Source organism: Lygodium microphyllum, chromosome 8 (assembly GCF_053477565.2).
Source record: "Lygodium microphyllum isolate KBCC chromosome 8, Lygodium_microphyllum_v1.1.10, whole genome shotgun sequence".
Lineage (NCBI taxonomy): Eukaryota > Viridiplantae > Streptophyta > Polypodiopsida > Schizaeales > Lygodiaceae > Lygodium > Lygodium microphyllum.
In genome coordinates, this window is record NC_141142.1 from 141994144 (window position 1) to 142066232 (window position 72089).

Sequence of the window (72089 nt, forward strand, 5' to 3'; positions counted from 1 at the left end):
TGAGCAGTGCACCACAGCTTAGACACTCACAGAGGGTTAGATACCCTGTTGACAGGTTGAAATATAGTGGCTACACTGCAAAGCATTATGCTTACATGAAAAAAGTGATGGAGATCAAAGAACCAGGTACATATGTTAAAGCAGTGGAGAATGAGAACTAGTGTGCAGCTATGGATGAAGAAATTAATGCCTTGGCTGAAAATAAGACAAGGGATCTTGTGCCACTGCTTGAAGGAAAAAAGACCATTGGCTGCAAATGGATCTACAAAATCAAATGCAAGTCAGATGGCAGTGTGGAAAGGTACAAAGCCAAGCTGGTTGCTAAGGGGTATGCCCAACAGTATGGACTTGATTATGAGGAAACATTCAGCCCCGTTGCCAAAATGGCAACCATATGCACTGTGATTGCTTTGGTTGCTGCTAGAGGATGGAAATTACAGCAAATGGACGTTAAGAATGCATTTCTTAATGGTGACTTAGCAGAGGATGTCTATATGGTTCAGCCAGAAGGGTATGTTCACCCTGATTTTCAGCATTATGTATGCAAGTTGAAAAAGGCACTGTATGGGCTGAAGCAGGCTCCAAGAGCTTGGCATGCTAGGATCAGTAACTACTTGCAGAGGTTGGGTTTTACTGTTGGTAGGGCTGTTCACAGCCTATTTACAAAGAAGACCGACAGTGGCTTGGTAGTGCTAGTCATATATGTTGATGATTTGATAATCACTGGTGATGATGACTTGGGCATACAGCATGTAATGAAGATGCCGAAATTTGAATTTGACATGAAAGATCTAGGTGAATTGAAATACTTTTTGGGTATTGAGGTAATCAAGGCTGAAAATGGTTTATGGCTGATGCAAAAACATTATGCCACAGAAATGCTGAAGAAGTATGGCATGGTTGAATGCAAACCATTGGATACACCCCTTGATCAGAATGTCAAGCTGGACATTAGCACTAGAGCTGATATTCAGGATGTGACTATGTACAGACAGATGGTTGGAAGTCTAATCTACTTGACCATCACTAGGCTGGATTTGAGTGATGAAGTTGGGCTCATAAGTCAGTTTATGCAGAAGCCCAGGAAGCCACATTTGGATGTTGTTAGGTGGATTATGAGATATGTTAAGTCCATCGTAGATTATGGGCTGTTCTATATGAGAGATAAGCCCTTGAAACTAGTTGGATACACAGATGCGGATTGGGCAGGATGCTCATATGATCGTAGATCTACGAGTGGTTATGCTTTTGGCCTTGGAAGTGGCATGATCAGCTGGAGCAACAAGAAGCAACCAACGGTTGCATTGTCTAGCACTGAGGTAGAGTACATGGGTGCTGCATTGGCAGCATGTGAGATTTCATGGCTGTTCAAGCTTATGACTGATTTGGATATTCAGGTGGATGCTCCAGTGACCTTACTATGTGACAATATTAGTAGTATACTCCTGGCAACGAATCCAGTATACCATGCCAGGACAAAACACATAGAGGTACACTACCATTTTATCAGAGAGATGGTTCTTGCAGGGAGAGTAGATCTTATGCATGTGAAGACTGATGAATAGGTTGCAGATATCTTTAACAAGTATTTGGGTAAAGATAAGTTTAGTAGTTTTAGACAGCTACTTGGAGTTCATCAGATGATTTGAGCTTGAGGGGGAGTGTTAGAATATCAAGCTCATACTATTCTCCTGCTAGTATGTATGATCGACATCAGTCTTGTCCAGCTGTATCAGCAAGTGTGGGACATTAAATAAGTCGGTGGTCTTAGACCCAGTGTGAATGGTCCTACGGACCTTAGTACTATTGTATACACTTACCTTTTGTGTGTGGTTATGAGAGAATGAATGAATGAAGAAGATGAGAGCATGCTTGCTCCTCACTCCGTCTCTGCCTCTCTCTATCTTAACAATTTCTGTCAAACTAGTCATGGAGGCCCTAGATTAGTATGCTTGAGCTAGCTTCTACTTGAGATCCACAAGCTTTGCACATCATTACTCTAGTTAGGCACCACATAGAATAACTCATTGATTTTTTCCACAAAGTGACCACACACATTACACCTACATAGAGAGAGGTGAGCGTCCAAATAATTAAGGAGATCACAATTGCATTTTGATTGAGGGTGCAAGAATAATAGACATAGGGGATAGTAGACATTGGCATGAGATGTCGAAGATTTGTGGGTGTGGCACATGCAACACTTGGCAAATCTAAGAGACCAGTCCAAATGTTAGTGGTACACCATCTTATTAGGGATGCATGACTTATTACACCCATTGATCTTGACTGGATGGAGTTAGACATGATGGTAATCATTATATCATTGACACACATAGCAAACCATATTTAGTCACATAGTTAGATAGTGCTCCATTTGCTTGCTATCCCTTTTTGTATCCCTACATGGACATTGTATTGTACATCACTTTACACATCTCTTTGCATTATATATCACTGATTACCACTTAGCACATTACACTTTGGGGAGGAAAGTGAGGGGGGAGTGAAGTGGTAGCATGAGAGTGATTAGGGAATAATGTATCAATAGTAGGAGTGGGGGAATGAGGTGGTGATGTGAGGAGGACCCATAGGGAGGGGGGGAGGCGTGAGGGATACATGGTGGTGGTGGTGGTTGGGGGGATGATTGGCATGGTGAGGGTTGAGGGGGTACATGGAAAAGGGGGGGGGGGGGGGGTATGGGAAATCATGAAGGCATAGAAGTACATGACATGGACATAGAGGGGCTTGATTGTGTGGGCCATGGGAGGGCCACTAGCATGGGGGTATGGGAAGTCATGAAGGCATAGAAGTACATGACATGGAGAGAGAGGGGCTTGATGTGTGGGCCATGGGAGGGCCACTAGCATGGGGGTTTGGGAGGTCATAAAGGCACAAAACTACATGACATGGAGAGAGAGGGGTTTGATGGTATGGGCTAGAGGAGGGCCACTAGGGGGGGTCCCATCAGTGAGGGAAATGGGATAAGCAAGGTGTGGGGAAACAACATGTGGGGGAGGGCGGATGGTCAAATGGTCATCTCCCTCTCCATTGTTCAGGAGGGAGAGTGACATAGGAAGGGGCTGAGTGTTATTGAGGGGGCATGATGGGGGCAAGTCTCAAAGGGATGAGCCCAAAGTGCTACCTTCATACCAACCTCCATTTTCTTTTACTTCTTGGTACACATCACATTACTTGATAAAAATTGACATACATTTTGTTTGAGGACAAACACAAGGATGCATGTTCTCACATTTCTCTTTTGAAAAAGTTAAGAAAATGCCATCCTTGGGTCATTGTGTGGCCTAGAACTACACCGGTGTGACCAATCGCTTAGGTTAATGTTTCCTCCATTTAGTAATGCTACTACAAAACCAAAAATAGACTATTCCATATATACATTACATTATTGTGATTTTACTTCTATAAAAGTATTGAGATTATGTATATTACTTTTTAGCTCACATAAACTCCCCCAAAGATGCATAGTCATGTCATTGCCTCTCCTTAATGACCCAAATATGTGATGTATTGAAGGTTAAGAGAATGTTTCTTGCTAATAATATATCATGAATTATTTCTCTTAGACATTTGGTTTTACTAAACTCAAGGAGTTCACCTAATTAATAGTAAGTGAAAGTTGTTTCAATGCTAGTGAACTAATCCATGACTTTTAAAATCCGTGAGCCACCGAACGAAACTCATGCACTTTTAGTAGTGAGAGATGTATTTACATAACTTTTTTGGTTTGTGTCTGGATTCTCACTCATCTTATTACAAGCTTTTACTTGTGCTTAATAGTAAAAGTGGTTTTATAATGAGAGTGACACAAAAAAAGTATAATAGTGACCTACTTACATGCCTTCCAAAATCTAAGAGCTATCAAATGGAACCTATATAACTTTTTCTAATGACCTATGTCTTAATTGACTTGAAATTTTCCATTTGGGTAAGGTTGCTCAGTCATCACCTTGTTTTAAAGTTTATTAATGCTAATTAACTACAATAGATATTTGAGGTTACCAATAGGATACTATTTTTAAGTACCTTCATCACTCATAAAAAGACTTTACTTTTCATATTAGATTCTTAAGGAACAATAACATCCTTCAACAATGGTATTCTTATAACCAAGATTCATTCAATGTTTCCCCATTAAAACATGCACTCTACTATTATGTGTAAATATTATTAAAAGTAAGCACAATTCAAAACACCACACATAACGTTCTTCAAGACCCATTAAAACATTATTTTGTTAACTACCAATGATTTGACAAGAAATCTATGATCATATGTGTGAAAAACTAATCTACTCTAATACTCAATACTTTTATCTTAGAATTGCCTCATAATTACTCACATCTTGTTTCACTAAGAATTAACATTAGTTCTTACGCATAATACCATTTTATGTTCTTGAAACAAACATGCCCAATCAAACCTCTAACATAATCTTCTTTCTTCCAAAGGATCCCATGTCCTTATATTATTTGTTAACATTTATTTTTATCAATCTCATGCTACTCCATGTACATCCTTTATGATAATGTTTACTAAAAAACCCAAACAAGTAGAATACTGTTTCACAATTTTGTGTGATATGTAGTAGTCAATTTTTGTGAAAGATAATGGAGTGACCTCTTCAAATCATCGATAAAGTAGATAAATGTCCATTTGAGCATTCTCCCATGGTTGCATCCTCATCATTCCTCCTTTATGCCCTTGAGTTTTCTTTGTGATATTTACTCATAACTCAACACCTTGGCCCATTATTAGCCCAATGTTCAAAAGACTTGTTCTTTGTAAGTTTATATAAAAAGGCATTAAGGTTTGTATCAACTTTTGGGTGATGTAATCTAGGTACCAATAGACTTTTAAACATTGGTACTATTTTCAACCACAACTAAACTTGATTACTTTGACATGGACATGCTGTTGAACTCATTGCATAGGTCGAGTGTATTTTTTGTAGCATATATTACTAGCTTCCAAGGGTATCCAAAGGCATGAACTTGAGATCCTCAAAATATAATACCATTTATGTGTGGAAGAATTATTGTTAGACACTAGCTCTAAGCCACGATCGTAAAGGATAGCTACAAAAATAGAGTTAAAGAATTAATGTGTCTATTTGTCAAGTTCATGAAATGCAAGGTAAATTATTTTATTGTAAAAGGGTGAACTTGCATGGGGAGTGTAAAAGAAAAAGTATTGTCAATGGAAAAATGTGAACACCATTCATCATTTGGTATTAATGTAGCAATCATTCTACACGTTGTTAGAATAAAAAGCAAATATATTTAATAGCTTTGGGAAGGCTGCATTGTACAATATTCATTGAAAGATAATATGTTACATCTAGGTCAAATGTAAAGGTCTAACCAAATATTTTTGTCTTTATAAAAGTGGACATATCAAGGGGACAATGTTGGTTGTCGAAAGATAAGAGTGACTTCAATCATGAGGCCAAGCCATGTAAAGGATAGATCTAAAAAGCTTTCAATAAAGCAATATTATAATTGGCCCAACAAGTTGACATCATAGTACTAGAGAAAGGGTAGCCACATAATTAAGCAACAAATAGATTGCAAAGCTACCAATTATAGACATTGCCACCTTTTTGTTAGATCTAAAGCTACCCAAATACAAAAAAAAGCTATTCAACATTTAAAAAAGAGAGCTGAAACGTCTAGAAAGCATGGTACTTCACACACTTGCTAACTTTTGTAAGCAAGAATGAATACATGTTCCTTGTTTCTAAGATTCCTAAGAAGACCCAAATATTCTTTATAGACCATGCTTTTTATTCACCCAAAACTTGGCAAAACATGCATCGATGAATCAACTGATTTCTAGATTTCTAAATTACTTTGGGAATTAACCTCTGATCATGTTTTGTAGCTTGTTAGATTCTTCATCAAGCCATGCTCTATTACTTAGAATTGCAGTTTGGAAGGAGACATTGTCATTTAATTGACCATAATGACCTACTTTCTCACTTGATGCTACTTGAGTAACATTTTCTTCACGTTAAAATATTTTTTAAAATAGCTTCTTTGCTTTAGGCTTAAATTTTTTTTGCACATTATTTACTTTCCACTAAGTGTGTTAGTAGTTTTAAAAGAAAGGAGTTTCCATTAGGGAATTGAATTCCATTTTAAATAAATTGTAAGTGGGTTAATAGTTAAAAATATAATGCAAATAAAAGTCATGGCAATGTCAAGTTATCATTGGCAATGTACAAATTATCATTAGAAGTTGAAAGTTTCTAATGAGTTGAATATTAACTCACAGGCAAAGAGTGTGCAAGTGGAGTAGAGCACACTTGGAATTAGTATCGATGTGCTAGAGTGATGTGTGAGGATAAATAGAGGTATATTGATTTGGATGCTTGAAGCAAACTTGGCCAAAAGAAGAGTAAGACAATTTGTTATTATGTGGAGTACGGAGAGCAAGTATAGATAAGAGTGAAGGAATAAAGGAGAGATTCATGAATGTTTGGAAGAAGCCAACCAAAGAAGTCTAAGCAAAAGAGTTATTGTACCACTTTTTGAGTGTGTGAATAAGGTTTGCTAAATCAATAAGAGCAACAATGGGATGGAAAAAATGCCTAGTTATTTTTATAGATTTGTAGTTCCTTAAATATGAACTAGTGTTCCTTGCGGATGCTAGGTTGCTTCATGATAGCTTTGCGCTATCGTGAGAAGCTATCATGAAGCAACCTCGTAAGGAAAGTAAAGTTGTTGTGCTACCGTGTGGCAACTTTGCTTTTCTCAATTCTTCCCCATATATTGTATTTCACTTTCCCTATCTTTCTCTTATATTTCTTTCAACTTTATTCTTTCTTGCCCTCTCTCTCCACATTTTTTAATTCCCACTATTTTTTTCTCTCCTTCTATCTCTCTCCCCCTAGATTTTTTCTCCTCTCTCTCTATCTCTCTCCCCCCTAAATTTGTTCCTCCCTCTACCTCTCCCTAGATTCTCTCTCTCTCTCTCTCTCTCTCTCTCTCTCTCTCTCTCTCTCTCTCTCTCTCCAATCCAACTTTTCTTCTTGTTCTTGTTCTTGTTCTTGTATCTCCCTCCCTCCCTCCCTCCCTCCCTCCCTCTCTCTCTCTCTCTCTCTCTCTCTCTCTCTCTCTCTCTCTCTTCCATGTTATGCTTGCGAAGCTCTTGAAGGGAGGTTCAATCCTTCATTGGGGATACCCAATAATTGACCACCTACTCAAATGTTGTACAAGATGAGATAATTAATAGATACATAAAGCCTTTTAATAGAATTCCTTTCTTTTATAATATTAAAATTTCCCATAGTTAAAACATTAAGTGGCATATGCCCATGCATATTTTCACTTGCATGTGATTTCCTAATTCATTTGACTAATTATAGCATAGAAAATATGTTTTCTAGGTTGTTAATATGACCACTCCTTGTAGAGTACCAATAATGTTAACCTAGTTGTTCACATGATCCCTCCTTGTCAATTTGATGATATATGATTGTTCACTTGTACCCTTTAATTGAAAGTAATAGGAACCTTCAATTAGGATAACAGAGGGTGAGAAGTAAGGAGCCAAAATTATGATCGTTTAAGGAAGGTGGATGATACTCTATAGACATTTTGTTTCCAAGCAATATTTGAAAGAGTTCATGACCTACTACAATGTAGTTGGTAAGCCCTAAGCATTGATAAGCATATTTATTCATTTTCTAGAGAGAAGGGAGTAAGAAAATGAAATGGACAAGTTATCTATGTGGCCAATAAGGGATATGTGAGAGCCACTAGTAGATATACATTACATGATTGTAAGTGAAATAATGAGATTTATTAGATGAAAATGGCAACTCCATAGAGCCTATATACTTTAGTGATTCATTGAATGAATTGCTACCTAGCTACAAAATCTTAACGGATATCATTAGCTACTCTTTGGAATCCATTATTCTCTCTTTTATGTAAATTATTTTCCCTTTCTTTTAGAATGAAGGTTTACTTTTAAAGAGATACTACCATTTTGTATTTCATTTTAATGGCTACTAGGAAAATAAAGTTAATAGGAAAATCTTAGGAAAATGAGTTAACTAGAAAACACAAAAACAAGGAGTTATTAGATGTGTAATTCACACATTTCTGTTGAGATGGCAAGCTCAATATGCGCAGACATTGATGATGGATCGCTTGGCTAGATGGGTCCGCACATCTACACTTAGCATATTGATGGTCATTATGATACTCACATGGCCACTAACTTATCATTTATTATATTTAGTTTGTTACACCTACCTACAACTGGCAAAGACATAGCACCAGTCGATTAGTGTAGTCGGCTATGCACTGTTTGCCTTAGTAGGCCACTTTCCTTTATGTTGTGTATTATTTCCACACAATAAAAGTTAGTTGGTTAGTTCAAAAGTTAGTTAGTTAATTAATAAGTTAGTAAGATTACTAACTAAAGACTAACTAAGGTAAAAACTAACTAACATTAATTATTAATAATTTTTATTTAATTTAAAATATTTTATTTAGAAAAATCAAGAGTCGTAAATTCGATATTTTTTTCGAATTGGCAAGGACCGTGGCCATCCTTCACGTAAATTACAACGTGAACGAAACTTATGAGTTATATTAATCACTAGGATAATGTGTATAGTTTGGATGGTCTAAAAATATTAGACTTTTGGACAAGACTAGAATATTTTAGATATTTTAGAGATGATCTTAATTTATAAAAAAAAAAGAGATATGGAGATTTCTAGAACTAGATGTCATTTAAAAGAAAAAAACAAGTGATGTGTTAGTTAGTTTGAAGATTTTATAAAAAGAAAAATAAAGAAAAGTGACTGGCGAAATCGCACGCGCCGCGATCGCAGTTTACAGGCAGTAGACAACACTTTGAACAGAGAAAAGAAGAAGGAGTGAACTGAGAGCTTTCTAAGCAAGTGTCTTGGAGTTTTACCCCCCTTTCGGAGCCAATGGAACCATCAGATTTATGATCTGAGCATCAGATCACTGATCTTTCCAAGATCCCCCTCCACAAAGAGCTCCACTTCTCAACCACAAGCCCTCTTCCCCAATTCACTATAAATATGAGGCATGGGAGAGGCATAAGGGACATAAGGAGACCCCGAGAGGCTGCGAGAGAGAAGAAGAGAGAAGGAAGAATACTCCTTCAAGGAGGCAGAAGCTAGAGAGAGAGAGAGAGAGAGAGAGAGAGAGAGAGAGAGAGAGAGAGAGGGGAGAAAGAGGAAGAGAGTTAGCTCAAATCCCTTGTCTCGATCTTTAACTAAGCCATATTCTCTACCCTCTCTCATCTAAAATCTATCCCACCTTCCCTATCTCTCAAACTCCTCGTGGACGATGGCTCCAAGGCGACGAAGTGGAAAAACCATGGAAATCAACGCAACTGGTCAAGCAACGGGTATTGCCAATGATACGGGAGTGTCCGAGGTTGCCGGAATTGCCACCACAATTGGAACATCGGGTGGGGCTAATGCGAGCGCGAGTAAAGATGAAGTTCCTAATGTCGTCATGCCGCCAAACCAGGTTATTCATTACTAGATTATCAATTTTACAATATAAGATAAATTACATAGGATATTAGCTTTCATATTCTCCGCTTACACATTAAACTGATAACTCATCTAGAAAGACATATTAGTTCAAGCATAAAACGATTAGTCACTATGATTTCTAGCTAGAATAGTTGGGATACTAAGGCATAGAATCATGATAGAATTGATTGCCAAAGGTTATTGTACATATGTCTTTATGCGCATTCAATATAGTTATGATCAAATGCGACAAGGTTAAGAATTGATTATGAAGGTTATAGAAACTGGTTATCTATTTAGGAATCCTAAAGATCATCTCGTTGAGTTTATTGACACAATATATTTCCTTAAGGGATTTTGCTTATGTTAGATAAGTGAATCCAAATGGAAAACTCATGCCCTGCTTAACATGTTTTAAGAGGTGTACTCAACACTTCTTTATGGAGAGAAGAATCCTCATTACAATGAAAGGTTACCTTAGGATAAGGTCTACCTTGGCTATGTGAAACTGTGATTTACATGTTGGGATGATTGTCATTGCACTATTTGATATATATTTGAAAGAACTGTTTGTGTTTGCTAGAATCTAGATTTTGATTGAAATTATTGCCAAGAGAATAAAAGGAAGGATCGCGCTAGGCTACCCCCAAGCTAGCGGCGAGACCCTACTCCAAGGGGGTCATGATTATCGCTACAAGAGGCTTGGACCGGCTCCATAGGCAAAAGGTCTGTCAGTAGGGATAGTCTCGGGTAGTAGGAATTGTAGGTGCCAGAGGGGGCTCTGGCTGTAAATCCTGCATTGTTCCAAGAATCTGACGAGCCCCTTCGTGACCCAGGATGGGATCCTGGAACCCTAAATACTAGTTATGAGGGTGGAATCTTGGTGGACAGAATGTCCTTATGGAATTTTGTGTATCTTCCACTAGGACGGAATGATGGAAATTGTAATAGACTTCCAATATAATAAAGAAGTTTGCTTTACTGTTCGAATTGTATGAGTGTTAGTGAGATAAATTATGTGAAGGAAGGTGTGACTAAATGGACTAATTAAGGAAGCTGGTTGTATATGTTTCAATAAATGTGTTGTAGGTAATTAAAAAACTAAAGATGACCCATCATCAAAGGAAAGCGGGTGGGCGTAACCCCCGACGGGTCCGTCCAATGGTAGGGTGGTCCCGGTTAGCTGGGAGCTTTTCTACATCGGATATAGAAATAGGAAGATGATAAATTGACCAAGTAGGTATTAGGTAGAACCGACTTGCATTGTTTTAGGGGACCGGAATGGGATTTTGCCTTATGGGCAGGAGGGTTGACGTACCACACTCCCCTCCGTCTCCCATTCTCTTTGAACCAAGTGCAATGGAAAGTCCGCTTCAGATTGAGTAATCCTCTAAAAAGTGGAACTCGAAATTACTGACGCTAGTTGGCTGCTAGGAGACCCATCCGATTTTAGGAATCCAAGTCTTCAGGTCGATCCCAGTGGGTTGGGCCAGAACTCTCCCGTTGCGAAGTAGACTCGGTAGGGCCTAAGTGACAATCCCGTGATGTTCCAAGGGAGCACCGGGCGGCATCATTTATGGAAAAACCTACTGATGGACTACTAAAAGGTGTGCCGTGGATTGGGACTAGCGGACACCTCACAGTTGGTATCAGAGCACACATTAGTATAGATTACGACGTAAGCTCAAGAAAAATATTATTTTTTTCTAAGCATAGCCTAGGACATGTTTTCTTCTCTTTATTAACGTATGTTTTTTGAATTATGGCAGAGTAATGAATCTTGGAAGCGATTCTTGATCTTTCAAGTAATGTTTATGTCAGCTATGTATTCATCCAGTTTTTCCTGGAGAATTCAGATGATGCGAGTACTAGATCAGTTGTACAACCCGTCGCCTCTATATCGTGAAAGACGGTGGATGATTAGTGGAGGATATTGCTATATTGATGCAAGCCGTCTAGCTTATCTTCAAAATAATCTGAAAAGGGTAAAATGGATGGAAGATCTTAAAGTTGTTAAGATCTATCTATTTCATGAGGCCACTGTAAACTCAACCCTGTATACTAGAGGCAAGAAGATCAAACTAAACCAATATATCTATGGGGAAGTTACGAAGATCCTTCCGGCTCACAGAATAAAAGTCATAGGTCGCTCTAGCCGCCGCAGCTACAAAAAAGACGGATTTCATGAACTCCCTCAAAAATATAGATTCCTAGATATTTACTCTCCGAATCCAAGTTACTTCATAAAGGATGTATCAGAGTGTCATACTTAGATTGTGGTAGGGAATCCTTTCCTGAGAGAAAATAAGATGAGCCTGCGAGCCATCTGAACAATGTATTTCCTTCCATCTGATTACCTTGTACATCCATTGTAATAAAATATTGATTGATACTTTATCAATCAAAGAAAGAATGCAATCCTATTTTATTATTTTTGTCTTGAAACCTCTGAAATTGCAATTTAATTTTATGGGAAGAAAGTTGATTTGAGAGTTATTTCAGTAAACTAAGCGAGAGATATTTTGAATACTGAACTCTATTATTGACGCTACATAGAGTTGTAAAATTTAACTTACGAATTGCTAAAAATTTCCCAGAATCTCGCACCCACAACAATTCCCAACGAAGCTCAAGAGAAAATGAATCTTTTGAAGCAAGTCAAACCTCCAGAGTTTAATGGGAAAGGCGAAAATGTGGAAGCTGATGCAGAAATTTGGATCGAATCGATGGAAGATTATTTTACTGCTGCTGGAACTATCCCAGCCAACCAAGCCATGATAGCTAAGCTAAAATTAAGTGGCGAAGCTCGACTTTGGTGGAAGCAGTGGTGCCGAGATCAAGGTGTCCCTAAAAATACCATTACTTGGGACTTGCTGAAAGAAGCTGTAAGAGGAAGGTATTTACCTCCAGATTATCGCACCCAAAAGATGAACGAGTTCTTCAATTTGAAGCAAATGGGACTGACCTTGGAAGCATACTACTCCAAGTTTGTTTCTCTTCTTAAATATGCACCCCCCATGGATACTGTTCAACAAGTGTCCAAGTTTTGCAATGGGCTAAATTATCCTCTGAACACTCGTTTAGAATCAATGCGCCCCATAGACCTCTAGGATGCTTTGATTCGAGCTGCTCCTATTGTGCGGGAAGTATAATCAAAGCCTAATAACAATAAGTTCTGGAGCTACAATTACCAGAACAAAGGAGGATTCAAAGGTCAAGCAAAAAGAACCCAAGGACAATTTTTCCAAGGACAAAAGAAGAAGGAAAAATCCAATGCAGTTGGAAATTTTATTCCTACCCAAGGAAACAGGGATGGTCTTAGGTGCTTCCACTGTAATGAGACAGGACATTTCAGGAGAGATTGTCCAAAGCTTGGTAGAAAACATCACCAAGGGAAATTTCAAGGTCAAGGCAGAGCTGCCCAAGGTCGTGGTCATGTAGCTATGGCAAGAGGAAGAACGTCAAATATTACCCTAAAAGAGACTAATAAGAAGGAAGACCCTACTATGGAAGAAGATATTGAAAGAGCAACTGTTCATGCTGCATTCCACAGGAAATGACCAAATTATCAATATTCGGTAATACAGACACCGGCTAGTCACCAAGGTAAATCATTTAAAGTTTTGATTGATTGTGGAAGTACACACTCATTTATTTCACCCAAGTGTGCTAAGAAGATAGGTATAGATACTGTAAATGCATCAAAGCTGCTTGTGGAATTAGCAAATGGAAAGGAAGTACTTTCTACACAGCAAACTGCCAAGGTAGAGTTTAACCTAGGGGAAAACCTTTCAAGTATGAGGTTCAGGGTAATGAACCTAGTGTCAAGAATCGTGTGGTGGAGGGGGTTGCTCAAGATGCTGCGCCGAACACACACAGAATGCACAAGGAGAAGCTCACTCAAGAGACAAGAAGAGAGATGGAGGCCAAAACGTTTTCTTGCTGGTTTCTTCTTCTTCTACCACACACTTTACAATGTACACAAAATATAGATAAGATACAACATAAAAGGAAAGTGGCCTACTAAGTTAAACAATTCATAACCGACTACACTAGTCGACTGGCGCTATAACTATGCTAGCTGTAAATAGGTGTAACGACCTGAATATAATAAGTAATGAGTCAGTGGCCATGTGAGATACATAATGACCACCGATGTGCTAAGTGTAGACGTGTGGACCCATCTAACCAGGCGGTCCATCATCCATGTCCACATGTGTTGAGCTTGCCATCTCAACACTCCCCCTCAAGCTCAACTGCATCTCTGCAACTCCAAGTAAGCTTCGAAACTTTTGAAGCTTCTCTGTACCCAATGCCTTCATGAAGATGTCAGCTATCTGATCCTGTGTGCTGACATACACCAAGTCAATCTCACCTGCTAGTACCTTCTCTCTCACAAAGTGGTAGTGTACCTCAATATGTTTTGTCCTGGCATGGAACACAGGGTTCCTAGCCAACTGTATACTGCTCATGTTGTCACAATAAATGACAACTGGATCTTCCACCTGGACATCCAAATCAGCCAATAACTTTTGCAGCCATACTACCTCACATGTTGCAACAGCAACACCTCTATACTCAGCCTCTGTACTCGACAAAGCAACTGTAGATTGCTTTTTGCTGCTCCATGCAACTGTTGCACTACCAAGAGAGAACATGTTCATTTGTGTATCCAAATACCTGTACATCTGTACCTGCCTCATAGAAAAGTCCATAATGTAATGTAGACTTCACATATCTCAATATGTGTCTGATTGCATCCAAATGTGGCTTTCTAGGTACATGCATAAACTGACTCACAAGACCAACAACGTAGCTCAAGTCTGGCCTTGTAATGGTCATGTAGATCAAACTCCCCACTATCCTCCTGAACATAGTAGGGTCTTCTATCTCATCCCCAACATCAGCACTCAGCTTTACATTATGCTCCAACGGGACTGAAAGTGGTTTGCATGTTGTCATACCATACTTAGACAACATATCCAAGCCATACTGTCTTTGGGACAGCCATATACCATCATCACATTTGATCACCTCAATGCCAAGGAAGTACCTTAGCTCACCTAAATCCTTCATCTCAAACTTCATCTTCAAACAGCCCTTGACTTCAGCAATCCCACTATCACTATCACCTGTAATAATCAAGTCATCCACATAGATGACTATGATGACCAAACCTGCATCTCCCTTTCTCACATAAAGTGAGTGATCAGCATCAGAAACATAAAAGCCAATATTGACAAGATACTCTCTAATCTTGTCAGACCATGCTCTAGGTGCTTGCTTGAGCCCATAGAGTGCCTTCTTCAACTTGCACGCATACGTGGGATGCTCTAAATCTTCATAACTTGCTGGCTGATCCATATACACTTCTTCCTGCAAATCACCATGCAAGAAGGCATTCTTTACATCCATTTGCTGCAACCTCGAGCCTTTGGCTGCTACCAAAGCAATCACATATCTGACAGTTGCCATCCTAGCAACTGGATTGAAGGTTTCATCATAATCTATGCCATATGTCTGGGCATAGCCTTTTGCAACCAGCCTAGCTTTGTACCTACTAATAGAACCATCTGCATTGTGCTTAATCTTATAAACCCACTTACATCCAATAGCTTTCTTTCCCTTCGGCAATGATACTATATCCCAAGTCTTATTGGCCTCTAATGCAGCCATCTCCTCATCCATTGCTGCATCCCAATGAGCATGACCAACAGCCTCCTCAAAACATGTGGGCTCAACATCCTCAACTAGTTTCACCATATAAGCATAATGGTGAGCTGCATAACCTTCAAAACCAAATCTTTTAACAGGGTATCTCACCCTGCTAGACCTGCGTACCACTGGATCACTCAATGGAGTCTTTGCATTAACGCGTGCTCTCTGCACACCTGGAGTCCTCACTGAAGGAATGCCAAGCTCATCATCCAAGCTCTCTGAGCCACTGGAGTCTCCATCAAGAACTGCATCAATGCCTTCTGACACTTTATTCTTTCCTTTGTCTTTACCTGTAGTGCTACTAGATGCACCTGAAGATGTAGAGCTACTCCTTAGTCTCCCAGACCAAGGACTACCAGATGATGTCTCTGGTCCGCTAAGAGTTCGTGATTCTTGCTTTTCAGCCTGCACATGAGTGTCATGATCATCATCATCATCCAATGCATCACCACTAGATGCATACCAACTGCTCATTTCATCAAAGATGATATCCCTGCTCACTCTGAACTTACATGTGATAGGGTTGTAACAACGATACCCTTTCTGCTCTAAAGAGTATCCAATAAAGACACACTTTTCAGCCTTTGGATCCAGTTTCTTCCGCAACTCATCTGGCACATGAACATACGCAATGCAGCCAAACACTTTCAAGTGTGAAACATCAGGCTTCTTACCTGTAAAACATTCTTTGGGGGTCATACCATGAACTGCAGCTGTGGGAGTTCTGTTCATAATATAAACAACAGTATGTACAGCCTCAGACCAAAAATGCTTAGGCATATTCTTTTCAGCCATCAAGGCACGTGCAACTTCTGCAATATGCCTATTTTTCATTTCTGCAACCCCATTTTGCTGTGGGGTATACCTGCATGTGAACTGTCTCTTTATTCCATGAGACCTCAGAAAATCACTGAACTCATTGGAGAGGTACTCTCCCCCTCCATCTGACCTCAAGCACTTTACTTTCAAGCCTGTTTCTCTTTCAACTGCAGCCTTGAAAGTTCTAAAGTGCTCAAAAGCTTCACTCTTTTCCTTCATAAAATATACCCACAGCTTTCTAGAACAATCATCAATGAATGTGACAAAGTATGAACTACCTCCAAGAGATACATTTTGTGTAGGCCCCCAAATGTCTGTATGAACAACATCAAGGATATTTCTGCTTACATCTCTGTCATGTGAAAAGGGTTGTCTTGCCTTCTTACCAAACTGACATGCTTCACATACCTTCTGAAATTCTGCAACTTTAAATGTAGGCAAACCTGTAACCAACCCTTTGGACTGGATTAATTTCAGCCTCTGTACATTTGCATGTCCAATGCGTTTGTGCCAAATTTCAATGTCTGCAACAACACCTTTTCCTTTGGCATACATAGCAGCATTCATAGTAGGAATTCCAGCATCTAGAGTGAACATACGTCCAACTCTACTTCCCTTTGCTACCAACCTGCACTTGTCATTGAAGTCCTCTACAAAGCAGCCCTTTGCATTAAATCTGACTTGCAGCCCTTGCTCTACCATTTGATCGACTGACACCAAGTTCTTTGTAATAGATGGCATATGCAATACATCTGAAAGACTCTTTGCTTACCATCATGCAAGGACAAGGGAAATTTTCCAATGTGTGAAATTGGGTAGCATGAGTCATCACCCGTCTGCACATAACCTACATTCTGCAAATCCTGCATCTCTCCAAACCATTCTGCATGGCTGGTCATATGATTGGATGCACCTGAATCAACATACCAAACATCTTCATGTGTTCCCTTTCCTGGAACAGCATTCAGCATATGCTGCATAACGAACAAACGTTCATTTTTGTCTTCATTCTGTCGTGAAGACAATGCATAGTTTCCTTGCTGCAACTTACCACTGCGGATATCATCTTTCTTAGCATAACATTGGGTTGCAATATGACTTGTTTTGCCATAGTAGTGGCACACAATACCAGAGTTGTTAGAACCTCTGTTCTGCCATCCACCTCTTCCTCTAAAGCTCCCCCTGCCTCTAAAGTTACCACGACCTCCTGAAACCTGCATATCGCCAAATTGCTGATTTAATCTATTTTGCTGGTTATCACTACCACGTCCTGTACCACGGCCTCTTGAAGAGAACCTACCACGTCCCCTTCCAGAACTGGAGTAGAAAGCTTGGACCTGTTCACCACTTCTTTTAGATGTCTCACTCTGCATGTTGATATTTTCAGTGATCATAAGGGAGACCAATTCATCGAAATCTGGAAATGGCTTTCTGACATATACGAAAGTTACAAAAGACTTCCAAGCCTTTTCATTGTTAAGTCCACCCAAGGTAGACGACACCAAATCATCATCATCGGGCATTGCATCAATTGCTGCCAATGCATCTACAATGCTTCTTACTTTCAGTGCATACTCATTGATAGACATCTTTCCTTTCTTCAATGTATTCAACTCTTGCTTGAGTTGAATCTTTCGTGCCTTTGTATTTACAGAAAACATACTTTCAAGTATGGTCCAACCTGCATATGCATTCTCTGCATTTCTAATGTGTCCCAGCATATTATTGTCAATTACTGCAGACAACCAATACATGACCTTCTTGTCTTTTGCATTCCATTCCTTTCGTGCCTTTGTCTCTTCTGCAGTTGGAGGATCACTCACCTCCGGCTCCTTTTCTTCACCTGAAACGAACTCGTAGAGGCCTTTTCCAATAAGGAAGTTCGTGACACGAAACTTCCATGATGGGTAGTTGTTCTTGTCGAGCTTCTTAATGATGGGGCTTCCACTGTTCTCTGCCATTATCACAAAACTAATACCAAACATCAAGCAAATCTTCTGCAATCCTTGACCTGTAGTGCATAGCAATACACCAGACAGCCTTTTTCTTGTTTGCTTAACAATACATGCAATCTGCAACCAGTTTGCAGATAAACCTTGTGTTTACTACTGGTAAACACCTTTGAACTTACAGATCTGAAATCTGTAACCTGCGCACCCACGTTCGGTCAATACAGTCGAAGTCACAGTGTACCCTGAAACTACTGTCCACAACCTTGCGGCTCTAAAACGGGCCCTGAAACGGCCTCAGATGCCCAAAATAACTGCGGGAAAGCCCTAAAGGGCGCTTATCTGCAGAATATACAACGTTCTTCATGCACACCAAATCTCACTGCAATCTGAGATTTTTGCTCTGCCCTGCTTTCGGTGCCTCCACAGGCACTATCCAAGAGAAGGAGTGGAAGAATGGGAGAGATTCTTACCCGTAGCTTGCTTGCTCAAACCTTGCTTCTTCTCCTTCACTTCAACCTTCGAAATCAGCCTCTCTCAATGGTGTGGCTCTGATACCATGTCAAGAATCACATGGTGGAGGGGGTTGCTCAAGATGCTGCGCCGAACACACACAGAATGCACAAGGAGAAGCTCACTCAAGAGACAAGAAGAGAGATGGAGGCCAAAACGTTTTCTTGCTGGTTTCTTCTTCTTCTACCACACACTTTACAATGTACACAAAATATAGATAAGATACAACATAAAAGGAAAGTGGCCTACTAAGTCAAACAATTCATAACCGACTACACTAGTCGATTGGCGCTATAACTATGCCAACTGTAAATAGGTGTAACGTCTTGAATATAATAAGTAATGAGTCAGTGGCCATGTGAGATGCATAATGACCACCGACGTGCTAAGTGTAGACGTGTGGACCCATCTAACCAGGCGGTCCATCATCCATGTCCACATGTGTTGAGCTTGCCATCTCAACACCTAGGAGCCTATGAATGTTTACTAGGAATGGATTGGTTGATTTCCAATGATGCTCATATCCATTGTGGAAAAGGTCAAGTCACATTTCAAGATTTGAATGGTGAAATAGCAACTACACAAGGTGAAACAGGGAAACCTAAAGTTCAATTGGCAAAAGCTTCTCGAATTGTGAAAGGCTTGAAGAAAGGATTACCCGTTTACTTGATCAAGCTTAACAAGGTAAATCAAGATGATCATGCAGAAGAAGAACCATCCTGGTTAAAAGAGTATGCTGACATATTTCCTGAAGAGCTAACTGAGTTACCTCCGGAAAGAGAAGTTGATCATGAGATCAAACTTGTTCCAGGAGCCGCTCCAGTGGCAAAAAGACCTTACAAAATGTCTATTCCTGAAGCCATCGAACTAAAAGAGCAACTCAAGCAACTGCTAGAACAAGGGTATATCTGGCCAAGTAATTCACCATGGGGAGCCCCAGTATTATTCCAAAAGAAGAAAGATGGAACTCTCCGTCTTTGTATAGACTACCGAGGGCTAAACCAGGTGACAGTAAAGAATAAGTACCCCATCCCAAGGATTGATGAGCTTCTTGATCGTCTACAAGGAGCAAAGATATTTTCTAAGATTGATCTTCGGTCAGGATATTACCAGATTAGAGTCAAGAATGAAGATATTCCAAAGACCACCTTCAACACAAGATACGGACATTTCGAATTCATCGTGATGTCATTTGGATTGACAAATGCTCTAGCTACCTTCAACAGGTTAATGCAAGACATTTTTAGACCCCACCTTGATGACTTTGTCCTTGTATTCTTTGATGACGTCCTAACTTATTCTAAGGAGGAAGAGGATCATGAACCACATCTTCGCATTGTCCTAGAGACAATGAGAACACACAAGTTGTATGCCAAGAAGAAGAAGTGTGCATTCTTCAAAAGAAAGATTGAATACTTGGGATTCACAATGTCTATTGAGGGTATATCAGTAGATCCTACCAAGGTCAAGGATGTTCAAGATTGGCCACCCCCAACCACTATCAAGGAAGTGAGAAGTTTCCTTGGCCTAACAGGATGGTATAGGGTATTCATCAGAAACTATGCTCAAATTGCAGCACCTCTTACAAATTTACTTAAGAAGCAAGTTGCCATTAATTGGACGCCAATCGAACAATCTAGCTTTCAGCAACTAAAGCATAGTCTGGTAACTGCACTTATCTTAAGGCTACCTGACTTAAGCAAGGAATTTAAAGTTGTCACAGATGCCAGCTCTCTTGCATTGGGATGTGTACTAATGCAGGAAGGACATCCTATAGCTTACTCTTCAAGAAAATTGAAAATCCGTGAGCAGAAATATGCTACTCATGACCTGGAGTTATTAGCTGTGATTCATGCTCTCAAATTATGGAGACATTACTTGCTTGGAAATAAGTTTTTCTTAGTCACAGATCATAAAAATCTTAAGTGGATTTTTACTCAACCTGATCTTAATATGAGGCAACGATGTTGGATCGAGGTTCTACAGGAATATGACTTTGAAATTAAGGTTAGACCCGGTAAAGAAAATGTAGTAGCAGATGCCCTTAGCCGTAAAGCCTTCCTTAATGCTCTTATCACTGAAGAACCATCTAGGTCAGAAACTCTGGCTACAATGGTATCGATGCCGACTAATCCTATCATCGAGTTGACCAAGGATGAAGCAAATAGGGACCCAGACTATCAACAATTGTTTTGCAAAGTTTAGAATAAGGAACAAGATCCCAAACTCAAGACTAAGTATCAGGAATTCTCTATAGATGAAGATGAAGGACTTGTTTATTTCAGAATGAGACTATGCATTCCTTTAAGTCAGACTCTCAAGAAAAGGATACTTTGGGAAGCACATGATTCTCCTTTTTCAGGACACCCAGGATATGCAAAAACTCTTAATGCTGTCAGGAAAAGTTATTACTGGCAAAAACTCAAGGGTGATGTACTTAAGTATGTCACTGAATGTCTAGATTGCCAAAGGGTAAAATCTGAACTTGTCAAGTTACCAGGAAAACTCCAGCCACTTGACATTCCCCAGATGAAATGGGAATTTATTAGCATGGACTTTGTAGTTGGGTTACCTTCTGTACAAGGAGGATATAACTCAATAATGGTAATAGTAGACATGCTAACAAAGGTCACTCATCTTCTCCCAACAAAAACCAATTACAAGGCTTCAGATATTGCTAGAATTTTTGTAAAAGAGATTTTTAGGTTACATGGGTTACCTAAAAGGTGTCAGGATTGTGGGAGAGAAGGAAGGAGTCTCACTTGTAGCTTTCTTGCTTGCACAATGGAGAAAATACACATAGAGGTGGAGGCTGAAAATAGTTTTTCTCTTCTTAGTTGTGGAAGCCAAAAGAACTCAAATACAAAGAAATAGAAGAACCCTAGATATGGGTCTCAAAACCAAACTCAGCTAACTAAGGTGGCATACTAACTGAGCCACGAACTAGAGTAGATAAGGATAGCTATCATGTAGCTATTATTCAGGGGCGGTATACCAACCGCATCTGCAACTGACAAGTCGGTGACATAAATACACAACGGTCACCCTGGCGTATCACGAGTGGAGCTCGATATCTCAACACTCCCCCTCGAGCTCAATCCCAATTCCTGCACACCGAGCAGGTCTCTGAACTTGCGCAGCTTCTCTGCGCCCAATGCCTTCGTAAATATGTCAGCTACCTGATCCTCTGTGCTGACATAAACTAGATCAATAAGACCTAGTAAAACCCTCTCTCGCACATAGTGATAATGCACCTCAATGTGCTTTGTTCTAGCATGATAGACTGGGTTATTTGCCAAGTGTATACTACTCATGTTGTCACAATAAATGACAACTGGCCCATCTATAGACTGATGCATATCATAAAGTAGCTTATGCAACCAAGCTACCTCACATGCAGCCATTGCTGCACCCCTGTACTCAGCCTCTGTGCTAGACAAGGCAACTGTAGGCTGTTTCTTGCTGCTCCAAGTGACTGCAGCACTCCCAAAAGAGAACACATATCCACTGGTAGATCGTCTATCAAAAATACTACCAGCCCAATCAGCATAAGTGTATCCATGCAACTGTATCTGAACCCCAGTCTCATAAAATAGTCCATACTGCAATGTGGACTTCACATACCTGAGTATGCGTCTAGCCGCATCCAAATGTGGTTTCCTTGGAGCCTGCATAAACTGACTTACCAATCCAACAGCATAGCTCAAATCTGGCCTGGTAATAGTCATATAAATCAAACTTCCTACTATGCGTCTGTACATAGTAGGGTCTTCTAGAAGCTCACCTGTATCTGTGCTCAGCTTCACATTCTGCTCCAAAGGAACTGAAATAGGCTTACAGCCTGTCATCCCATATTTGGACAGCATGTCCAATCCATACTGCCTCTGCAAGAGCTGTATCCCACTTGGTGATCTGATCACCTCAATGCCCAAGAAATAACGCAGCTCTCCCAAATCCTTCATCTCAAACTTCTGCTTCAATAGCATTTTCACATGAAGGATATCTTCATCACTGTCACCTGTCATAATCAAATCATCAACATAAATGACAAGTAGCATAATACCTTTCTCTGTTTTTCTCACATAAAGTGAGAAATCTGCCTTGGAAATGTGAAAGCCAATAGTGACAAGATACTGTCCTATCTTGTCAGACCATGCTCTAGGTGCTTGTTTCAAGCCATACAAGGCTTTCTTCAACCTGCAAACAAACTCAGGATGAACAGCATGCACATAACCTGGTGGCTGCTCCATATAGACCTCTTCTTGCAAATCACCATGCAAGAAGGCATTCTTTACATCCATCTGATGTAAAGACCATCCCTTTGATGCAGCCATAGCAATGACTGCTCTTATAGTTGCCATCCTTGCAACCGGACTGAATGTTTCTTCATAGTCAATGCCATATGTTTGTGCATACCCCTTGACTACTAATCTTGCCTTGTATCTGTTCACAGAACCATCTGCATTGTGCTTCACCTTATAAACCCACTTACAGCCAATTGCATTCTTACCTTTAGGCAAAGGTACCAATTCCCATGTAGCATTTGCTTCCAAGGCATCCATTTCTTCATCCATGGCTTTCTCCCATTTTTCTTTTCCCATGGCTTGCTCAAAAGAAGTGGGTTCTGGTTCCTGTATCACCTTGACCATATATGCATAGTGAATGGCTGTAAATCCATCATATTTCAGCCTATCCACAGGATACCTAACTCTGGTAGACCTGCGCAAAGTGGGTTCACTCCCAGGTGCCCTATAAACATCCCTGGTCTTCCTTACTCCAGGTGTAACAATAGAGGGAATACCCAACTCATCATCAATGCTCTGTTCTGAGCCACTGGATTCACCATCCACATAAGAGTGACCTGCATTCACATCAAACATGGGCTGATCAACCTTCTCTTTTTCTTTTCGTGATACCTGCATACCACTATCTGCATTACTTTGAGAAGATTCTCCTGATCTCAATCTGCCTGTCCATGGCGAAGAATGTGAACCACTACTAGAGGACGCTCCAGGTCCACTAATATTTTGTGACTGCTGCTGTGAATTCTGTGCAGCATTACCATTTTGTGCATCTACATCATCAATCACATTTACTGGTTTATACCAGCTACTCATCTCATCAAAAACAACATCTCTGCTCACTGTAAACTTACGAGTAGAAGGGTTATAGCATCTATACCCTTTTTGCTGCAGAGAGTAACCAATAAAGATGCACTTCTCAGCTTTTGGATCCAACTTGGATCTCAGCTCATCTAGCACATGTACATAGGCAATGCAACCAAAAATTTTCAAATGAGAAATATCTGGTTTCCTACCAGTATACCTCTCCTCTGGAGTCATTCCATGTATTGCTGCAGTGGGAGTCCTGTTCATTATGTAGACTGCTGTAGCAACTGCTTCAGCCCAATAAAAATCTGGCAAGTCTTTTTCATTGAGCATGGCACGAGATACCTCTCCAATATGCCTGTTTTTCCTTTCTGCAATTCCATTTTGTTGTGGGGTATAACTGCATGAATATTGCTGCTTTATGCCATGCTCCTGCAAGAACTTTGCAAACTCATTTGAGAGGTACTCTCCCCCTCCATCTGACCTTAGGCATTTTATTTGCAGACCTGTTTCTTTTTCAGCCATAGCTTTAAGGGTTTTGAAATGCCCAAAAACTTCACTTTTCTTTTTCATAAAATACACCCAAACTTTTCTGCTATAGTCATAAATAAAAGTGACAAAATAATGACAGCCTCCAAGAGATGCAGCTTTAGTAGTCCACACATCAGAGTGGATTAATTCCAATGGCTTCTCGCTCTCTTGAACATGTCTAGGAAATGGTTTCCTTGCTTGTTTTCCAAACTGACAGGCTTCACATACCTTATGCATTTCTGCAACCTTGAATTTTGGCAATCCTGCAACAATATTTTGGGCCTGCATTGATTTAAGTCGCTGTACATTAACATGACCAATGCGTTTATGCCAGATATCAATATCTGCAACTACACCGGTCCCATGTGCAAACATTGCTGCACTCAATTCAGACATATCTGCATCCAACGTAAACATTCTGCCCTTCTTCTTTCCTTTTGCTATCAAGCGACCTTTATTTTTCATATCCTCAACAAAGCATCCATGAGGATTAAATCTGACCTGCAAGCCCTGCTCAACCATTTGACCGACAGAAACCAGATTCTTGGTGATATTCGGGACATGAAATACATCGGACAGGTATTTCTTTTTTCCATCTTGCATAGACAAGGGAATTTTTCCAATCTGCACAATAGGATGTGCAGTATCATCACCAGTCTCCACAAATCCTGGTTTTTCCATTTTCCTTGCATCCTCCATCCATTCTGCATGACCTGTCATGTGGTTTGATGCACCTGAGTCAACATACCATACATCATTGCTTTCTTCTGCACTTGTCACAGAATTGTTCATGTGCTGCACCATGAACAAATGCTCATTTCTGTCATCACCCTGTCTGCTAGAAGATGCATAATTCCCTTGTTGCAGTTTTCCATTCATGATGTCATTCTGCTTTTTATAGCAGTCTTTAGCCATATGACCCATTTTACCACAGTAGTAGCATTCAACATTACTGTTTGCATTTTGACCTCTTTGCCATCCACCACGACCTCTTTGGCTCCCCCTGCCTCTAGAGTTACCACGTCCTCCTCCATAGGACTGGTTTTCTTGAGTTTGCTGCATATTCTGATTTCTACCACGGCCTCCAAATCGGCCTCCTCTACCTCTGCCTCTACCTCTTCCAGCATTTGAGTAGAAGACAGCTTCTTTTGAAGTTCCTCCTGAAGAAGATGCACCACCATTTCTCTGCTCCTCAGAAATTAAAAGAGCAATCAACTCCTCAAAGTCAGGAAATCTTTCACGAACTGAAATGGATGTCCGAAACTGTGCATAATCCTTTCCTAGACCATTCAAGGTCACAGAAACTAAATCATCATCTTTCACTGGCGACCCAATGGAAGCAAGTGCATCTGCAATCTTCTTAACCTTCATGTGGTAGTCATTGATGCTCATATTTTCTCTCTGCACATTATGCAACTCCTGCTTGAGCTGCATTTTCCTGGCTTGCGTATTTGTGCTATACATTTTTGACAAAGTATCCCATGCCTCCTTTGGCGTACTTGCATCTTGAATATGCACAATCATAGAGTCTGAAATGCTGATAGACAGCCAGTACATAACTTTCCTGGCTCTCTCATGCCATGCTTTAAATGCCTGCATTTGCTGTTGATTGGGAACATCAGGAAGAACTGGTTCTTCTTCATTTCCTGCAACAAATTCCCAATATCCTTTTCCCATAAGGAAATTCGTCATTCTAAACTTCCATGCTTGGAAGTTGTTCTTGTCAAGCTTTTCAGTGACAATCTGTGAGAGAGAATCAGACGCCATTACAAAACACTGCAAAAAATTCTGTCACTGCAAAGAACACAGCTTCAGCCTCACAAAGGCAAATCTGCAAAACTGGCGAAAGTGGTATTTGACCACACAGTCACTTCCTAGTGACGATTTTGCATCAACAGGCAACAGGGATGATTCTGTAACTCCCAATGTCTCTGCGCACAAGCATACGATGCAATTTCTACAGTAACTTTTTACCGACCTATAGAACAGTGGCTGCACAGCATAAAACTGGGCCTTTTCCTGAGTGCGTGCAGAAAACTTCCGCCTCCAAAATAGGCCCCGAAATGGCCTCAAATAAAAAAAACAAGGTCGTCAAGGGCTAAATCCCTTTCCCGCAGCATATACTGCCCTCTTGCTTCACCGCAAAGGGCGTCTCAACCTGAGACAATGCACTCCTGCACCTTCTGGCTGTGCTACCTGCAAAGATCTGCTCCCAAAACAGAAAATGAAAGCAACACTGCTCCTCTTACCAGAACACCGCGAGCTTGGCTTGCTTTCTTGAGCTCCTTACCACGAACAAGGCTCTGATACCATGTCAGGATTGTGGGAGAGAAGGAAGGAGTCTCACTTGTAGCTTTCTTGCTTGCACAATGGAGAAAATACACACAGAGGTGGAGGCTGAAAACAGTTTTCCTCTTCTTAGTTGTGGAAGCCAAAAGAACTCAAGTACAAAGAAATAGAAGAACCCTAGATATGGGTCTCAAAACCAAACTCAACTAACTAAGGTGGCATACTAACTGAGCCATGAACTAGAGTAGATAAGGATAGCTATCATGTAGCTATTATTCAGGGGCGGTGTACCAACCGCATCTGCAACTGACAAGTCGGTGACATAAATACACAACGGTCACCCTGGCGTATCACGAGTGGAGCTCGATATCTCAACAAAAGGATCATTAGTGATCGTGATTCTCTTTTCACATCACACTTCTGGAAGAGTTTATTTGAAGCCATTGGAACCCAACTTTGTTTCAGTACTGCTTATCATCCATAAACTGATGGGCAGACAGAACGAGTTAATCAAGTAATTGAGGATATTCTGCGTGCATATTGCAGCAAGGAACCTAAAAGGTGGATTCAGTATCTATCCTTAGTGGAATTTGCCTATAATGCCTCCTATCATCGAAGTATTCAGATGACTCCATTTCAGGCACTATATAGTCAAGATTGTCATATGCCACTTAATTTTTCCGACCCTACTCTAAGGGTAGAAGCCTTGAGAAAAATGTTAGAAGAAATGGATGATCAAATCAAGATCATCAGACAGGATATTCAAGCTGCCAAGGATCGACAAAAGGCGTATGCTGATCTAAAAAGGCAAGAATGAATCTTCAAAGACGGAGACATGGTCTTTATCCGTGTCCATCCAAAGAAGAGTTCTTTGTCTTTAGGTGAGTTTAAGAAGCTAAGTCCAAGATATTGTGGACCCTATAAGATTCTCAAGTGCCTAGGACCAAGCGCTTACAAGATACAACTCCCTGAGAATATAAAAATCCACAATGTATTTCATGTTAGCTTATTGAAATCATACGTAGCTAACCCTAACCATATCCTTGATGATGAACAAGTTGTAATACCTAGCCAAGGAGTCCTTGAGCTACAACCTGACAGAGTAATTGATGTAAGGGAGAGAAAATTGAGGAGTAGAACCCTTAGAGAATACCTTGTCCAATGGAAGGATTACCCTGAAGAAGATGCTTCATGGATAGATGAGGATGCTCTTCATCAACAATACCCACAGTTTCTCTCGAGATGAGGACATCTCGATTTCTCTAAGGGGAGAAGGATGTAATATTTCCACACAATAAAAGTTAGTTGGTTAGTTCAAAAGTTAGTTAGTTAATTAATAAGTTAGTAAGATTACTAACTAAAGACTAACTAAGATAAAAACTAACTAACATTAATTATTAATAATTTTTATTTAATTTAAAATATTTTATTTAGAAAAATCAAGAGTCGTAAATTCGATATTTTTTTCGAATTGGCAAGGACCGTGGCCATCCTTCACGTAAATTACAACGTGAACGAAACTTATGAGTTATATTAATCACTAGGATAATGTGTATAGTTTGGATGGTCTAAAAATATTAGACTTTTGGACAAGACTAGAATATTTTAGATATTTTAGAGATGATCTTAATTTATAAAAAAAAAGAGATATGGAGATTTCTAGAACTAGATGTCATTTAAAAGAAAAAAACAAGTGATGTGTTAGTTAGTTTGAAGATTTTATAAAAATAAAAATAAAGAAAAGTGACTGGCGAAATCGCGTGCGCCGCGATCGCAGTTTACAGGCAGTAGACAGCACTTCGAACAGAGAAAAGAAGAAGGAGTAAACTGAGAGCTTTCTAATCAAGTGTCTTCGGGTCTTACCCCCCTTTCGGAGCCAATGGAACCATCAGATTTATGATCTGAGCATTAGATCACTGATCTTTCCAAGATCCCCCTCCACAAAGAGCTCCACTTCTCAACCACAAGCCCTCTTCCCCAATTCACTATAAATATGAGACATGGGAGAGGCATAAGGGACATAAGGAGACCCCGAGAGGCTACGAGAGAGAAGAAGAGAGAAGGAAGAATACTCCTTCAAGGAGGCTGCAAGAAGCTAGAGAGAGAGAGAGAGAGAGAGAGAGAGAGAGAGAGAGAGAGAGAGAGAGAGAGAGAGAGAGAGAGAGAGAGAGGAAGAGAGTTAGCTCAAATCCCTTGTCTCGATCTTTAACTAAGCCATATTCTCTACCCTCTCTCATCTAAAATCTATCCCACCTTCCCTATCTCTCAAACTCCTCGTGGACGATGGCTCCAAGGCGATGAAGTGGAAAAACCATGGAAATCAATGCAACCGGTCAAGCAACGGGTATTGCCAATGATACAGGAGTGCCCGAGGTTGCGGGAATTGCCACCACAATTGGAACATCGGGTGTGGCTAATGCGAGCGCGAGTAAAGATGAAGTTCCTAATGTCGTCATGCCGCCAAACCAGGTTATTCATTACTAGATTATCAAATTTACAATATAAGATAAATTATATAGGATATTAGCTTTCATATTCTCCGCTTACACATTAAACTGATAACTCATCTAGAAAGACATATTAGTTCAAGCATAAAACGATTAGTCACTATGATTTCTAGCTAGAATAGTTGGGATACTAAGGCATAGAATCATGATAGAATTGATTGCCAAAGGTTATTGTACATATGTCTTTATGCGCATTCAATATAGTTATGATCAAATGCGACAAGGTTAAGAATTGATTAGTGAAGGTTATAGAAACTGGTTATCTATTTAGGAATCCTAAAGATCATCTCGTTGAGTTTATTGACACAATATATTTCCTTAAGGGATTTTGCTTATGTTAGATAAGTGAATCCAAATGGAAAACTCATGCCCTGCTTAACATGTTTTAAGAGGTGTACTCAACACTTCTTTATGGGGAGAAGAATCCTCATTAGAATGAAAGGTTACCTTAGGATAAGGTCTACCTTGGCTATGTGAAACTATGATTTACATGTTGGGATGATTGTCATTGCACTATTTGATACATATTTGAAAGAACTGTTTGTGTTTACTAGAATCTAGATTTTGATTGAAATTATTGCCAAGAGAATAAAAGGAAGGATCGAACTAGGCTACCCCCAAGCTAGCGGCGAGACTCTACTCCAAGGGGGTCATGATTATCGCTACGAGAGGCTTGGACCGGCTCCGTAGGCGAAAGGTCTGTCAGTAGGGATAGTCTCGGGTAGTAGGAATTGTAGGTGCCAGAGGGGGCTCTGGCTGTAAATCCTGCATTGTTCCAAGAATCCGACGAGCCCCTTCGTGACCCAGGATGGGATCCTGGAACCCTAAATACTAGTTATGAGGGTGGAATCTTGGTGGACAGAATGTCCTTATGGAATTCTGTGTATCTTCCGCAGGGACGGAATGATGGAAATTGTAATAGACTTCCAATATAATAAAGAAGTTTGCTTTACTGTTCGAATTGTATGAGTGTTAGTGAGATAAATTATGTGAAGGAAGGTGTGACTAAATGGACTAATTAAGGAAGCTGGTTGTATATGTTTCAATAAATGTGTTGTAGGTAATTAAAAAACTAAAGATGACCCATCAAAGGAAAGCGGGTGGGCGTAACCCCTGACGGGTCCGTCCAATGGTAGGGTGGTCCCGGTTAGTTGGGAGCTTTTCTACATCGGATATAGAAATAGGAAGACAATAAGTTGACCAAGTAGGTATTAGGTAGAACCGACTTGCATTGTTTTAGTGGACCGGAATGGGATTTTGCCTTATGGGCAGGAGGGTTGACGTACCACACTCCCCTCCATCTCCCATTCTCTTTGAACCAAGTGCAATGGCAAGTCCGCTTCAGATTGAGTAATTCTCTAAAAAGTGGAACTCGAAATTACTGATGCTAGCTGGCTGCTAGGAGACCCATCCGATTTTAGGAACCCAAGTCTTCAGGTCGATCCTAGTGGGTTCGGCCTGTAAAATATTACACGGCACAGCGAACAGAATCTGAGAAAGAGATAGAGAGTACACAACAGATAAGAGGAGAATCAGTAAATTCTTTAACTCCAAAAAACTGATACAAAGATGGCTCTGTCCACCCGTGCGCTTCCACTGTGTGAAGCTTAGATGGCGATCTAGACAGAAGATAGGTGAAGAGCTTAAGGCTAGCTGGAATAACAACTCTGACTGGGTGAAAGATGAGTGTGTGATGGCTGCAAAGGGGTTTGGCTTTTATAGCCTGCGAAGGTCGTTAGGTCGGCCTGCTGACCGACCTACCATATGAGCCTCCACTAGTCGGCCAGGGAATATTCCTCGGACCCCACAATAGGGGCCCCTTTTAACTCCCTTATATCGCAACTCGATGCAATGCGCCTCGAGTTGCTACCAGCTTAACCACTCCGTCTAACCCAAAGATTAGACCCACAATGGTCACCTTTTTGCCATCCGGTCACATAGACCTCATTTGATATACAAATCAGGACTCCACCAATGTCCGGGCTCACACTTGGCTTCTCCTCATAATGGGGGCCTTACAACTTTGAGCACCATGGATCATTGGTAGCACCTAATGAGGGTGGGGCATTGATCATATCTAACACCCCCCCTCAATGTCCACCCATAGGTGAACTATCTCCTCGGCCCAATGCCGAGTCTCTGAAGATGAACTTGAAGCAGATCCTTCGTAAGTGCTTTGGTGAAGATATCTGCTCCATTCTCCTCTGTTGGATAGTAGACCAGTTCCACTATCCCATCCTCCATCAAATCACGCACATAGTGATACTGGATCTCTATATGTTTGGTGCGTGCATGAAACACTGGATTTTTGGCAATGGCGATGCAACTTTGATTGTCACATCTCAGCACAGTTGGTTCTTCATCCTGCACTCCCATATGCCATAGAATCCTTCTCAACCATACGGCCTCACATGCAGCAAAACAAGCTGCCTTGTACTCTGCTTCGGTAGAAGACAATGCCACTGTTGGTTGCTTCTTACTAATCCAAGAGAAAATTCCTGAACCCAAAGAGAAACAATAACCAAAAACTGACTTCCTGGAATCAATGTCTCCTGCCCAATCTGAGTCACAGTTTCCCACAAGAGAAGTTTCAAAACTGTATGTGATACCATAGTCAAGAGTTTTCTTCAAGTATCTGAGCACCCGCATCCCAGCCTTCCAATGACTCTCATGAGGTTTGTTTGAGAACCTTCTCAAAACACCAACAGCAAAACTGATATCTGGTCTGGTGTTACACAAGTAGATCAGACTTCCGACCAACCTCCTATACCTCCCAATGTCTGCTAATGCTGATGTATCCTTGACGGATAACTTTGCATTCACCTCCATAGGTGTAGCTATCTCCTTGCACTCGGTCATGCCAAATGCCTTCAAGATCTCCCATGCATACTTCTTCTGAGAGATGAAGATCTTTCCTGGCTCTTGCCAGACTTCAATCCCCAAACAATAGTGCAGCAAGCCTAAGTTTGTCATTTCAAACTCAGAGCTCAAAGCCTTTCGAGTTTGGTTGATCATATCTTCATAGTCACCTGTAATAAGAAGGTCGTCCACATATAGGACAATCACTACAGACTTTTTACCATCCCTGTAAACATACAAATTAGCATCTGAGGCACATCTTTTGAAGTTTAGGTTTAAAAAGAACCTATCTATCCGCTGGTACCATGCTCTGGGGGCTTGTTTCAGCCCATACAATGCCTTCTTCAGTTTACACACTTTGTTCTTAGAATGGGGGGCCTCAAACCCTAGTGGTTGAGCCACGTACACCTCCTCCTTGAGGTCACCATTTAAGAACGCTGACTTAACATCCATTTGGTACACTGGCCACTTCTTGTGGGCAGCCACTGCAAGTACTGTGCGAATAGTGGTCATTCTGGCAGTTGGGGTAAATGACTCTTGAAAATCAAACCCTTCAACTTGTGAAAATCCTTGGGCAACCAGTCTAGCTTTGTACTTTTCTAAGGTACCATCAGCCTTGTACTTTACCTTCCAGATCCACTTGGTGCCAATAACCTTCCACTTTGATGGTCAATCCACTAGCTCCCAAGTGTCATTCTTCATTATGCTGTCATACTCCGCCTGCATAGCAGCCTTCCATGATGGATCTGCAAGTGCTTCTTCTAAATCAGTTGGCTCCTTTACTTCTCTCATAATCTCAACCATCAAGGTCATATTGACTATGTGAGCAGAAGCCCTCCTTTGCTCCTCTATTCTCTGAGACCTCCTTGGTCCATCTGCCTTCTCCTCAACAGATGCAGGCATAGGATTATTGTGGTCATAGAGCTGCTTCACCCAGCGCGGCAACGGATTTTCCGACGGGGTGGTGTCAGGTTGGTGAACTTTTTCCTCATCATCTGAAGATGATGCTTCCTCCTCCTTAAGGATAGGGATAGCTCTCGGGACAGGTTCATAGTGGACTACTTCTTCGCTTGATGATAAAGTGGAAGAACTTGCCTTCTCCTCCTCCACTGTATGCGGCTCCTCCTTGAACACCACATCACGGCTTGCGATGATCTTCTTTGCCTCTTGATCATATAATTTGTAAGCCTTCTGCTCATCACTATAACCCAAGAAGATACATTTTCTGCTTTTTGGTTGTAACTTGTTTCTCTTCTCATCTGGAACATGTGCATAACATTCACATCCAAAAATTCTGAAATGTGAGACAGATGGTTTCTTACCAGTGTAAGCCTCATGAGGTGTTTTTCCCTTGAGAGCCTTTGTATAGCTCCGATTTAGAATGTAGACTGCAGTATTAACAGCTTTAGCCCAAAAATGGTTAGGCAATCCCTTGCCCTTTAGCATGCATCTTGCCATCTCCACAATGGTGCGATTCCTGTGTTCCACAACACCGTTCTGCTGAGGTGTGTGAGGCGTCGTCAATTGACGCTTGATACCTTTGCTCTTGCAAAAGCCTTCAAACTCCTTTGAATTGAACTCACCACCACCATCTGTTCTAAATTTCTTCACCCTTTTCCCTGTTTCATTCTCAACAAGTATTAGCCATTCTTTAAACTTACCAAAAGCTTGAGCCTTATCACGAAGGAAGTACACCCACATCTTCCTACTGTAGTCGTCGACAATCAACATAAAATAAGAAGATCCCCCCAAGGCCTGTGTAGGCATCTTACCACACAAGTCAGCATGCACCAACTCTAGAGGAGCCTGTGCTCTATTCTTGCTTTCTTGTGGAAATGCCTTTCTCTGTTGCTTGCCCATCATACAAGCTTCACATGGTTCCTTCAATTCAGTTATTGTAGGTAGGTGAGCAACCATACCTTGCTTTTGCATCTCCTTCAATACTGCAAATCCGATGTGTCCAAACCTTTCATGCCAAAGCTTACTTGTGCCCACTCCAGCGGTGGCTGTAAGAGCACTTAGCTCATACAGGTTGTTCCTTCTTTCTCCTTTGCCAACAATTGTGCCAGCACTATCAATAATTTCTGCACCTGTCTTCTTGAACCTCACTTCATGACCAAGATCAGTTATGGCAGCAACTGATAAGAGATTTCTCCTGATTTCGGGAACATACAACACATTTGAAAGCTTTTTGACTTCACCATTTGCAGCAACAAAATAAATAGTACCTGTGCCCGCAGCAGGGCATTTAGCATCATTTCCAACCGTCAGAGTGATGGATTCTTGTAGAGGCTGCATAGAACTGTATAGACCTTTCTTGTTGGTCATGTGACGGGAGGCCCCACTATCCAACACCCATGAGTCAGTGGTAGATTCTTCTTGCGCTGAGGAGCACACTTCCTCAATGGTCGCCATGAATAATTCCAACTCTGCTTCAGCCGTATTGGCTATCTCTTTCCCTTTACTTTTAAGAGTACCATTCTTTTCATCTGCCTTCTTGACACGACAATCTGCAATTGCATGTCCTTTCTTCTTACAGTAGAAGCACTCTCCTTGAAACTTCTTCTTGCCGCCCTTCTTCTTTTTGTCACCATCATTTTTGGTGGAGGAAACACCTTTGCCTTTTGCATTGGCAGAGAATGCAGCATCTCCATTGTTGCTTCCTTCTCGGGCTTTCAGCCTCAACTCCTCCTCCATTAATAATGCACAAAACTCCTCAAAAGTCAAAGCTTGAGGTCTCACCTGAGTATTAAGGGCAGTTACTAGTCCATCAAACTTTTGTGGACAAATCCGAAGACACCTCCGAGCTAGCTCTTCGCTAGTCTTTTGTATCCCAACACCAGCCATCTGGTCGCACAGATTCTTAATCCGAGTGATGAATGCTTCAACCGTCTCTCCTTCAGCAAACTTCTCTGCTGCTAGTTGATTCTCCAAGTTTTGAATCCTTGTTTGGTTTCGTGTTTCATACTGACTCCTTAGTACATTCCAAGCTTCTGACGCTTTGGTTGTATGCTGAATAAAAGTCAAAACACTGTCAGAGCAGCTTGTAACTAAGGCACACAATGCATATGCATTCCTTCGTTTCCAAGCTTGTAGAAGATCTGCATTCGGAGGAATCATCACACTAGGATTTGATGGGTCGGGGGTAGGATGTGGTTCTGCGTCAGTCCCCAGCACAGTCTCCAGAAGCTCATAAGAATCAAGGATAGTTGTAATTTTGAACTTCCACAAGGTGTAGTTTGTACCATCTAACTTGCCTTCGCTGAAGGTTGGTGGACGAATCCTCAGTGTTTGAATAGCCGGTACAGCAGCACCACCTCCTGCACCGCTTCCTGATGCGCTAGAACCGCTTCCCGGAGTCGACATAGTTTCTCTTTGCTGTTGAAGCCTTTGCCTCTTGCATGCTCTCCGATCTCTAGAGCCCCCTGGGCTCTGATACCATGTAAAATATTACACGGCGCAGTGAATAGAATCTGAGAAAGAGATAGAGAGTACACAACAGATAAGAGGAGAATCAGTAAATTCTTTAACTCCAAACAACTGATACAAAGATGGCTCTGTCCACCCGTGCGCTTCCACTGTGTGAAGCTTAGATGGCGATCTAGACAGAAGATAGGTGAAGAGCTTAAGGCTAGCTGGAATAACAACTCTGACTGGGTGAAAGATGAGTGTGTGATGACTGCGAAGGGGTTTGGCTTTTATAGCTTGCGAAGGTCGTTAGGTCGGCTTGCTGACTGACCTACCATATGAGCCTCCACTAGTCGGCCAGGGAATATTCCCTTTACCATCGGGCCGGGGGCGCTGCCCCCAGACCCCCGCCAGGGGGGCCGCTGGCCCCCCTGGGACCCCCCAGCCAGGGGCCGCTTCCACGGCCCCTGGACCCCACAATAGGGGCCCCTTTTAACTCCCTTATACCACAACTCGATACAATGCGCCTCGAGTTGCTACCAGCTTAACCACTCCGTCTAACCCAAAGATTAGACCCACAATGGTCACCTTTTTGCCATCCACATAGACCTCATCTGATATACAAGTCAGGACTCCACCAATGTCCGGGCTCACACTTGGCTTCTCCTCATAATGGGGGCCTTACAACTTTGAGCACCATGGATCATTGGTAGCACCTAATGAGGGTGGGGCATTGATCATATCTAACACGGCGAGAACTCTCATGTTGCGAAGTAGACTTGGTAGGGACTAAGTGACAATCCTGTGATGTTCCAAGGGAGCACCGGGCGGTATCATTTATGGAAAAACGTACTGATGGACTACTAAAAGGTGTGCCGTGGATTGGGACTAGCGAACACCTCACATGTTGTACCTTATCTATACTTTGTGTACATTGTATAGTGTATGGAAAAAGAAGAAAAAAACTAGCAAGAAAACGTTTTGGCCTCCATCTCTCTTCTTATATTCTTGAGTGAGCTTCCTCTTGTGTATACAGTGTATGTTTGGCATCGCAACTCAAGCAAGTTCCCCCACCACACGATTCTTGACATGGTATAATAGCCGTGCCACTGAGAGAGGCTGATTTCAAAGGCTAAAGTGAAGGAGAAGAAGCAAGGTTCGAGCAAGCAAGCCACGGGTAAGAAGCTCTCCCATTCTTCCACTCTCTCTCTTGGATAGTGCCTGTGGAGGCACCGAAAGCAGGGTCGAGCAAAAATCTCAGATTGCTGTGAGATTTGGTGTGCGAGCAGATCACTGTATATTCTACAAATAAGCCCTTTAAGGCTTGCTCGCAATTATTTTGGGCGTCTGAGGCTGTTTCGGGCCCCGTTTTAGAGCCGCAAGGTTGCGGACAACAGTTTCAGGAGGGTACACTATGATTTTGGCAGTATTGACTGAAAGTGGATACACAAGTTACAGATTGTGAATCTATAATTTTTGAGGTGTTTGCAGGAAGGAAACATAAGGTTTATTTGCAAACATGTTGCAAATTACATGTACTATTGAGCAATCGGCGAAAAAGGTTGCTTGGCATAGTGCTGTGCACGTGTTGTGAAAGATTGTAGAAGACTAGCTTGCTGTGCTGTATCCTTGTTTGTGATAATGGCAGAGAACATTGGAAATCCCATTATTGAGAAGCTCGACAAGAACAACTACCCTTCATGGAAGTTCTATGTGACGAATTTCCTCATTGGAAAGGGCCTTTATGAGTTTGTCTCAGGTGAAGAAAATGAGCCAGAGCTGGGTATCCCTCCGACTGCAGATGAATTAAAAGCATGGAAAGAGTGGAATGCGAAAGATAAAAAGGTCATGTACTGGTTATCTGCAGTCATTGATAATACTATGCTGGGACATATCAGGAATGCAGAAACTTCATGTGCAACTTGGACAATTTTTGAGAGCATGTTTTCAGTAAATACAAAGGCACAAAAGATTCAACTCAAGCAAGAGTTGAATGCCTTGAAGAAAGGGAAAATGTCTGTCAATGAGTATGTGTTGAAGGTAACAAGCATTGCAGATGATTGAGCAGCGATTGATGTAATGCCGGATGATGATGATTTGGTTTCATCCACTCTGAGTGGCCTTAACAATGAAGCATGGAAATCATTTGTTACTTCAGTATATGTATGGAAGCCATTTCCAGATTTTGATGAGCTGATCTCTCTCATGATTACTGAAGAGATCATTATGCAGGGTGATTCGTCTGAAAGAAATGGTGAACAAGTCCAAGCATTTTACTCGAGTTCAGGAAGGGGACATGGTGGATCCTCTTCGAGAGGCCGTGGTATGGGACATGCTTGCGATAACTAGCAAAACAGGTTCAACCAACACTGTTATTGTGGCAAAACATGCCATATTGGAACCCATTGCTATGCAAAGAATTGCAGTAAGGAAACTATGCATCGTCTTCACAACAGAATGAAGACAAAAATGAGCGTCTGTTTGTTATGCAGCATATGATGAATGCAGTTACAGGAAAGGGGACACATGATGATGTATGGTATGTCAATTCAGGTGCATCTAATCATATGACCAGTCATGTTGAATGGTTTAGAGAGATGCAGGACTTACAAAACCTAGGTTATGTGCAGAGGGGTGATGTTTCATGCCACCCAATTTCACACATTGGGGAAAGGTTCCCTTGTCCTTGTATGATGGCCAGATAAAGATTCTGACAGATGTATTACATGTGCCATCAATTACAAAGAATGTAGTATCTGTTGGCCAAATGGTAGAGTAGGGGTTGCAGGTCCGATTCAATGCAAAAGGTTGTTTTGTAGAAGACTTTAATGATAAGTGCAAGTTGGTCACAAAAGGAAGTAGAGTTGGCCGAATGTTCACTTTGGATGTTGGAATTCCTGCAATGGATGCTGCTATGTATGCTAAAGGAAAAGGAGTAGTTGCAGATATTGAAATATGGCATAAATGTATTGGACATGCAAATGTGCAAAGGCTGAAATTAATGCAGCCCAGAGGATTGGTTATAGGGTTACCTTCTTTTAGAGTTGCAGAATTGCATAAAGTTTGTGAAGCATGCCAGTTTGGTAAGCAGGCAAGACAACCCTTCTCGCATGATAGAGAAGTGAGTAGAAAAATACTTGATGTAGTGCATACAGATGTTTGGGGGCCTACACAGAATGTATCTCTTGGTGGCAGCAAATACTTTGTCACATTTATCGATGATTGTTCAAGGAAGTTATGGGTATACTTCATGAAGGAAAAAAGTGATGTGTTTGAGCACTTCAAATCTTTTAAGGCAACTGTTGAAATAGAAACATGCTTAAAAGTAAATTGCTTGAGATCAGATGGAGGGGGAGAGTAACTCTCTAATGAGTTTAGTGGCTTCTTGAGGACTCATGGGATAAAGAGGCAATTTACTTTGCAGGTATACCCCACAACAAAATGGTGTTGCAGAAAGAAAAAACAGGCATATTGCAGAAGTTGCATGGGCATTAATGGCTGAAAAGAATATGCCCAAACATTTTTGGTCTGAGACTGTCCATACTCCTGTTTACATTATGAATAGAACTCCCACAACTGCAGTTCATGGGATGACTCCTGAAGAATGCTTTACTGGCAAGAAGTCGGATGTATCGCACTTGAAGGTATTTGGCTGTGCTGCATACGTTCATGTGCCATATGAGCTACGGAAGAAGCTTGATCCAAAGGCAGAAAAATGTGTTTTTATTGGATACTCTTTAGAGCAGAAAGGATATTGCTGTTATAACCCTGTCACAGGTGAGTTTAGAGTGAGTAGGGATGTTATGTTTGATGAGATGGGAAGTTGGTTTACACCTGCTGGTGATGTTTTGGATGATGATAATGATCAGAACAGCTATGTGCAGAAAGATAAACAAGAATCACGAAGTCTTAGTCGACTAGAAACATCATCTGGTACTACACCTACAGTGAGCCCTTGGTCTGGGAGACTAAGGAGTAGCCCCACATCTTAGGTGGATCTATAAGTGTTGCAGGGAAGGACAAAGGAAAGAAGAAAGTGCTAGATGGTAATGATGCATCTACCACTCATTTGGGATTGGATGGAGATTCTAGTGGTTCAGAGAGCTTGGATGATGAGCTTGGTATTCCTTCTGTCAGGACACTAGGTGTACAGAGAGCTCATAGTAATGTAAAGGATCCATTGAGTGATCCAGTGGTACGCAGATCTAGCAGGGTCAAATACCCTATTAAAAGATTTGGTTTTGAAGGCTATGCAGCTCATCATTATGCTTATATGGTGAAACTAGTTGAGGATGTTGAGCCCACTTGTTTTGAGGATGCTATTGGTCATGCTCATTGGGATGTAGCAATGGATGAGGAGATGGCTGCATTAGAAGTCAATAAGACTTGGGATTTGGTACCCTTACCTAAGGGTAAGAAAGCTATTGGTTGCAAGTGGGTTTACAAAGTCAAGCATAATGCAGATGGTTCAGTTAGAAGGTATAAAGCTAGGTTAGTTGCAAAAGGCTATGCTCAAACAAATAGCATAGATTATGAAGAGACATTTAGTCCAGTTGCTAGGATGGCAACTGTTAGATGTGTGATTGCCTTGGCAGTAGAGCCAAAGGTTGGAGTTTGCGGCAAATGGATGTTAATGCCTTCTTGCATGGTGAATTGCAAGAAGAAGTGTATATGGAGCAGCCAGTAGGTTATGAGGATTTAGAGCATCCCACATATGTGTGCAGGTTAAAGAAGGTGCTCTATGGGCTGAAGCAAGCACCTAGAGCATGGTCTAACAAGGTTGGAGAGTATCTTGTCAATATTGGGTTTTTTATTTCTGATGTTGATCACTCACTTTATGTGACAAAGGGAGATGCATGGTTGGTCATCATAGTCATCTATGTGGATGACTTGATTATTACAGGTGACAGTGACAATGGGATTGCTAAAGTTAAGGATTTCTTGAAGAAGAAGTTCGAGATGAAAGATTTGGGTGAGCTAATACACTTTCTTGGTATTGAGGTGATCAGATGTGATGATGGTATATGGCTATCCCAAAGGCAGTATGGCTTGGATATGTTATCCAAGTATGGTATGACAGCATGTAAGCCCCTTTCAGTACCATTGGAGCAAATGTGAAGTTGAGTGCTGATGTTGGGGATGTGATAGAAGACCCTACTATGTTTAGGAGGATAGTAGGGAGTTTGATTTACATAACTATCATAAGGCCAGACTTAAGCTATGCTGTTGGCCTTGTTAGTTAGTTTATGCAGATGCCTAGAAAGTCTCATTTAGATGCAGCTATACGTATATTGAGGTATGTGAAGTCCACTTTACACTATGGACTTTTTTATGAGGCAGGTAAGGACGTACAGGTCTTTGGATACATAGATACAGATTGGGTTGGTAGCATGTCAGACAGAAGATGTACAAGTGGATTCATGTTTTCCCTTAGTAGTGCAGCAGTTACATGGAGCAACAAAAAGCAACCTACAGTTGCTTTATCGAGTACAGAGGTTAAGTATAGAGGTGTTGCTATGGCAGCATGTGAGGTGGTATGGCTGGAAAAGTTAGAGAATGATTTGGACGACGTGCAGGGAGATGGTCCAATTGTCATTCATTGTGACAACGTGAGCAACAAACAGATAGCTAGGAATCCAGTGTTCCATGCTAGGACAAAACACATTGAGGTGCACTACCATTTTGTGAGAGAGAAGGTACTTACAGGAGAGATTGACTTGGTATATGTCAACACACAAGATCAGATAGCTGATATTTTCACAAAGGCATTGGGTGCAGAGAAGCTTCGAAAGTTCCGAAGCTTACTTGGAGTTGTAGAGATAGAAGAGAGCTTGAGGGGGAGTGTTGAGATGGCAAGCTCAACATGTGCGGACATTGATGATGGACCGCCTGGCTAGATGGGTCCGCACATCTACACTTAGCATGTTGGTGCTCATTATGATACTCACATGGCCACCCACTGACTTATCACTTATTATATTTAGTTTGTTACACCTACCTACAGCTGGCAAAGACATAGCGCCAGTCGATTAGTGTAGTCGGTTATGCAATGTTTGACTTAGTAGGCCACTTTCCTTTATGTCGTATCTTATCTATACTTTGTGTACATTGTATAGTGTGTGGAAGAAGAAGAAAAAAACCAGCAAGAAAAACGTTTTGGCCTCCACCTCTCTTCTTGTGTTCTTGAGTGAGCTTCCTCTTGTGTATACAATGTGTGTTTAGCGTCGCAACTCAAGCAAGTCCCCCCACCATGCGATTCTTGACAATTTCTTGATCATTTATATGTGGTGTAATTGAGATGAGATAAGGATTAGTGTTATGGAGATGATAAGGATTTAACTCGGGTAGAGCTAGTATAAGTGGAAGGTGGGATATGCTAAGTTGTGGGAGGGGAGGGGACAAGGACCAAGAAGATAAAGAGAGCTTAGCTCTAGGAGAAAAAAGAGAAAGCTTCACTAATTAATGAATGATACTTGGTACTTGAGTACCCATGCTTCTTGCATTTTTTGGTGGATAATGCATTATCCAAGGAGAGGGGTAGATACTAGAAGTAATATAAATTCATTAATAAAGTCAAGGAGATGGAGCAAGAGTAGATGGTATAGACATAAAGATAGTGAATGATTGATATGAAAGGAGATCAAAGAAAGAGGCAACAAAAAGTTGATATTGAAACCAGTAGTAGAGTAGATGAGTTTGGAGGGGAGGATGTGCAAACATGTTGATAACTTTAGGTCATCAATGTGGCTATTCACACCCTTGGAGAGGAGGTGGAGTGCTTAAGAAAAAAACCAAATGTTTGTGGAGGGAGTCTTTATTAGGCTAGTCTAGTTGGGATGCTTTTCCTTGACTTGGTGAGTTGAGGTGACTATGGAAACACTTTATGAGGTTGGATCTAAGTAAGTGTTGGATTCTATTATTTGCTATGGATTCAAATTTTTTGGTCTTTACTAACTTTTGCTAGTTAGGAGACATGTGTCTTGGGTGTGGGAATGTGGGCTATCTCCCACACAAGAGAAATCATATAGCTACATTGAACTAACTATTGTGGAGTCATCTAAATATACAAATAACATAGCATGTTAGTTTAGGTGTCTTGGAAACCTTTACACATTAAGAGATCCTTAAGATTATCCAAGGCCATCCCTAGTGCCATAAAAGGCCTTATGATTATATCTGACTCACTACAGACCCTGTAGATCTCATCCATGAAAGGTACCATATATGAAGTGTTTTTAGTAGGGTAGTATGCATCAAAGGGTAGTGAATCAAGAGATCATAACCCCCAAAATTGGTTAGTATTATGGTTCATTACTCTGCATCTCTCTTGGTCCCAACCAAACCAAGGATCACTACATAGGATTTAAAGCTTCCCCACTAGATCAAATGTTGTGCAACAAATGGATGAGACCGCTATCTCCTTAGTCCCAAGCAAATGGGTGTGGCCCTTTGTCTCCTAGCAAAGTCTACATATTGTTTCCTTGAACTGAGTCTATCACTTGGATCTGGCACTCTTAGGGTTGCATAATGTTATAGGGTTATAGACTCATATCTAGGATCAAGACCTCCAAGAATAATGAGTCTCTTGGGGTTATATAATTGCAAGAGTATTTGTTGTAGGGATCTAGACTCACTTCTAAGATCAAGCCCTCCAAGCATAGTCAATCAAACCTCCTTGTTAGTCTCTTGGGGTTTGCAATTACAAGAGTATTTTTGGGCACTTAATCTAGTCAATCTTGAGCATGACTTCTCCTTGACTCAAATGATTATGCATTTGTACTTCAAAGGTCACAAACTCTCCCCATTATTCAAAATTGGTGCTCCAATAGTAGCATGAACATATCTTTTAACTATTTCACATGAGTCTTATCAATGTCATGACCCCACATTGGTGCATGATCCTCCATTCATAGCAACTATACTCAAGTCTCATGAATATTTTGACAATTCTTGCTACATGAAGATGCCATGTGATGTCCATAAAATCTATCTATAAACTTAATTTACTAGCCCATATAAGTGGGGACATTCCTAATGGGTATATCCCCATGCATTAAGAGATACTACCCACCAGCACATCCACTGCTTGCATGAGCCCCCTATGTTGTTATTGCCTATAAACATATGTGTAGTCTCCATTATCAAGATTGACCCTAAGGATGAGGAAACTACAGCACTTGCCTATTTAGAGCTAAATATTACCACTAAGAAAAGCCATGTTCTCAATGCACTAATCATCAATGAAGGGGCTTACAACAACATACTCACTCATGATGATGCACTAATCATCAATGAAGGGGCTTACAACAACATACTCACTCATGATGATTATAGGACAAACCTAGTTGATCCCTATCGTTGCTAAAATGAACCCATATGGGGTAAACCCTACTACTAATAGAAAGTGCAAAGTCATGGTTTCCATCGAGATTTAAAGCCTTTTAATAATATTTCGATGTTCTACTAAACTTTGAAGGAGCGGACAAAGAAACATTGTTGGGATGAGCCTTTAAAAAGCAATCTCTGTACAATGTTGACTATGAAACCCAATGCACTACCTTGCTCTAGGAAATGTTAGGATAATTACGACTTTCAACAAGGGTATTCAAGCTCCTACAATGCCTGCAGTGCCACTGATATCCAAGCCTTGCACCAACTCAAGTGAGGAGAGTAGAATTGACCATTGTCATGTGGATAATATGGTGATGATTTTCAAAGGATTACCACTAGGAAGGTGGATAAAAAATGGGTAATTACTTCATTAGTGCAATGCGTACCTTGATCGCCAACTAATTTGATGGGGCAACCAAACCTTGAGATCACCTACTCTTGGAGAAATTTGGCAGTTATTCTCGTGTCATTCTTTATGGTCGTTTGTGCTTTCAGCACATTTAATAATATAATTTGTAGTTACAATTATGTATTTTGCTTGAGAATACTACATTGTAGGGCTAATTGGACCAATGGAGTCAATACCCTATTTTTTGAATGGTTGGCATGTTATCACTAGTGTCATTTTGCCCTTCCATATAGGGACTTTCGTGCATTGGCACTTATCACAATGTTTAACAAATTTAGTAGTATCATCAAACAATGTAGGCCACCATAATTGAGGCTAAAGAACTTTGCATGCAATTGTGTCTCCATTGAAGTGTCCCCAGGCACATGCCTTGGTGAGTACATCATGCATCTTGTTTTTACAGATACATCTTTTGAGTGGTCCATCCTATCTTAACCGATAAAGCTGATTCGTGATCAATTAATAAGGTTGAACTTTGAGAATGGGTCACCTCACTCTAGCCTTCTCAATCGGGAAATTTGGAATTTTGTTTTCTAAAATTTGAACTATATCATCTACCCAGTAAGGTGTAAGGTCTATTTTATAAAGATCTTTTTCATAGGATAATTTGAAAAGATAAGCATAAGGCAGATTGTCCATAATGCCTTGTTCACTAGTGTCTCTTGTGGATAAGCATCAGGTTAATTGTCCATAATGCTTTATTCAAGAGTATTATTTGTTGAGATGTTTGCAATCACACCTACTTCAGTCTCTTTGGAAGGAGCAGTGAGGGCTCATGACAAGAATCCCATAAGCACATTAGGAGGATGTGCTACCTAGACTTTCCTATAAAGCATTGTAATTGCTTCCTTTTCTTTGATATATGAACGTGCTCTTTTCCTTTCTAAAAAGTTTCTATGTCATAATCCACACACAAGATTGTGTTTATGAGTCCAAGTCTAAATCTTGGAACCTAATTCACTTGTGTGACAATTAGTCTTGTCTATGTCCATGTCTTCATGAGTTTGGTCTTCGTCTTCCAACCTCCATAGCTTCTGCATTGCCATGTCCTAGATCCATGTTTTTACGTTATTTGCCCTCATGCACCACCATGGAGAAGTCAAAATCTAGTAGAAGAAGTAATCTTTTGGCAATGCACTTTGTAGCATGGCTTTTCACAACGTATAACAATGCCTAATGATCTACCAAAAAAGTGAAGGGCATCGATAAAATATAATATCTCAATTTCTTTATTGCAAACACCATATCTAAACCTTCTCGCTCTATTATTGAGTAATTCATTTTTGCATGGATGGTTTTCTTGCTTGCAAAGCTCATTGGAAAATCCATATTATGCTCACCAAGTTGAGACAACATCACTCCCATAGTGAATTTTGAAGTGTCAATGTGCACATGGAAAGTGATTGACCAATATGGGGCTAAAAAAATGGGTGCTCAAGTTAGAGACTGCTTAAAGCATTCATAGACTTATTAACACTCCTCTATCCACTGGAACACAATTAACCGTTTCTATAGAGGCCTAGCAACTAATGCATAGTTCAACATGAGCTATTAGTAATATCCAAGATGACCGACCAATCACTGAACTCCCTTGTAGTTGGTCGGAGGAGGGGGAAGGTCCACAACACCTTCCAAAAGTTGGTAGCAATCCCATTCCTCAACATAACATGCCCTATTATATAGCCATGTTTAACCCAAAAGTGGCACTTCAATGGGTTCAACAAAAGATCATACTATCTATACCTCTCAAAGATAGTGAGAACTTTCTCCAGGTGTTTCTCCTAGTTGGTATGAACGCACAAGTCATCGAAAAATACTTTCAACCATTTCCTAGGCATGTCCTTGAAAATTGCATACATGAGGCATTGGAAGGTAGTAAGGGCATTAGTTAGTCCAAATGGCATGACTATATAGGCAAACACTCCCCATTCTATAGCAAATTCCATTTTGTGCCTATCATCTAGGTGGAATTACACTTGGTTATAGCCTAAAAATCAATGTAGGAAGTTGTATGCTTTCTTCCTTGCTACTCTTTCAAGTATGTGCTTGGTGTAAAGTAAAGGATATTTGTCTCTTTGTTGCTACGCGGCATTGGCATTTTTATTATCCATGCGCACTTGGATCTTTCCATTCTTTTTTAGTGCAATCACAATGGATCTCTATATACTTGATCTCATATATGAATCTAGTGCTTAACAACTTGTTAAATTCTTTCTTTACATCATGAGCATGCTTAGGATTCATGGCATAAGGCCTTTGCTTGATCGCTCTTCATTGAAAACCATAAGGATATTTTGAGTCACTATATTTGGATCAATGCCTTTCAACTCCTCCATGGACCATGCAAATATATCATTGAATTATTTTAAGAAATGAATGAGGTTGGTCTCTTCCTCCTTAGTCGAATCATCAGCTATATATATAGGTTAGGGCATGTCCCTTTCCCTTGCCATGTTGACCTCTTTGACCTTAGAAAGTCCCTCAATGGGCTCATCGGCATAGCCTTTCCTTTTGGATCACACTAGCATCACTATTCAATCACCTTTTTTGAATTTTGTGAAATGTTTAGGTAGATTGTGTGGTTTCTTTTGTCGTTCTACTTCTAAGTCCTTGGGTTGCTCTTTCCTCTCCTCCTTCAACCTTCTACACCTTAGGTAGATTGGAAGATCTCCTTTGGTTTGGTGCATTGAGCCCTAAAGACTCGTGGTCTCTTAGGGTAGCTATTAAAGCTTACCTTAGACTCTAAGTTGAAGTCATAGACTTCATTGGAAGAGAGGATTTCACTGGGTGATCAGAGTTTTGATGTTGACCCTATTTCAAACAGTGGCGTATATTCTGGTTGGTCAATTTGGCTTGCTCGTAGTCAACCATGTTTAGGTGTTCCAACCAGGTCCTAATCCACCTTGATGACTCCCCTCTTTATCCTAAAAATGTTAGTTTCCTTGAGCTTGGAGTACATAATTATCTGATTGATTGTACACCCATTCATATTATAGTTGATGTTTTCTACTTCTTCATCATTCCACTTCTAGCATCCGCAACCTACATATTTGTCATCAAGATCCTGTCATTCAGAGGGCTCATCCTTTTTTTATTCATCATCTCTCAAGTTTTCATAATCCTTAAGAGCAGAGCCCAATTGTATAAGAGATTCAGGTTGTGCACTCTAGTCCATTTCCATTTTGAATATTCCATGACATCTTTGAGAGGTTTCATGTTGGTTGCAAGGTCATCAGCTAGCTTCCTTATTAGATAATCAAGGATTCTATAAAATTCCAACTTTCTTATTGGGACATGGTATGCCATAAGAATTGGTTGTTTGCTTGAGCTCCTTGCCATCATGCACAAAGTTGAAATGGCAAGGTGCATGCTTAAGGGAAAGGGATTGCCTAATCAATTTTGGGAAGAAGCGATTAATATTGTAGTCTAGATTCTCATCGAAGTTACATAAAGGCTCTTAAGGGCAGAACTCCTCATGAGGCCTATTCAGGTAAGAAGCTATTTGTCTCACATTTTAGAACTTTTGGATGTGAATGTTATGCACATGTTCTAAAGGATAAGAGAAATAAGTTAAATCCAAAAAGCACATAATGTATCTTCTTGAGTTATAGTGATGAACAAAAGGCTTACAAATTGTATGATCAAGAGGCAAAGAAGATCATAGCAAGTTGTGATGTGCTATTTAAGGAGCAACCACATATAGTGGAGGAGGAGAATATAAGTTCTTCCACTTTATCATCCAACAAAGAAGTAGTCCACTATGAACCTATCCCAATAACTATCACTACTCTCAAGGAGGAGGAAGCATTGTCTTTAGATGATGAGGACAAAGTTCACCAACCTACAATCACGCCATTGGAAAAGCCATTGCCATGATGGGTGAAGTACCTCTATGATCATAGCAATCCTATGCCTACCACAACTGAGGAAAATGAAGATGTACCAAGGAGGTCATTAAGAATAGAGAAGAAAATAAAGGTTTTTTCTCACATAGTCAATATAGCCTTGAGATGGCTGAGATTTTAACAGAAGTAAACCGGGAGCTACTAGACTTGGAAGAAGTACTTGCCAATCCAGCATGGAGAGTAGCTATGCAAGCATAATGAAGAATGATACTTGGGAGCTAGTGGATAAACTAGAAAAAGGAAGATTATTGGCACCAAGTAGGTCTAGAAGGTAAAGCACAAAGCTGATGTGGCAGCTTAGAAAAGTATAAAGATAGATTATTTGCAGAGAGATTTTTACAGGTTGGAGGATTTGATTTTCAAGAATCATTTGCTCCAATTTTTAGAATGACCACTATTCGCACAATACTTGGAGTGGCTACTCATCAGAAGTGGCGAATTTACTAAATGGATATCAAATCATCATTCTTGAATGATAACATCAAGGAGGAGGTATACATGGCTCAGCCACCAGGGTTTGAGACCCCCCATTTTGAGAACAAAGTTTGTAAGCTGAAGAAGGCATTCTATGGGATGAAATAAGCCCCAAGAGCATGGTACCAATGGATAGATAAATTCTTTTTAGGCTTGCATTTAAAAGATGTGCCTTAGATGCTCTTGTATGTTTACAAGAATAGTGAAAAGTTTGTAGTGATTGTCCTATATGTGGATAACCTTCTTATTATAGGTGACTATTATGAAGATATGATCCATTAGACTCGAAAGGCTTTGAGCTCTAAGTTTGAAATGACAAACTTGGGCTAATTGCACTATTGTTTGGGGATTGAAGTGCTTGGCAAAGTCTTCATCTCTTAAAAAAAGTATGCATGGGAGATCTTAAAAGCATTATGCATGATCAAGTGTAAGGAGATAGCTACACCTATGGAGGTGTAATGCCCCCATTACTTAGTTTATTTTACTGTGCGTATACATTCCAAACAAAATTGTGCACATTTAAAAAAAAAAGCTCTAATGATGAAATGGACTCTCATTATGAAGATAATAATAATTATTAATGAGCTATTATATACCAATTCATGGAAGAAAGACTTGGGAGACCCTCCCAAGACTAGCTTATTAAAACTCTGTTTGTAGTATAGAACAACAAAAAGAGCTAGCCTAGTGAATAGTCACTTGGCAGTTAAGTGCACTTGGGTGACGACATTGCCGGGATGGGTGACCTCTCGGAAAGATTTTCCTACAAGCTAGTGGGAGCTCGTGCACAGCCAACGATGCCACCAAACCCTCCGTAGCTCGTTGCCAAGATGCCAAGGTCTATGCCTTCTTCACCACCTTAGTCATAAGCCTTGGAGTGATGGCCGCCCGATGACATACCACATAGTGCTTGGCACTACAAAAATGGAGCTCCCTCTTTGATGTCATCAATGATGTCATCATAAACACTAAAAGAAAGCGTTCTCTCTTTGTCATCGATGATGTCATCGAAAAACGCTAAAAAAGCAAGCATACTCTCTTTTATCCCCCCTACAAAACTATACATTGAGGGCTTGGGGATGACAGAAAGGGGGACAAGAGCAATCTTGATGAGGACGAGATGCCAATCGGGAAGGAGGTGACTCTATTCTGTGAGACGAAGAAATATCATTCCATTCAACCCAAGGAAGGGGATACGCTGAAGGTCTTTCATCCTCTTCTACTCTAATCCGAGAAGAGAAGACACTAAAGAACTTTATCCTATTCTATCAATTTGGTTAGAAGTCATACCTCTACTCTCTACTAGAGAGAGAGAAGTATTGCTCTCCACGAGGAAAGAAGAACCATCCGTGAGGCCTATGTAATTGAATCCCGCAATAACCATCATCATCATTGAGAGTCTTACACCCTTTCCAATTAGTATTATTGCGTGTTCTTCTTCTTCTATGAATCATATTTCCATCATGGCCTCGAAGAAAAAGAATTCAAAAGCAAAAATCACAAATGACCCTACTAACGTGGAAGCAACAGTTGGAGTTGCTTCCATGGAAGTCACTAACGGAGTCATGGGGGCGGATAATGACCCTTTACCAATCGCGATAGCACATGTTTTTCTAAAAATTTCTATTTGGATTCAATAAAAATAAGATAAGCCTCTTGAGAAATATTGCAATCTTAGAGCATTCACTTGGTAAATTATTAGAACATCTTATAGGCTAGAAACTGTTAGGAGAACTATGAAAACCTAGAACTCAAGAGAAATCATGAGAAATTTAATGTTAATCCCATAGAAAAGAAGACTAATGAATTCAAGAAAAATTTATTAAGAATGAAACCCTGAAGAAACTAGCCAAGGATATAGTTTTAATCTAGAAGCTCTGATAGAAGATTAAAAAAAAAAACCCAAAAAAAACTCTAAGTTAAAGAAACTAACTTAAGACCAAGAAAATTGGCTACAAGAATAAACCTTAAACTAGGAAGTTAGAGACCCCAAAATCTAGATACCCTTAGTTAAATTCCAAGGGGAAGAGTTCATTATGTGAAATTCAAGTATCGATTGCTACTAGATTAATCATCACTTGAAAGTTGCATGATTGATTGAAGTCATAATTGCTTGAAGACATCAATCTTGTTTGTGATTTTCTAGATTAGATCTTAATTGAATTAAGTACTGGAACATATAAAAATTGAGGAGCCTTATACCTCCCCCAAGCATAGGTGCTAAATCCCCATGCCAAGAGGGGATGTTTTTATTGCCGTGGAAGCATGGACTATCTTCGATGGCGAGAGGTCTCCCAACAGGGATCATATTAAGTAGGAGGTGGATAGGGTGTGGCTAGTAAATTCTTTACATATCTAGGAACTAATTGGTCCCCTGTATGGCCCAAATTCTACTTGGGACACCTAAAAATGCTAGTTATAGGTGGATTTGATCTTGATGACGTGCAGATGCATTGGATGAGGCATCACGTGAAATTGTAATTTTTCTCTTGTATGGGAGGGAGAACATACATTATGGAACATAATCAATTAATTTATTTTATTTTGATTGTATGTCCATGAGTAAATTACACAAATGAACAACTGTGCACAAAAGGATTCTTTTTAATTAACGAAGTTGTTTTTATATGTTTCACGTAATGTGGTAGGTAATTAGATAACTAAGAACTTCCATAGAGGGAAGCGAGTGGATGGATTTCCAACGAATCTAGTCCTATGGCAAGGTGGTCTCGGTTAGCCAAGAGGTTTCCCCAAAAACAAATGCTAGGAAGAAACTCTAGGAAGGGTCAATTTGTTGACTTACCTAGGGTTTGGTCTCAAAACCCGAAGTGTAAATTATCTTAGGGGAAAGGTACAGTGGTTGTGCCAGAGCACTGCAAGGGATTTCATAAATCCTTAGTTTGCTACTAGAACAAAGAGTTGCACTCCATGAACTAAGGGTAATGGTAGTCACTCCTTCTGGAGAAGAAGCCTCTGAAAGGACACCTTCGGATGTGAGCTAGTTGTTGATAGATGACTGTTAGGTCAATTAGGAACCTTTAGGTCGGTCCTTTGTGGGTAATGGCAGGATACTTCCCCTGCGGGGTAGACCTAGGGTTAACTACCTGGACAAAATCCGATCATTTTGGTTAGAGTATGGATGGCGACGACTAGAAAGTAAACTCTAAGCAACTACTAAAATGTTATCCATCACATAATCAAGGGCGGGTAGATTACAAATGGTATCAGAGCCAAAATAAATAAAAAACTTGGTAATTGTAGCCTGATATATGAGTTGTTTTTTGGCTTCCCTTGCTAATGTGTGTTAAAAAAAAAACCTAGAGAGACGAAGATTGGAAGAAATTTCTAGACTTCCGAGCAATGTTTACATCGGCAATGCATTCTATGGGATTATGGATGGAGAATGCAAGTAATGCGGATTATGGATTGCATCTATGATCCTTCTCAACTATATCGGGAAATACGCTGGATGATAAGAGGTTGTAATATCTCCGCACAATAAAAGTTAGTTGGTTGGTTCGTAAGTTAGTTAGTCAATTAATAAGTTAGTAAGATTACTAACTAAAGACTAACTAAGGTAAAAACTAACTAACATTAATTATTGATAATTTTTATTTAATTTAAAATATTTTATTTAAAAAATCAAGAGTCGTAAATTCGATATTTTTCTCAAATTGGCAAGGACCGTAGTCACCCTTCACATAAATTACAACGTGAACAAAACTTATGAGTTATATTAATCACTAGGATAATATGCATAGTTTGGATAGTCTAAAAATATTAGATTTTGGGCAAAGCTAGTATATTTTAGATATTTTAGATATTATCCTAAAAAAACGATATGGAACTGGATGTCATTTAAAAGAAAAGACAAGTGATATTTTAGTTAGTTTGAAGATTTTATAAAAAGAAAAATAAAGAAAAGTGACTGGCGAAATTGCGCACGCCGCGATCGCAGTTTACAGGCAGTAGACAGCACTTCGAACAGAGAAAAGAAGAAGGAGTGAACTAAGAGCTTTCTAACCAAGTGTCTTGGATTGGGGTTTTACCCACCTTTCGGAGCCAATGGAACCATCAGATTTATGATCTGAGCATCAGATCACTGATCTTTCCAAGATCCCCCTCCACAAAGAGCTCCACTTCTCAACCACAAGCCCTCTTCTCTAAGTCACTATAAATACGGGGCATGGGAGAGGCATAGGAAGCATAAGGAGACACCGAGAGGCTGCGAGAGAGAGGTAGAGAGAAGGATACCCCTCCAAGAGATTGTGAGGAAGAGCTTGAAAGAGAGCTTGAGAGAGAGAGAGAGAGAGAATAGTCACCCCGAGAGGCTGCAAGGAAGAGAATTAGCTCAATTCCCTCTATCTCGATCCTCGACTTAACCATCTTCTCTTACGATCTTCCATCTTGAATCTATTCTACCTTCTTAATCTCTTGAGTCTATTTGCGGATGATGGCCTCCAAGCAAAGAATGTCGCGTGTGGATGACAATCCTGCAACCAACAACAAGGCTTCGGGCAAAGGCATCACCGACAATCCAACTGCGGTTCCGGTCGTAAGTAATGTATTTTCAAATCAATTGATGCTTGCTTTGATTCTCGTATGAGATACGTTAGGCCCCATACTATTGCACGAGTATAGGTAATGGGAAATGATAAATTTCATCTCACCTATTCGGAAGATGGAGTTTGCGAAGTGCATATAACAAGGATAGATAATTGCATCCAGTTACATATGATGTATTTGCTAGTAGAGCAATTACAAGGAAGAATCAGTCAAGCGTTATGAATGGCATAGTCGTCAAAAGAACGACATTAAAAGATTGGGCATGCAAGCGCTAGATTAAAGTATAGTCAAGGGTTATAACTAGCATGATTGCTAAGAGAATATGACATTAAGAATCATGAATAGAGAATTACTAGTTTAAAGTTTAGATACTTCAAAAGTACTTAGCCTAACAGGCCAAATATTAAGAAAAACTAGATTCTAGGTCAATGCGAGGCCTATTGGAGTCTAATTACTTGAGATCATCTCACACTTATCTTATCAAGTATTTATATGTTATGCCTATAACATGTTTGATATATGAGGATAAATTTCTATTTGCTTCATGACTTGACTAAGAGCTAGTACAAGAAATTGATCATAAGGGTTAAAACTAGGATGTCTTGAGATCCGTTGGATAAGGATGACTTTTGCCAATCCAAATTCAGGGTTGGGTTATCAATTAAGGTAAGTGACCTATAGAACTTACATCATGAATAGTGTTTGAACCCTTAATATATGCCCTAGCCGAAGGAAGGAAGTATTAAGAACATGTTTGCATGGTATTGCTCTTAGATCCCAAGGGAGAGAGCAAATATACGATGGAAATGTTATATCATCTATTCTTGCATTGTTTGGAAAGAATGCAATTGGTTTTGTTGATTGATCAAACAAGATCCTAAATGCTTTTACATTCAACTGGTTGTTAGTTATTGTTTGGATGATTATTCCCAGTGCTTGTGATTTATGGTAAATGCATGGCAAGGGTCTGTGATGACAAGACGCCATGGAAATAAATGAATGTTTTCTTGGAAAATGATATTAGGCTGAATGCCTTGTTTGTGCTTGATTCTTAAAGGATTTAATTAAGGAAGGATATATTGTACGGGTGGATCACCTCCATGGTTGCACCGCGTAGTAACCGGAGAGGGCACTGCTCGATTCATGGGCCGAAGGTCGAGTGGTGAAAAGGCCAACCACGGGAATGATGTTTCGCTCCTAGACAGCTTGTGGGTCAGTTGGAGCTCTGGACACCCCTTGCTAGGTCAAGAATGGAGTTGAAGACCTCCGTGGCCCCCAACATCTGGGCATGTTGGGAGATCCTATTCTAGATAAAGGATTGAGTTTTGGTGCCATGTGAATTGGACCAGTTACTTCTGTAGGGCAGAAGGGATACTTCTGTTGGACAGAAGCGAAACATAATTTCTCCTGTATGGGCGGGAGACAAAGATTAACTTGAAGATAAGTTAAGGAACTTGTTTGATCTTGTTTGTCAATAGATTGCTTTGCTCTGTTTTCGTGTCTGTGCTATAATTTACGCGAACGAATCTTGTTCCCTAAAAGGCTTAATTAATGAAGCTGATTTTAAGTGTCACACATAAATGTGGTAAGACCTAATTAGAAAACTAAAGCTATTAAGGGAAGCGGGTGGGCGGAACCCCCGACGGGTCCGTCCTATGGCAGGGTGGTCCCAGAGAACTAGGAGGCTTCTCACAAGTTTTTATCGTCATTCGACCTTTAGATATTGATAGGTTAGAACCCGATTCATGCTGTTTTAGGGGATCGGAATGGGACTATGCCTTATGGGCAGAGAGGTTGAGCAACACATCCCTCTCGTTTCCCAATCTCTTTGAACCAAGTGCGGCATAGATCTGCTTCGGGTTGGGTATCTCTGCGTAAAGTAGGATGTCCAAAACCCGATGCTAGAATGCTAATAGGAGACCTTGACAACTAGGAACCCGAATTTTAGGTCGATCCTAGTGGGTTCGGTCGTGAACGTTCCGTTGCGAGGCGGATTCGAAAAACCCTAGGTGACAAAACTCGGAACATTCCTTGGGAGTGCCGGGCAGCGACGCTTAGATTTGTTTCTCGATAGACCGCTAAAAGAGTGCCTGGAACGACGATGGGCGGGCACCTCACAGAGGTGGATATTGTTATATCGACGCTAGCTGTCTTGCCTTCCTTCAAACCAATTTGAAGAGGATAAGATGGATGGAAAACCTTAAAGTCGTGAAGGTTTATTTATTCCATGAAGCCAGAGGGAATTCAACTTTATTCACTAGAGGCAGGGAGGTTAAACTAAATCGATATATTTATGAGGAAGCGACAAAGGTTATCATAATGGACCAAATTATAGTTGTTGGTCGCTCTAAATGTCACAACTACGTCAAAGATGGAATTCATGATCTTCCTTTAAAGTACTGATTTTGTAATATTTCCGCAATGAAATATTAAAGGACCCTAGACCCCGCACACCCCGTGCAAAAAGCAACCCAAAGTAATCTCCCGCAACGGAAAAACCTTGGGCTAAGTGCTCCCTCCGCGTGCATCAACAAACACCAACTCCGCGTTGCGTATAGAAAGCTGTGGCTCGAAACCACAAGCTCACACGGGAACACTTCAAGGGACAAAAAGGGATAATTTTTGCAATTTTTTTTGGATAAACTCCCTCCCCTTCAGCCATTGCATGGCGGGGAGAGGGAGTATGTGTGGAAGTATGAGTGGTGTTGGAAGAGCATGGGGGAGGGGAGCATGCAGATTGCCACTTGTGTGGCCTTCACAACCTATAATAACCCTCCCCTCCTAAGCTTGAGGGAAGGAGGAGAGAGGACATTGTGCTGCCCGCCTGCTGCTGCTGCCGCCCTGTGGAGCTGCCTGCCGCCATCATTGTGTTGTTGCGCCACGTCGCCAACATCATCAACATCATCATCATCATCATCGTCGTTGTCGTCATCATCGTCGTCGTCATCATCTCCATCTCCCCAATCATCACTCTCTCTCCACATCATCCTTTGTATCCAGAATTGAAAGCTTCTATTGGAAGCTTCTAACTAAAGCTTCTCTAGGCCTTATTCTCCCGTGCTTCCCTGCGTTTTTAAAACCGTGTCTTGCAAGGCTTGTGTCCTGCGCGGAGGAGGAGATATCAAATAGAAGTGATTTCGTAATGCGTAAGAGAGCCAAGAGGAAGTTCGTTGAATCAAAATCTGCTGCGTCAATGGCTCCCAAGCAAAAGACGAGAGGAGCACACACGGGAGCTTCCACCCCGAGTACGCAAGTGGACAATGGCCCGACTCTTAATGCCCAGGTTCTGATAATAGTCTCGCATGAAAAGGATGCATTAATGTTGAGATATCGAGCTCCACTCGTGATACGCCAGGGTGACCGTTGTATATTTATGTCACCGACTTGTCAGTTGCAGACGCGGTTGGTACACCGCCCATGAATAATAGCTACATGATAGCTATCCTTATCTACTCTAGTTCGTGGCTCAGTTAGTATGCCACCTTAGTTAGTTGAGTTTGGTTTGAGACCCATATATAGGGTTCTTCTATTTCCTTGTACTTGAGTTCTTTTGGCTTACACAACTAAGAAGAGGAAAACTGTTTTCAGCCTCCACCCTTGTGTGTCTTCCCCCATTGTGCAAGCAAGAAAGCTTCAAGCGAGACTCCTTCCTTCTCTCCCACAATCTTGTCATGGTATCAGAGCCTTGTTCGTGGTAAGGAGCTCAAGAAAGCAAGCCAAGCTCGCGGTGGTCTGGTAAGAGGAGCAGTGTTGCTTTCATTTCCTGTTTTGGGAGCAGATCTCTGCAGGTAGCACAGTCGGAAATTGCAGGAGTGCATTGTCTCAGGTTGAGACGCCCTTCGCGGTGAAGCAAGAGGCGACCTTGTTTTTTTGATTTGAGGCCATTTCGGGGCCTGTTTTGCAGACGGAAGTTTTCTGCACGCACTCAAGAAAAGGCTCAGTTTTATGCTGTGCGACCACTGTTCTACAGGTCGGTGAAAAGTTACTGTAGAAATTGCATCGTATGCTTGTGCGCAGAGACATTGGGAGTTTCAGAACCATCCTTGGTTCTTGTTTATGCAAAATCGTCACTAGGAAGTGACTGTGTGGTCAAATACCACTTTCGCCAGTTTTGCAGATTTGCCCTTGTGAGGGTGAAGCTGTGTTTTTTGCAGTGACAGAATTTCTTGCAGTATTCTGTAATGGCGTCTGATTCTCTTTCACAGATTGTCACTGAAAAGCTTGACAAGAACAACTTCCAGGCATGGAAGTTTAGAATGACGAATTTCCTTATGGGAAAAGGATATTGGGAATTTGTTGCAGGAAATGAAGAAGAACCAGTTCTTCCTGATGTTCCCAATCAACAACAAATGCAGGCATTTAAAACATGGCATGAGAGAGCCAGGAAAGTTATGTATTGGCTGTCTATCAGTATTTCAGACTCTATGATTGTGCATATTCAGGATGCAAGTACGCCAAAGGAGGCATGGGATACTTTGTCAAAAATGTATAGCACAAATACGCAAGCCAGGAAAATGCAGCTCAAGCAAGAGTTGCATAATGTGCAAAGAGAAAGTATGAGCATCAACGACTACCACATGAAGGTGAAGAAGATTGCAGATGCACTTGCTTCCATTGGGTCGCCAGTGGAAGATGATGATTTAGTTTCCGTGACCTTGAATGGTCTAGGAAAGGATTATGCACAGTTTCGGACATCCATTTCAGTTCGTGAAAGATTTCCTGATTTTGAGGAGTTGATTGCTCTTCTAATTTCTGAGGAACAGAGAAATGGTGGTGCATCTTCTTCAGGAGGAACTTCAAAAGAAGCTGTCTTCTACTCAAATGCTGGAAGAGGTAGAGGCAGAGGTAGAGGAGGCCGATTTGGAGGCCGTGGCAGAAATCAGAATATGCAGCAAACTCAAGAAAACCAGTCCTATGGAGGAGGACGTGGTAACTCTAGAGGCAGGGGGAGCCAAAGAGGTCGTGGTGGATGGCAAAGAGGCCAAAATGCAAACAGTAATGTTGAATGCTACTACTGTGGTAAAATGGGTCATATGGCTAAAGACTGCTATAAAAAGCAGAATGACATCATGAATGGAAAACTGCAACAAGGGAATTATGCATCTTCTAGTAGACAGGGTGATGACAGAAATGAGCATTTGTTCATGGTGCAGCACATGAACAATTCTATGACAAGTGCAGAAGAAAGCAATGATGTATGGTATGTTGACTCAGGTGCATCAAACCACATGACAGGTCATGCAGAATGGATGGAGGATGCAAGGAAAATGGAAAAACCAGGATTTGTGGAGACTGGTGATGATACTGCACATCCTATTGTGCAGATTGGAAAAATTCCCTTGTCTATGCAGGGTGGGAAAAAGAAATACCTGTCCGATGTATTTCATGTCCCGAATATCACCAAGAATCTGGTTTCAGTTGGTCAAATGGTTGAACAGGGCTTGCAGGTCAGATTTAATCCTCATGGATGCTTTGTTGAGGATATGAAAAATAAAGGTCGCTTGATAGCAAAAGGAAAGAAGAAGGGCAGAATGTTTACATTGGATGCAGACATGTCTGAATTGAGTGCAGCAATGTTTGCACATGGGACCGGTGTAGTTGCAGATATTGATATCTGGCATAAACGCATTGGTCATGTTAATGTACAGCGACTTAAATCAATGCAGGCCCAAAATATTGTTGCAGGATTGCCCAAATTCAAGGTTGCAGAAATGCATAAGGTATGTGAAGCCTGTCAGTTTGGAAAACAGGCAAGGAAACCATTTCCTAGACATGTTCAAGAGAGTGAGAAGCCATTGGAATTAATTCACTCTGATGTGTGGACAACTAAAGCTGCATCTCTTGGAGGCTGTCATTATTTTGTCAGTTTTATTGATGACTATAGCAGAAAAGTTTGGGTGTATTTTATGAAAAAGAAAAGTGAAGTTTTTGGGCATTTCAAAACTCTTAAAGCTATGGTTGAAAAAGAAACAGGCTTGCAGATAAAATGCCTAAGGTCAGATGGAGGGGGAGAGTACCTCTCAAATGAGTTTGCAAAGTTCTTGCAGGAGCATGGCATAAAGCAGCAATATTCATGCAGTTATACCCCACAACAAAATGGAATTGCAGAAAGGAAAAACAGGCATATTGGAGAGGTATCTCGTGCCATGCTCAATGAAAAAGACTTGCCAGATTTTTATTGGGCTGAAGCAGTTGCTACAGCAGTCTACATAATGAACAGGACTCCCACTGCAGCAATACATGGAATGACTCCAGAGGAGAGGTATACTGGTAGGAAACCAGATATTTCTCATTTGAAAATTTTTGGTTGCATTGCCTATGTACATGTGCCAGATGAGCTGAGATCCAAGTTGGATCCAAAAGCTGAGAAGTGCATCTTTATTGGTTACTCTCTGCAGCAAAAAGGGTATAGATGCTATAACCCTTCTACTCGTAAGTTTACAGTGAGCAGAGATGTTGTTTTTGATGAGATGAGTAGCTGGTATAAACCAGTAAATGTGATTGATGATGAAGATGCACAAAATGGTAATGCTACACAGAATTCACAGCAGCAGTCACAAAATATTAGTGGACCTGGAGCGTCCTCTAGCAGTGGTTCACATTCTTCGCCATGGACAGGCAGATTGAGATCAGGAGAATCTTCTCAAAGCAATGCAGATAGTGGTATGCAGGTATCACGAAAAGGAAAAGAGAAGGTTGATCAGCCCATGTTTGATGTGAATGCAGGTCACTCTTATGTGGATGGTGAATCCAGTGGCTCAGAACAGAGCATTGATGATGAGTTGGGTATTCCTTCTATTGTTACACCTGGAGTAAGGAAGACCAGGGATGTTTTGAGAGCACCTGGGAGTGAACCTACTTTGCGCAGGTCTACAAGAGCTAGGTATCCTGTGGATAGGCTGAAATATGATGGATTTACCGCCATTCACTATGCATATATGGTCAAAGTGATACAGGAACCAGAACCCACATCTTTTGAGCAAGCCATGGGAAAAGAAAAATGGGAGAAAGCCATGGATGAAGAAATGGATGCCTTGGAAGCAAATGCTACATGGGAGTTAGTACCTTTGCCTAAAGGTAAGAATGCAATTGGCTGTAAGTGGGTTTATAAGGTGAAGCACAATGCTGATGGTTCTGTGAACAGATACAAGGCAAGATTAGTAGTCAAGGGGTATGCACAAACATATGGCATTGACTATGAAGAAACATTTAGTCCGGTTGCAAGGATGGCAACCGTAAGAGCAGTCATTGCTATGGCTGCATCAAAGGGATGGTCTTTACATCAGATGGATGTAAAGAATGCCTTCTTGCATGGTGATTTGCAAGAAGAGGTCTATATGGAGCAGCCACCAGGTTATGTGCATGCTGTTCATCCTGAGTTTGTTTGCAGGTTGAAGAAAGCCTTGTATGGCTTGAAGCAAGCACCTAGAGCATGGTCTGACAAGATAGGACAGTATCTTGTCACTATTGGCTTTCAGATTTCCAAGGCAGATTTCTCACTTTATGTGAGAAAAACAGAGAAAGGTATTATGCTGCTTGTCATTTATGTTGATGATTTGATTATGACAGGTGACAGTGATGAAGATATCCTTCATGTGAAAATGCTATTGAAGCAGAAGTTTGAGATGAAGGATTTGGGAGAGCTGCGTTATTTCTTGGGCATTGAGGTGATTAGATCACCAAGTGGGATACAGCTCTTGCAGAGGCAGTATGGATTGGACATGCTGTCCAAATATGGGATGACAGGCTGTAAGCCTATTTCAGTTCCTTTGGAGCAAAATGTGAAGCTGAGCACAGATGCAGGTGAGCTTCTAGAAGACCCTACTATGTACAGACGCATAGTAGGAAGTTTGATTTATATGACTATTACCAGGCCAGATTTGAGCTATGATGTTGGATTGGTAAGTCAGTTTATGCAGGCTCCAAGGAAACCACATTTGGATGCGGCTAGACGCATACTTAGGTATGTGAAGTCCACATTGCAGTATGGACTATTTTATGAGACTGGGGTTCAGATACAGTTGCATGGATACACTGATGCTGATTGGGCTGGTAGTATTTCTGATAGACGATCTACCAGTGGATATGTATTCTCTTTTGGGAGTGCTGCAGTCACTTGGAGCAGCAAGAAACAGCCTACAGTTGCCTTGTCGAGCACAGAGGCTGAGTACAGGGGTGCAGCAATGGCTGCATGTGAGGTAGCTTGGTTGCATAAGCGACTTTATGATATGCATCAGTCTACAGATGGGCCAGTTGTCATTTATTGTGACAACATGAGTAGTATACACTTGGCAAATAACCCAGTCTATCATGCTAGAACAAAGCACATTGAGGTGCATTATCACTATGTGCGAGAGAGGGTTTTACTAGGTCTTATTGATCTAGTTTATGTCAGCACAGAGGATCAGGTAGCTGACATATTCACGAAGGCATTGGGTGCAGAGAAGCTGCGCAAGTTCAGAGACCTGCTTGGTGTGCAGGAATTGGGATTGAGCTCGAGGGGGAGTGTTGAGATATCAAGCTCCACTCGTGATACGCCAGGTTGACCGTTGTATATTTATGTCACCGACTTGTCAGTTGCAGACGCGGTTGGTACACCACCCATGAATAATAGCTACATGATAGCTATCCTTATCTACTCTAGTTCGTGGCTCAGTTAGTATGCCACCTTAGTTAGTTGAGTTTGGTTTGAGACCCATATATAGGGTTCTTCTATTTCCTTGTACTTGAGTTCTTTTGGCTTACACAACTAAGAAGAGGAAAATTGTTTTCAGCCTCCACCCTTGTGTGTCTTCCCCCATTGTGCAAGCAAGAAAGCTTCAAGCGAGACTCCTTCCTTCTCTCCCACAATCTTGTCAATTAAGCATGTATTTAATTCTCGTGGGCAAGTTTAAACACATTGGGAAATTTATTTACTCATTCGATCTATAAGTTAGTTGCATGACATGTATTTGCAATTTCTTGCACTTCCATGGTCAAGGGTAGCTACAATTCTAAACATATGATGCATAAGTTAAAAGAAGAAATTGTGCATCTCCCAAAGGAAAAGATTTATGAACTTGATATTATGCAATTCGCATGCAACGTTAGTTACAATTTAGGTTGCGATAAGCGGTAGAAGAAAGATTAAATCAACCATGTATTCATTAGCATCTCGTCACGAAAGAATGATGCATCCATGCATAGAAGCTCTTTTATCAAAGTTCGATATTGAGAAAGGATGCATTTTCATTAAAAGACTAAAGCCTTGAATTTGATGCATATACATGGGATTTACAAGAAGTAGTTCTGAATGTCAACTAATACAGTTTAGGGCAAGGCAAAGAAAGATCATTGTAGATCTTATAGCTGCATAGAAGGAAAAGGTCTATGGTCTTGAAATCACATATTTGCATAGAATGATACATCGCATATATCTTGCAGTTACTTGCATCCTTAAGAGGAAAGATCATCTTAAATTGTGGATTGGTTAGATCAACTAAGTAATTCGTGTATAACTGAATAACTGACATGAAAATCATAAAGGTATGATTAGTTAGCATATGACAATCACCTCAGTGTGCCAGGTAGGGCTAAGTTATGATAAAATTCTGCCTAGTATCACACTTGGGTTGCCGACTTAATACTTCCAATCTTAAGGGTCCTACACACATTCACAGAATGTCAGGATTAACTAAACGCCCATGCAAGAATGATCTAGGGTTCTCACCCTAAGGATCAATTGACCAAATACTAGACTTCGGTATGAATTTTAGGAACCCTAGGGCCAAAGCGTTATGGGCCTAGTAGGGTTAGGGGTTGGATTGGGTCAAGAGGACTCCCAAACCCTACATCTTGACCAAGGAATACCGTGTGATGGGAGAAATAATCCCACAAGTTAGGTGTGACACCTATCTCGTGCAACAAGTTGCAATGTTGCATGGTTTTGTGTCTAAATCACAAAATAGTATTGCCACTCCTTAGAACAAGGTTGGCGAGTTCTAAGTACAAGTCTAATTTTCTAGAGGATGAGTAGTCATTCTGCTACATCACCCTTCCTTGGGGCTGATTTGCCAAGTTAGGGTAATTATGAATTGCCTAGTAAGCAATTGACCAATCAAGTGAGGACAATGAGATTGCCCAGGATTTATTGACCATAATATATGGAAACCTAAAGTAGTGACAAATTGGGTTAACAGGGTATAAACCCTAACCCAAGGATAAAGGGTAAACAAGCAGCTTAGCTTACAAAACCCTTGGGATCTTGCCAAGTTGAGATTGATCTTGGATCGAATGCTGGAAGTATTTGAGGAGAAGGAATTACACCTTAGCACTTGGCCGTATAAACGACCACTGGAGTGCTTGTGTTTGTACACTTAGGAGCACTGTTTGTACTTCTTTGATCAAGGAACTAATGTCGAAAAAATAACTAATGCTTCAGGTTGAAAGCCTGGAGGTAGAGGCAGTATCAGTTACCTCTGATTGTCTGCCTGACCCTATCCAAGGGGGTTGTTAGCCGTGCTAAGTACATGGACCAAACCCGCCACGAGAGGTCTCTCCGTGGGTGCTACTTGGAGCAAGAAGATGCTTGGGTGCTAGGGGAGGCTTTGGCCATAAATCTCTTGCCTCCGGATCCTGCACAAGAGGCCGATGTGACTCGAGATGGGATCTCGAGGCCCACATACTAGTCAACGGGCGGAACTTGGAATAGCGATCCCTGAGGATTGCTGGAATAGCCTTCGGGTGGATTATATGATGTATTCCAAAGATTGATAAATAAAGATCAAATGTTGAAAAGGGACTTGCTTGACATTGTTTTTCTTTGTCAGTGCCTAAGTTACGTGAAGGAACTAGTGTGTAATTGGTTAATTAAGGAAGTTGTTTTTGCTTGTCAGACTAAATGTGGTAGGTAATTAGATAACTAAAGCAACCCAAGGAAAGTGCGGTGGATGTGATCCTGGATCCGTCCTACAGAAGGGTGGTCTCGATTGGCAAGGAACTTTTCTCAAAGGCATTGATAGCGAGGTAACAATGACCTAGAATCTATAGAGCTAGACTCCCAATTTATGCTATTTTAGGGGAACAGAATGGGACTATGCCTTACGGGCAGAGAGTTCGAGCTTCGCATCCCTCTCATTTCCCGTTCTCCTTGAACCAAGTGCAGTATAAATCTACTTCGACCCTAATGTTTCTGCGTAAAGTAGTTCGTCATACGCTAACTACCATTCTAGGAACTTGACCATTAGGAAAACCCTGATTTAGGTCGATCCTAAGTGGGAACGGCCCGAATGCTTCCGCTTCATGGCAGACTCAAGAAGACCTAGATTGCAAGCCCCGTGACATTCCTTGGGAGTGCCGGGCGGCGCTTTCTAGACTCTCTTCCCGATAGGCTACTAAGACGTGTCCTGCAAGTGGACAAGGGGGACACGTTACAGTTTTTTAGATATCCATTCTTCAAAGCCCGATTATTACTTAATGGATGTATCCAAATGCCATGCTTAGATTGCATTCAGGAAATTTTCTCTCCCAAATAACTAGCCATCCCAAAATAAACCATGTATTTTTTCCCTCCAACAAAAGAAATTATTTTGTCTATCCATTAAATATGAAATTGATTACCATTCTAGCAATTAAGAATTACGAGTCAGTAGACATATCTGAAATCCATGGTTAGATTCCTTAAGTTAATTCAAAAAACTCTATCATGATGTAACCTTCTTTGAAAATTTAATATAAAGTATTTCTATCCTTTTGAAACGATTTCTCTTTTTGAAAAGATATGAGCAAATTGTATGATAACATTTGTAGAGCTGAATAGAGAAAATCTTACAATACCACATGAAGCTATTCCTACACTTAATGCTACTGAGATCCAAGAAAAGAAGTTTCTGCTTAAGCAAATCAAACCACTTGAGTTTGATGGCCAAGGCAAAAATGTCAAGGTTGCGGTAGAAATATGGGTCGAGTCCATGGAAGATTATTTCATTGCTGTTGGAATTACCACAGCTAATCAAGCAATGATCAACAAGTTAAAGCTAATGGGAGAAGCCTCAATTTGGTGGAAACAATGGTGTAAAGACCAAGTAATCTCCGAAGCATCTATTAGTTGGGACATATTAAAGGATGCAGTGCGAGGCCAGTATCTTCTGCCAACATACCGCACGCAAAAGATGAGTGAATTCTTCGGTCTAAAGCAACTTGGATGGAAGCCTATTACTCGAAGTTTGTAACACTTCTCAAGTATGCACTGTCTATGGATATTGTGCAGCAAGTATCCAAGTTTTGCCATGGATTGGATGATTCCTTGAACACATGGCTTGAAGTAATGCATCCATCCAACCTCCAAGACACATTGATAAGAGAAAGACCAATTGTATAGGAATTCCAATCCAAACCAAGAAACAATAAGCCTTGGAATAATAAGTTCCAAAATAGAAATATAACTGGGGGCTATGAAAAAAGAGCCCAAGGTCAATTCCAATCTGCTAATAACAAGAAGGCTAAGACGTCGCCGGTGGAGAACTTTAGTGGTGGTAATAAGGATACTGTCAGATGCTATTATTGTAACGAACCTTGACACATCCAAAGGCAATGCCCAAAAGTCGGATAGAATGAATGCCAAAGCAAGTTTCGTAATGACCAGAGCTGATAGCCATAGCTAGAGGAAGAGTTGCCGGCATAGTCCTGAAGGAAGTAGAAGATGATGAAGATCCCACCTTGGAAACCGGCATGGAGAGAGTGAGAATTCATGCCTCTCTCAATAAGAAGGGACCAAATCAATAGTTCTCAGTGATTCAAAAACCATCAACCTATAACGATAAACCCTTTAAAATTTTGATTGATTGTGGAAGCACACATTCATTCATATCACCAAGGTGTGCTAAAAAACTAGGCATAGACACAATGCATGCACCTGGGCTGATAGTTGAGTTAGCTGATGGAAAAGAAGTTTCCTCAATAAAATAGACAAGTAAGGTTGAGTTTAATCTGGGTGGCAATCAGACCAACATGGAATTCAGAGTGATGAACCTAGGAACCTATGAGTGCCTATTAGGAATGGATTGGTTAATTCCCAATGACACTCATATTCATTGTGAAAAGGGCCAAGTCACATTCTTGAATCTTGTAGGACAACAAGCGACCACATAGGGAGAAGCAGGGAAACCAAAGATTCAATTAGTGAAATCTTCTCGAATTGCTAAAAGTTTAAGAAAAGGCTCAACTGTATACCTAATCAAATTAAATAAGACTGAACAAGATAAAGAAGCTAAAGATGAACCATCGTGGCTTCGAAAATATGTTGACGCATTTCTTGAAGAATGAATTAAACTTCCAACACAGAGAGAAGTCGACCACAAAATCAAGCTAGTACCAAGATTTGCACTAGTTGCAAAAGTGACCATATTGAATGTGCATTCTAGAAGCCATAGAACTAAAGGAACAACTCAAAAAAATCTTAGATTAGGGATACATTAGACTTGGTAACTTACCATGGGGAGCTCTAGTGTTATTTCAAAAAAAAAAAGGATGGGACTCTTTGTCTGTGCATTGATTATCAAGGGCTAAATCAAGTAACTATCAAGAATAAGTATCAAACTTCAAGGATCGACAAACTACTTGATCAACTACCAGGAGTGAAGATTTTGTGCAAGATTGATCTCAGATTAGGGTATTACCAAATCAAAATCAAGTAAGAAGATATCCCAAAAACTCATTTTAACACAAGGTACGATCATTACGAGTTTATCGTAATGTCATTTGGATTAATAAACACCCCTACTACCTTCAACAGATTAATGCAAGATATATTCAGCCCTTATCTTGATGATTTTTTCCTTGTATTCTTTGATGACATCTTAACATATTCTAAGGATGAAGGAAGTCATGAGTCACAACTACGGACAGTTCTTGTGATAATGCGGACTCACAAGTTGTATGCTAAGCCAAGGATGTACAAGACTGGCCGCCTCCAACCACCATAAGTTAAGCTCGTAGCTTTTTGAGTTTAACATGATGGTATCGAGTCTTTATCAATAATTATGCCTTGATTGTTGCACCCCTCACAGACCTACTCAAGAAGCAGATTGCCATTAAATGGACCCAAATTGAATAGTCTAGCTTTGGCAGGCTCAAGTAGTCATAGTCCCAATCCTCAAACTACTTGATCTTAGCAAAGAATTCAAAGTGGTTGATTGATGCGAGATCTCTTACTTTGGGATGTGTACTCATGAAGGAAGGACATCTAGTAGCATATTCCTCCAGAAAATTGAAGACTCACAAGAGAAATTATGCTACTCATGATGTGGAATTACTTGCAATTATCCATGCTCTTAAGTTATGGAGACATTATCTCCTCTGGAAGAAATTCTCATAATAACCGACCATAAAAGTCTTAAATGGATCTTCACTCAACCAGATCAAAATACGAGGCAACGTCGGTGGATTGAAGTCTTGCAAGAGTATGATTTTGAGATCAAATATAGACCGGGCAAAGATAATGTAACTGCAGATGCTTTAAGCGGCAAATCATTTCTCAATGCACTTATCTCAAAAGAATTTCTTAGAGCTAAAACACTAGCTACAATGATATCAATACCTAGCAATCCCATCATCGAGCTAGCCAAGGAGAAGGTGAATAATGATTCCAAATATCAGCAAATGCTAAAGGAAATTTAGAATAAAGAGCAAAATCCCAAGCTTAGGACAAAATATCTTAACTTTTTTGTTGACGAAGGGCTTGTCTACTTCAAGACAAGATTATGTATTCCTTCAAGTCAAGAACTTAAGAAGAAGGTACTATGGGAACCTCATGATTCCCCATTTTCAGGACATCCTAGCTATGCCAAAATTCTTTATGCAATTAGAAAAAGCTATCATTGGGAAAAGCTCAAAAGTGATGTACTTAAATATGTAACCAAATGCTTGAGTTGCCAATGAATAAAAGCCGAATTAGTTAAGCTGCCATGAAAGTTGCAACCACTTGATATTCCTCAAATGAAATGGGAATTCATTAGTATGGATTTTGTAGTTGGATTACCCTTAGTTCAAGGAGGATACAACTCGCGATGATGGTAATTGTGGATATGTTGACTAAGGTTACCCACCTTATTCCGATCAAAACCAGCTACAAAGCCTTAGATGTTGCGAGGCTATTTGTCAAAGAAATATTTAGACTTCGTGGACTGCCAAAAAGAATTATTAGTGATCGTGATTTTCTATTCACTTCACATTTTTGGAAGGGATTATTTGAAGCTCTCAGTACACAGCTTTGTTTTAATACAACTTATCACCCTCAAATTGATGGACAGACAAAGCATGTAAATCACATCATTGAAGACATACTTAGGGCATATTGTTGCAAAGAACCTAGACAGTGGATACAATATCTACCTTTGGTGGAATTAGCTTATAATACGTCCTATCACTATAGCATTCAGATGACCCCATTTCAAGCTCTATATGGGCAAGAATGCCTAAAACACCATATTGGAGAATATGGGAATTTCCCATAAGTTTGGGACACATGGTCAAATCTTTGGATTTGTCATAACTTGAACACTATAACTCCAAATCAAGCACTCTATAGCTCAATAGATTCCATTTTCCAAGTTCTTTCCAATGATAGGTCACATCATATAGTTTTGAGAAACTTATGGGCATGTTATCCATGTGTCACCTTTTTAGTATTCAAAAAATGGGAATTGGGAGATTCCCAAACTCACTAATATTGTGTTCTAACTTTGCTAAACTTATCCGAACCTATATTGAAGGTTGAAGCTTCTAAGAAGATGCTTGAAGAGATGGATGAAACAAGTCAAAACCATCGGGCAAGATATACAAGCTACCAAGGATAAATAGAAAGCCTATGCTGACCTAGGGAGAAAAGAGCAAATCTTCCAAGAAGGAAATAAGGTTTTTATCTGTGTACGCCCAAAGAGGAGTTCTTTATCCTTGGGAAAATTCAAGAAGCTAAGCCTAAGACACTCTGGACCTTACAAAGTCATGATAGATCTTGGACCTAATTCTTATAGGCCACAACTTCCTGAAATCTTAAAAGTTCATGATGTATTCCATGTCACCAGTTTCTTGAATCCCTATGAACTGAATCTTGATCATATTCTTGATTATCAACAAGTTGTAATGCTGAGCAAAGGTTTACTTGAACTTCAACTTGATAGAATCTTGGATGTAAAAGAAAGAATCCATAGGAATATGACCCTTACAGAATATCTCATCCAATGGGAGGATTATCCTAAAGAGGATGCCACTTGGATCGATGAGGTAACCCTTATGAAAGAATACCCCCAGTTTCTCTCGAGATGAGGACATCTTGATTTCTCTAAGGAGGGAAGAATGTAATGTCTCCATTACTTAGTTTATTTTAATGTGCATATACATTCCAAAGAAAATTGATTTATGTTGCACATTTAAAAATAAAAACTATCTCTCATTATGAAGATAATTATTATTATTAATGAGGTATTATATGCCAGTTTATGGAAGAAAGACTTGGGAGACCCTCCCAAGACTAGCTTATTAAAACTATGTTTGTAGAACCAAAAGAACTAGCCTAGTGGATAGTTACTTGGCAGTTAAATGTACTTAGAATGATGACACTATTGGGATGGGAGACCTCTCGGGAAGATTTTTCTACAAGCTAGTGGGAGCTTCTTGTGTGCAGCCAACGACGCTAATGAACCCTTCGTAGCCCGTTGCCAAGTATGCCAAGGTCTATACCTTGGTTGCTACCTTAGTTGTAATCCTTGGAGTGACAGCCATCCCCCATGACACACCACGCAGTGCTCGCCCATATATTAGTAAATTTTTATATTTTCACTACAAAAATGGAGCACCGGCTTTGACGTCATCAATGATATCATCAAAAACACTTAAAGAAAGTGTTCTCTTTTTTCATCGATGATGTCATCAAAAAACACTAAAAAAGCAAGCATCCTCCCTTTTACCCCCCTGCAAAATGTAAAATTGAGGGCTTGGGGATGACCAGAAAGGGAGACGAGCAATCTTGAGGAGGACGAGATGCCGATCAGGAAGGAGGAGACTCTATTTCGTAAGACAAAGAGACATGATTCCATTCAACCCAAGAAAGGGGATACATTGAAGGTCTCTCATCCTCTTCTACTCTAATTCGAGAAGAGAAGACACTAATAAAGAACTTTATCCTATTTTATCAATCCGGTTAAAAGTCATACCTCTACTCTCTACTAGAGAGAGAGAAGTATTGCTCTCCACGAGGAAAAAAGAACCATCCACGAGGCCTACATAATTGAATCCCGTAATAACCATCATCATCATCGAGAGCCTTACACCCTTTTCAATCAGTATTATTGCCATGTTGTTCTTCTTCTACGAATCATATTTCCATCATGGCCCCTAAGAAAAAGAATTCAAAAGTAGAAATCGTGAATGACCCTACTAACGTGGAAGCAATGGTTGGAGTTGCAAGCACAAGAGTCACTAACGGAGTCATGAGCGCAGATAACAACCCTTTAGCAATCACGATATCACACATTTTTCTAAAAATTTCTATTTGGATTCAATAGAAATAAGATAAGTCTCTTGAGAAATACTACAATATTAGAGTATTCACTTGGTAAATTATTAGAACATCTTATAGGCTAGAAACTGTTAGGGAAACAATGAAAACCTAGAACTCAAGAGAAATCATGAGAAATTTAATGTTAATCCCATAGAAAAGAAGACTAATGAATTTACGATGAATTTACTAATAATGAAACCCTGAAGAAACTAGCCAAGGATATAGTTTTAATCTAGAAGCTCTGATAGAAGATTTAAAAAAAAACCCAAAAATAACTCTAAGTTAAAGAAACTGACTTAAGACCAAGAAAATTGGCTACAAGAATAAACCTTAAACTAGGAAGTTAGAGACCCCAAAATCTAGATACCCTTAGTTAAATTCCAAGGGGAAGAGTTCATTATGTGAAATTCAAGTATCGATTGCTACTAGATTAATCATCACTTGAAAGCTGCATGATTGATTGAAGTCATGACTGCAAGTTGAAGACATCAATATTATTTGTGATTTTCTAGATTAGATCTTGATTGAATTAAGTACTAGAACAAATAAAAATTGAGGAGCCCTATACCTCCCCCAAGGATAGATGCTAAATCCCTATACCAAGAGTGGATGTTTTTACCATCGTGGAAGCATGGACTGACTCCGATGGCGAGAGGTCTCGTGACAGGGATCGTATTAATAAGTAGGAGGTGGATAGGTTGCCAAGGGGGCTCTGGCTAGTAAATCCTTTATGCACCTAGGAGCTACTTGGTCCCTTGTGTGGAGGGAGCTCACGCTCAACCCCCAAGACCCATGGACCACTTATTATTTCAAGTGTTTCAAGCAAAATCTAATGGCTATCTCTCAGCTAGCTGACGCGCCTTTGAGCCTAAGAGTGTAGTGAGCTTACCTTGATGCCGAAATGATTTTCCTCCTCCCTCACACACACTGGTAGCTCCATGATTCTAGATGCTAGCTCAAGTATCGCGTGGTGGGGGGACTTGCTCAAGATGCTACGCCGAACACACATAGAATGCACAAGGAGAAGCTCACTCAAGAGACAAGAAGAGAGATGGAGGCCAAAACGTTTTCTTGCTGGTTTCTTCTTCTTCTTCCACACTCTTTACAATGTACACAAAGTATAGATAAGATACAACATAAAGGAAAGTGGCCTATTAAGTCAAACAATGCATAACCGACTACACTAGTCGACTGGCGCTATAACTATGCTTGCTGTAAATAGGTGTGACAACCTGAATATAATAAGTAATGAGTTAGTGGCCATGTGAGAGTTATAATAACCACTGACGTGCTAAGTGTAGATGTGTGGACCCATCTAATCAGGTGGTCCATCATCAATGTCCGCATGTGTTGAGCTTGTCATCTCAACACTCCCCCTCAAGCTCAATTGCATCTCTGCAACTCCAAGTAAGCTTCGAAACTTTTGAAGCTTCTCTGTATCCAATGCCTTTGTGAAGATAGCAGCTATCTGATCTTGTGTGCTGACATACACCAAGTCAATCTTACCTACTAGTACCTTCTCTCTCACAAAGTGGTAGTGTACCTCAATATGTT